General features: G+C 37.4%; 1 protein-coding gene across 1 annotated transcript; it reads right to left on the bottom strand.

Annotated features, from left to right (window-relative positions):
- Positions 1–17,929: 17,929 nt before the first annotated feature.
- On the bottom strand, positions 17,930–62,607 carry GC (GC vitamin D binding protein). The gene is given in 14 exon segments (XM_017879083.1): positions 17,930–18,120; positions 22,883–22,937; positions 29,233–29,365; positions 31,099–31,196; positions 31,683–31,812; positions 33,742–33,852; positions 33,854–33,942; positions 34,992–35,121; positions 41,325–41,419; positions 41,720–41,852; positions 43,658–43,869; positions 46,594–46,726; positions 47,623–47,692; positions 62,366–62,607. Coding segments are annotated over 13 exon segments (1,422 nt in total). The 5' UTR covers positions 62,424–62,607; the 3' UTR covers positions 17,930–18,120; positions 22,883–22,907.
- Positions 62,608–72,089: the final 9,482 nt, after the last annotated feature.

Genomic DNA, 72,089 nt, shown 5'->3' with positions numbered 1-72,089 from the left:
AGTAAATATTGCTGAACAGCAACTGTTGCTGCCTGATCATTCCTCTGGAAGCTTCATCTCAGAGGGGCACCTGGCAATATGAGGTGTCAGTCTGCCCCTACTGGGGGGTGCCTCCCAGTTAGGCTACTTGGAGATCCAGGGACCCACTTGAGGAGGCAGTCTATCTGTTCTCAGATCTCAAACTCCATGCTGGGAGAACCACTACTCTCTTCAAAGCTGTCAGACAGGGACATTTAAGTCTGCAGAAGTTTCTGCTGCCTTTTATTCAGGTATGCCTTGCCCCTAGAGGTGGAGTCTACAGATGCAGGCAGGCCTCCTTGAGCTGTGGTAGGCTCCACCCATTTTCAGCTTCCTGGCTGTTTTGTTTACCTACTCAAGTCTCAGCAGTGGCGGCTGCCTTTCCCCCAGCCTAGCTGCTGCCTTGCATTTCGCTCTCAGACTGCTGTGCTAGCAATGAGCAAGGTGCTGTGGGCATGGGACCCTCCTAGCCAGGTGCGGGATATAATCTCCTGGTGTGCCATTTGCTCAGTTGGAAATGAAACTTGTTTTTTGACCTAACATATGATTTGTCTTTGAGAATGATCTATGTGCTGGGGAAAAGCAGGTGTATTCTTCAGCTGTTGGATGAAATATTCTGTAAATATCTATTAGATTCATTTGGTATACAGTGCAGGTTAAGTTCAATGTTTCTTCTTTCTGCATGGAAGATCTGACTATTGTTGTATTGAGGCCTATTTCACTCTTTAGCTCTAAAATTATTTGCTTCATGTATCTGGGCATTCCAGTGTTTTGTGCATATATATGTAAAATTGTTACATCATCTTGCTAAATTGATCCCTTTATCATTTTATAGCAACTTTCTTTGTTAGTTGGAGATTGTGAAGCTCTCTAAGTCTAGGCTTAGCTCTAGGGTACCATGAATCAGATAACATCCCTCTTGAACCAACCTTCATTTTGACCATTTGGAACTAATTATGTTCCTTAGAGAGTAGTTCTTTAATGTGTTGGAAAGAGCAGGATTTCCTCCAAAAGTGTCAAATGTGCCTCTGCTCTGTCCTTTGTGGGGGGCTGTGGTATAATAGCAGGACCAAAATTAGTCTAATGTAGGTGGAGCTATTATCCCTCTTCCTCCTCAAAAATGGCTAGAACTGGTTGGCATCCCTAGAGTAAATCATGAAATAGGCTACTTTTCAACAGCATAAAGACAATGCTCAGTCCCGCCTTGTCCTTGGCTTTCTGGTCCGTGGGTAGTTGAAGTCAAAACTGTCTCTGAGAGTGATGCCTTGTGACAGGTTGGACCTGCACCAAGGAGTCATGGGCATTGGAACCCTGGAGGGTATACACTGGAGATTCCTTGGGGCCACATAAGATCCTCTTCATCTTGCTCAACTGTTATCCCAGATCATGGGAGTTCTTGGAATAAGCCATGGGAAGTGTGGAACTAACATTCCTCATATAGAATGAAGTCATAAAGTCCCAGCTTAGTGTTTTGAGGTTTCAGAGCCCATTTCTATATCTGAGTTAGAATATTTTACTTTTGTTGGATCAAGTGCAGGAGGTTAGTTTAATTATATTTATAATACTCTTCAGTTCATGTATGTTATCATCTTTGGTCCATGTAAGGCTCTTCTCTTGTTTAATTTATTCCCATTCCTCATTCTCCACTGTCCTCTACCTGTAAGTAATCATACTATGTGTTCCTATGTATAATTTCATTGTATGAGCTCTTGCTAAATATTAATTTTGTTTTGCATATATGTACTTTTAATATGTGTACATGGTGTTGTTGTTGTTGTTTTTTGAGATGGAGTCTCGCTCTGTCACCCAGGCTGGAGTACAGTGGCCAGATCTCAGCTCACTGCAAGCTCCGCCTCCTGGGTTAACGCCATTCTCCTGCCTCAGCCTCCCGAGTAGCTGGGACTACAGGCGCCCGCCACCTTGCCCGGCTAGTTTTTTGTATTTTTTAATAGAGACGGGGTTTCACCGTGTTAGCTAGGATGGTCTCGATCTCCTGGCCTCCTGATCCGCCCGTCTCGGCCTCCCAAAGTGTTGGGATTACAGGCTTGAGCCACCGAACCCGGCCTGTACATGGTATTGTGTAACAAATCATTGTATTTCTTGTATTTTTTGTGAGCACTATGATTTTGTTTTGTTTTGTTTTGTTTTGTTTTGTTTGAGACAGAGTCTCTCGCTCTGTCGCCCAGGCTGGAGTGCAGTGGCGCGATATCCGGATCACTGCAAGCTCCGCCTCCCGGCTTCACGCCATTCTCCTGCCTCAGCCTCCTGAGTAGCTGGGACTACAGGCACCCGCCACCGTGCCCAGCTAATTTTTTTGTATTTTTAGTAGAGACGGGGTTTCACCGTGGTCTCGATTAAGCACTATGATTTTAATATTGAGCTTGCTTTATATACATCTGCTGTTTTTAACCTGTGTATATTTGTCTGCATCTATCACTTTCTAGGTATATATTATTCTGGGCTGGAAACCTAGTTTATGTTTGACTCTGTCTCTACAAACAACACTGCAATAGCATTTTCCTACATGTTTTCTTGTGAACCCTTGTGAGACTTTCCTAGGTTATATACATATCCAGGTGCAGAATTGTGGGGTGAGAGTTATATATGTATGTAATCGACTAAGGGCCTCTAGATTCCTCTTCAGAGCACATACATACTTCAGGTTGCACTCTAACCAGTAGTGAGCAAGGGTTCCTTTATCTCCATATCTTCACCAACGCTTGACATTTCCAGGATTTCCATGTTTATTCACATGTTTATTCACACTTTACCTCACAGAGGTAAAGTGGTAACTTATTATTGTTTCACTTAGCATTTCTCTGATCATTAGTGAGTTTATCTCTTTATATACTAATAAGTGTTTAGGTTTTGCTATAATAAAATACCATAAATCAGGTAGCTTATGGAAAAAATAAATTTATTTCTCACAGCCCTAGAGGCTAATAAGTCCAGGATCGGGGTGCTGGCAGATTCAGTGTCAGGTGAGTGCTCACTTCCTGGTTTATAGATTGCATCTTCATGATGTGTCCTCATATGGCAGGAGAGACAAGGTGGATCTTTGGAGCTTCTTTTATAAGGACACTAATCCCATTCATGGGATTAGTGAGCTCTGCCCTCATGACCTAACCACTTTCCAAAGGCCCCACCTCCTAATATCACATTGGCTTTACATGAAATTTGAGAGGATACAAACATTCAGACCATAGCAGATTTCCTCATCTATGAATTGCAATATTTTATTAGCAGACATTACTTTTTTAAAACAGTAGTAGATTTACAGAAAAATCGAGCAGATTGTTCAGAGAATTCTCATATTCTCCATCCCCTCCCTATATTCTCCCCTATTATTAACATCTTATGTTAGTGTGGTACATTTGTTACAGTTACTGAACCACAATATATTCAGATTTTCTTAGTTTTACCTGAAGTCTTTTCCTGTACCAGAAGGCCACCCAGAACACCACATTACATTTAGTTGTTATGTCTCCTCAAGTTCCTCTTGAATGTGATGGTTTCTCAGACTTTCCTTGTTTTGGGTGACCTTGACAGTTTTGAGGAGTACTGGTCAGGTATCTTGTAAAATGTCCCTCTATTGAGATTTTTCCAATGTTTCTATTATCACTCAACTGAGTGTATTGATTTTGGGGAGGAAGACCACAGTAGTAAAGTGCCATTTTCATTATCATACCAAAGGTACATACTATCTACATGACGTATGCCTCTTGATTTCAACTTTGATCACCTAACTGAACTAGTGTTTTCTAGGTTTTTCTACTGCAAAGTTTCTCTGTATTCATCTCTTTGTATACTTTACTCTTTAGAAGAAAGTCACTATACAAAGTCAACATTTAAGGAGAGGGGAGTTATATTCTTCTTTCTTTAAGTGAGAGTATCTACATAGTTCATTTATAATTCTTTTGCAGGGGAGTTTTGTCTCTTCCATTTATTAATGTATACAATAATTTATTTCTATTAATATGGACCACTTTATGGAGATTTATTTTATATGTTGGATTATAATCCAATACTACTTTATTTTGGGGTCAACTTGTTCCAGCTTTGGTCATTGGAGCTCTTTAAGTTGGCTTTTGTGTTCCTTTGACATGCCTTAGTTTTGTGTGTGTGTATTTGTGTGTGCGTGTGTGTATTTTCTGAGCAATTTGCATTGGTTCTAACACTACAAGATGGTGTAGGCTTCTTATGTATATTTCCTCCTATAGTCCTAAACTCTTCACAGACCCCTGGTTCTTGCTATTGGCACGTGATATTAGAAACAAAGATCTGGGTGTGCGTGCCAGGCATGCTCATTGCGCTTTGGGTATTTTGTCTTTGGCCCTCTCAGCTGACAGAGCAAAGAAGTATATGTGTGAGTACACATATCTGTAAATATTTCTATGTGTAACCACGTGTATCTATCTTAAATTAAACATGAGTTCTTACTGATGTTCCTAACTCGTATTCATTACTGCATGGACCATTCCAGTCTCCTCCCCTTGTTTATTTGTAAATTCCTACTCCCACAATGAGAAACCTGGCTCCCACTATCTGCCCTTCACTCAGTTACTCAATTGTTCAATTCCAGTACACATGTATAGTAATATCAGAATTTAACACATATTCCCATGGGAAAGAACTCTTATTACCTGGAGTATAGTACTTATGTGCAGTTCCTTTTGCCTTTAGTCTTACAGACTCCACTAATTTCTAAAGGTATGTAGATACATGCCTTTTCTTCCAAGTCTTTCAATCAAGTTGTTTCATGCATATGCAATACAGTTAGATTTTCTTGCCACAGCTTTCATTCTTTCCTGGAATCCTCAACCTCCTAAATAATGTTTTTAAAATTACATAGATTAGGGTTTACTTTTTGTGTTGTACAGTTTTATAGGTTTTGACAAATGCATAATGCCATTTGTCCACCATTATAGTATCATACAGAATAGTTTTACCATCCCAAAAATCTCCTGTGCCTCATGCATTTTTATCTTTTCTTTTTTGTTTGTAGATTTTGGTGTATTTTCTCAACTTTAATGCTTTGTCAGTTTTAGAATTGTAAATATATTATCCCTACCTGCACATGTGTGTGAACTTTATTCATGATGTCTTTTGTTAAACAGAACTCCTAAATTTGATAATAAAATTCATCAATATTTTGCCTTGTAATATGTCCTTTTTGAATTTTTCTTAGGTAGGCTGTTCCTACCTTCATATTCCAAATACATTTACCTACATTTTTTTCTATTAACTCCAGAGATTTAGCTGTTATTTTTAAGTATTTATTTGTAGACTGCCTTTGCATGTGCTGTTTGATAGGGTTCCAGTTTAATTTTTTTCCACATGGTAGACAAACTCAATACTATCTATAAAAAAATATGGCCAGGTGTGGTGGCTCATGCCTGTAATCCCAGCACTTTGGGAGGGTGAGGTGGGCAGATCACCTGAGGTCAGGCATTTGAGACCAGCCTGACCACATGGTAAAACCCCATCTCTACTAAAAATACAAAATTAGCCAGGCTTGGTGGTGCATGCCTGTAATCCCAGCTACTTGGGAGGCTGAGGCAGGAGGATCACATGAACCTGGGAGGTGGAGGTTACAGTGAGCCAAGATCACGCCATTGCACTCCAGCCTGGGCAACAAGAGCGAAACTCCATCTGAAAAAAAAAAAGAAAAAAGAATACAACATTTTCACATTTTTTTCTGACACTATCACTATAATGTTTTAAGTTCCCATACATTCTTGGATTTCTATTTTATTCTGTTTATTTACCGGTATATTATATAGTATTTGTTGTTTGTATGGCTTTGTGTTACGTCTTGGTATTTGGTTAAACACATTACCACATATTACTCATTTTTTAAGGCAGATTTTATTGTAGACTTTTATGCTTCTACATAAAATTTTTAATAAGAATGCTGAGTGACTAAAAAAATTAATCTGGAATTTTAATGGAAATTGTATTTAATTTATTGATAAATTTGGAAAGAATTGATACTTTTGTGATAACAAATCATTTACTCCAAGAGCATAGACTGTCTTTTCACTTACTCGGACTATCTTTTATGGCTTCTTTAGAGTTTTAAACTTTTTCAAAAGCAAGAGCAGATTGTAGAAGGTTTTCTTCAGCTTTCTTTGCCCCAGGATGAATCTAGTATAATTCAATCTCCTTCCCTCACAATGTTCTCAAGTTCAAGGTGGCCTTCAAGGAATGCTTCAGTCTTCAGACACCTCAAGGGCTCTCATAATTATTGTTGTTATGATTATTAGTTTCTTATTGCTAGTTTCCTCTCATAGCTACAGTTTTTCTAGACTTGACTCTGGAGGAGAGAGCCAGTAATTTGTTTTAAGTCACCATCCTGAAACACCCGGGCATATGGTTTGGCTGTTCCTCACCCAAATCTCACCTTGAATTGTAATAATCCTCATGTGTCAAGGGTGTGGTCAAGTGGAGGTAATGGAATCATGGGGGAAGTTTCCCCCATACTGTTCTCGTGGTAGTGAATAAGTCTCATGAGATCTGATGATTTTATAAATAGGAGTTATCTCTGTACAAATTCTCTTGCCTGCTACCTTGTAAGACGTGACTTTGCTCTTCCTTCACCTTCTGCCATGATTGTGAGGCCTCCAGAGTCATGTGGAACTGTGAGCCCATTAAATTTCTTTCCTTTATAAATTACCCAGTCTCAGGAATGCCTTTTATTAGCAGCATGAGAACAAACTAATACACCTGGGTACAATTTGTTGTTAAACCTGTTTGAGAAGGCTGTATATTGCTGTTGTGTAGAAGGAGAAAGAGAAGTAAGAGAAGTCACTTACTTGATCCATTTCAGTACCTGTAAAATAAATACCTGACACTGAAACTGCAGGCCTATGCATAAGAGTACAAATGGAGGACCACATAGCATGCGTCTAAATATTTAAACCTTTGAAATCTAGCTGACAAGCTGTTAAATAAATAAAACATGTTCTATCCTCCTAAGTTAGCAAATATCCCTTTAAAACAACCTGAAAATTAATGTTTAGCTTTAAATAGTATTCCTCTGAGCTCTAAAATAGAACTTGGCAGAATGAGGAGAACCACTTCTCGGTCCATGCCTGTCCCTCTTCCTTTGCAGCCCCAACTTTGCCCAGCTCTGTGGGATCACATACATATGCATGTGCAGACCTCAGCCTGCATGTCTAAACACTATCTACATTCTCCACAAATAACTGCCTCTTGACCACCCCTCGTGCCTAGAGTTTTGCTGAGAAGCAGTCTCATCTACTTAGAGAGGAGGTCTATTCAGTTGCTGGAAGTTTGCATGCAATTCTGGCATCCAAATGAATAAAATTTATCTTTGACCCTCTTATTCTGTTTTTTGGTGTCTCTTCATCTCCAAGGCTTTTCCCGATTTCCTCAGGTACTCCATTCCACAATGGGCAGGAAATATTCAGATGCAACCGCCTCCCATATGTCTCAGCTAGTTGCCAGTTGTTCTTGGCCATGTCCTGTTGGCCAGCATCCTATTCTGACTACTCAGACCCTATGCATGCCAATTGTTAAGTACTGTATTTTGAATATCAGCCCTGTAAATGGTCTTTGGTCTCATTTTTTTGCCCTAAAAATTTGGCTTTTAGGAACATGGTCGGTGATCTCATTTTTTAACATATTTCTATAAATTTGGGTCACTGTCTTACATTTTCAAGAGCACTGCATTGGAGGCTAGTGAGGCGGTTTTGTTTAAGGTTGGGACTATTAAGTAAGTAGTGGGTAGGGTTACTTACAGAGTTGACTGACTTCACAGAGTCTGAGAGGACACTTCCACATGCTGTTTTCTGGAGAGTCAACTGTTTAAAATCTTTTTTCCTATCCATGTGTCTCTAAAACTTGTAATATATTGAGTCCCTTGGCTTCCACTTTCAGCCAATATGTTTTTTTAAGAAACAAATATTTCTTGGAAAGATAATATTAAATTAAATCACTTTTGGGTATTAGTCCAATTTGGGGATCGAATAAGCATATCAAATGCAGTAATAAAATTAAAAATACATTGAAATATAAAAATAAGGAATTATTATCATCGTTGTCAGAACACTGGGAACCTTGAGGAGAGTTTGAGGGAGAGAATTCCTAAAAGTACAAAAGGGAGTCCAGAGCTGGTTGTTGTGGGCCTTGGAAGACATATCCTGCTTCCTCCCTGTTTGTCCAGAACCTGGTGGTTTAGAGGTGACAGCTTGCTTTTTCTTTTACTTATTATTTGATGTCTCAACTCTCCACCAATCACTAAAGTAAGGGAAAAAAAAAAAAAAAAAAAAAGAACCCAAACAATTTACAGTGACTTTTCAATGAGAAATCAATGAATGATGTATTGTTCTCATTATCCTTCTAAGCTTCAACTCCCAGATAGAATTTCAGGAAAGCTGTGTTGGCTGGTGAGATGAAGAAGGAGAAATGACAGATGGCAGCTCCCTGCACAGGACAAGAAGCCTTACAAGGTAATCTGCCCTGGAGCTGACTTAATAGCAGAGAGCACCATTTCATGTTAAAGAGCCTGTGCCAATATTCAAACTGCAGACCTGCCACTGACTAGTTTTCCTCTCAGCTCATCCTCAGTGATACCCTTCTCTCTACCTGGGTCATTCACTTCCTAACTTTATTAGTGCATGTGTCTGTCTTCTGTACTAGAGCAGAAGTTCCTTTGATGATAGGGACTGTGCTTTGTAAATGCTGACTAGATGTCCAATAAACGTTTATTTAAAAGGTATATTCTGCAAAACATACCCTGACTAGATATAATTTTCTTGTAAAACTAGGATAAAGGGAAATAGAAATAAAGGCTTTTAAATTTTTTTTTAACCTGATAATTGTGATTGATAGCAAAACACCCTTCAGAATTGTTAGTATATATCCAGCTACCAATTTCAACATCAAGAGAGTATGCATAGAGGTTAAGAATATGTAGTGGGCTAGTTGCAGTGGCTGATGCCTGTAATCCCAGCACTTTGGGAGATTAGGTGGGAGGATTGCTTGAGGACAGGAATTTGAGAATAGCCTGGGCAACATAGTGGGACCCTGCCTCTACAAAATATAAAAAATTATCTGGGTGAGGTGGTATGTACCTGTAATCCCAGCTACTAAGGAGGCTGAGTTGGGAGGATTGCTTAAGTCTGGAAGACTGAGGCTGCACTGAGCCATGATCAGTTCACTGGACCCCACCCTGGGAGACAGAGTGAGACCCTATTGATACAGAAAGGCTGTGCTCCTGGCTAAACCCCACCCTTAAACCTGGAACCAAGGCCCTAAGTGAAAACAGCTGACCCTGTTTTTCCACCCAAATGTTGCCTTCTTGGCCTGCCACACCCCTATCCTGTGCCCATATAAAGATTTCAGCTGGCAGAGCAACACAAGTGGCTGAGCACTGAGAATACAAGCAGCTAACTGAGTGGTGAGCAGAGAAGCAACTGAGCATTGGAAACTACAGATAGACGTGGCTAACTTCAGATGTGCAACTTCAAAGAGGGGCCTGGCCCCTAGCTGGGCTTCAGGGAAAGATCACCTTCTTCCCTCACCATCTCCTTCCAATTCTCCATCCCGCTGAGAGCTATTTCCATTACCCAGTAAAATCTCCCGGCTACACTACCCTTCATACCTACACTACCCTTCAATCCATTCGTGTGACCTGATTCTTCCTGGATGCCAGACAAGACCCTGGGTGCCGAGAGGGCAGGGGCTGCCACCTGGGCCCTTTGCTGAGTTAATTGGCACTTGGCCATCCATGGATGGCAGAGCTGAAACGGCAAGAATGGTTGTAACACACTTGGATGCTGCTGTGGGGCCTTCACAGAGCCTGCTCCTGCCAGAGAGGAGTGACTGGCCTGTGTTGAGCGTTCATTAGCTCCGGTTCCCCGACTGGTTTGCACGCTCCCCTTTCCGAGGAGTGGCCAGCGGCAGGCTGAGTGAAATGAGCCACTCCAGTTCCTGCCGACAAAGGGAGTCAAGGGAAGTATCTCATCTTGCTATCTCAATAAATAAATAAATTATATATATATGTGTGTATATATATATATGTGTGTGTAATGTTGCAGGGTCAAATGATCTGGAATTAAATTCTACCACTGAAACTTGCTAGCTATTGACCATGGGAGATTATCTGACCATGCTGTCCCTCAATTTCCTCATCTATAATATAAAGATAATAGCAATACCTATCTCATGGAGACTAATGAAGATAATGTATATGTGATTATTTTAAAACATCGGCAAATTATTAGATACAATATTCATCAAAAATCGCAGTCTATTTCTCCTCTTGTTGAACTTAAATGGGTCTTTGGACTTCTTTGATTAATTTAATATGGTAGAAAAGAAGTTGCCTGACTTCTGAGGGTCAACTGAAAAAGGATAACTTCTGCCTTTGTCTTGTGGGAAACTCACTCTAGGGCTCTTCAGCCACCACGTGAAAAATCTGACTGCCCTGAGGCTGCCATGTGGAGAGACCACCTGAAGAGACCACTTAGAGAGAGATGCTCAGGGAGCCCATCTATTCCAGACCCCAGATGTTTGATTTCTTCTAGCCCAACTGCCAAACTACATGAGTAGAAAACCTTTCAAGATGGCCTGGCCCAAGCTCCAGCCACTGCGTGGCTGCAACTGCATGAGAAACTCTGAGCCCACTCAACCCCCAGATTTGTGAGCACAGTTAATGATTGCTATTGTTTCAAGCTGTTTTTTTTTCTGGGTGGCATGTTGCTAAGCAATAGATAAGTGACTCAGTTACAAAGCAGTAAGAAATGTACTTGACTTAAGAAAAGTTCTCAATAAATGCTCTCTATTGTTAAATCAGTCTTTGCTGTTTGCTAGTGTGTGCCCTTAATAGTGTGTCCATCTCACTGAACCTATTCTGTCTGTAAATTACATGTAATAGGACTTGGGTTATCAGTCTCGTGCGATTTTGATGAAGATTAGATGAGAAAACAGGAAAGTCCTTGAAAAGTAGTAAAGTGTATAAAAAATGAGTATTACCATTTGTTTTGCATATTTTTTCCTTTCCTTAAATTTAGCAGGAGTTTAATATTGAGTAGATACTCGTACTCCAAAACTAGTGCTATTTTAAGAGATATTTTTTCTAATATTTTAAACATTCTTAGGAACTAAATGAAAATTTGGATGGATTATTTGTTCTGTGTACAAAGTTGCCAAATTGACATAATTGTTAAAATCTCTGAGAATAAAATTTAAAATTCTGTATCTTGTTAACTGCTTTTCATGTTGCTCTACAGCTGTAGCACAAAGTAAGCATATCCCAGATGATTTTGCATTAATTTAATTAAGATCTGATTTCAGAATCTATTTTTGCACAGTCATCTGCATTTAGACATGTCATCCACAAGGTGGAAGCAAAGGTTTTTATCTGAAATAGGCATTTCTTTTGAGGCTTTTCACATGCAAAGATTTATACTTTTGATATTGAAGAGAATAGACATAGACAATCAATCCATTGTTAGAGACTTTCTTACTTGAGTAGAAGCAATATATGAATACCAAACGCCTTATCTGAGGATGGGCAATAAGGTACTGCTATTGTTAGTTGCAAACTAGAACTTGCCAGAATGCATTAGTTATGAAACTAGTAACCTTGTGGTGGTGGTTGTCATGGAAGAAACAATTAGATGCTTTCTTGGCCTAATGAAGAGAAAAGAATATTTCAGATCCTAGAAGAAATGGGCAAGGATAAAATAGCCTCTGGGAAAGACAACCTTTTGACCTGATTATCCATAACTGGGATTTGTTTAGTGGGAGATAAGAGTTTATTTTATAATTAAGGACAAAAATACTCAAAATGCAGTCCCAGACTGAGATAATACAGTGAGAGAAATTTACACTTGCTACAGTTTCATTAGTTATGTAGCCAACATCTTTAATCAGTTAATCTAAAATGCTTTTCCCTTTCTAATTTGGGTGAAGGCACCAAGCTTCTAAAGCAGTGATCGACAGGATGGTTGCAGGGCAGGTTTCACTCAAGATTGCTTAAATCCGAATCTCTGAGGGGGGGCCTGGGCATTGATATTTTTTCCAAAACTCTCCATATAATTCTAAGATGCAGCTAGGGTTGGGAATCACATTTGTAGGTTGGGGGAGGGTGAGACCTCTGTATTGGGGAGAAGTGCACAAAAGGGAGACCAGAGATGTAAAAACAACCTTCTAAGCCTTCCTGTTTGAGCTATTTATCTCCAAATGGAAATTGGGTAAACTCTCAAGCTGATCAAATTCTTGCTTCATTAGGGTCTATTGCTATTGAATCAAATGACACATTAGGAAGGCTTTTCACTTGTTATGTTTTCAAATTAAAATCGTCATAAAAAGCTTTCTTTAGAATTTCCAGGTGAGGTATTAATACACTAATCCTGTGAAGACCATTTAAGGTGATGATTCCCAGGTGATATTTAAGAATCACCTGTGAGATGACCTCGGAATCCAGAGAAACACAGGATGTCAATACTGCAACTTGAAAGACTTTAGACCTTATAGATGACAAGAGAAGGTTTGCGTGACAGTTAAATTTTATGTGCCAATTTTTCTAGGCTATGGTAATCATTTGTTTGGTGAAACATTAGCCTAGACATTGCTGGAAAGAGATTTTGCACATGTGATTAACATTTACCATAAGTTGACTTTAAGTAAAGGAGCTAACCATTGATAATGTGATAATGTGAGTGAATGTCATCCAGTTGAAAGCTTTAAGAGCAAAATCAGGTTTTTCCAGAAAAGAAGAATTCAACCTCAACATTGTAACATAGAAATCTTGCCGGTGGGCCGGGTGCGGTGGGTCACACCTGTAATCCCAGCACTTTGGGAGGCCAAGGCGGGTGGATCACAAGGTCAGGAGTTCAAGACCAGTCTGGCCAATATGGTGAAACTCCGTCTCTATTAAAAATATGAAAAAATTAGCTGGGTGTGGTGATGCATGCCTGTAGTCTCTGCTATTTGGGAGGCTGATGCAGAGGAATAGCTTGAACCCGGGAGGCAGAGGTTATAGTGAGCTGAGATCGTGCCACTGCACTCCAGCCCAGGCAACAGAGCAAGACTCCATCTTAAAAAAAAAAAAGAAAGAAAGAAAGAAAGAAATTCTGCCTGTGTTTCTAGACTATTTCAGACTATTTCTAGACTATTTCACACTGAGTCACTACTGGGGCACTGCCTGGTGGAGCTGTGAGAAGAGGGCCATGGTTCACCAGAGCCCAGAATGCAGCTTCACAACTGCATAAGCAATTTCTTAAAATAAATCTCTTTATCTATCTCCTGTTGTTTCTGTTTCCTTGGAGAATCCTGACTGATAGAACTTGTAAACATCATTCTTAGAAACAAATTTGATATGGTTTGGCTGTGTCACCACCCACATCTCATCTTGACTTCCCATGTGTTGTGGGAGGGACCCAGTGGGAGGTAACTGAATCATGAGGCCAGGTCTTTCCCATGCTGTTCTCATGATAGTGAATAAGTCTCACGATATCTGAAGTTTATTATAAGGGAGAGTTTTCCCACACAAGCTCTCTTTGCCTGCCACCATCCACATAAGATGTGACTTGCTCCTCGTTTCCTTCTGTCATTATTGTGAGGCTTTCCCAGCCACATGGAACTGTGAATTCTCCATTAAACCTCTTTCCTTTGTAAGTTGCCCAGTCTTGGGTATGTATTGATCAGCAGCATGGAAACAGACGAATCCAGTAAATTGGTACCAGCACAGTGGGGCACTGCTGAAAAGGTACCCCAAAATGTGGAAGCAAGTTTGGAACTGGGTAACAGGCAGGGGTTGAAACAGTCTGGAGGACTCAGAAGACAGGAAAATGTGGGAAAGCTTGAAACTTCCTAGAGACTTGTTGAATGGCTTTGACCAGAAGCCTGACAGCCATATGGACAATAGGGTCCAGGCTGAGGAGGTCTCAGATGGAGATGAGGAACTTGTTGGGAACTGGAGCAAAGATGACTTGTTATGTTTGAGCAAGAGACTGGTGACATTTTGCCCCTGCCCTAGAGATTTGTGGAACTTTGAACTTGAGAGAGATGATTTAGGGTATCTGGAGGAAGAAATTTCTAAGCAGCAAAGCATTCAAGAGGTGACTTGGGTGCTGCTAAAGGCATTCAGTTTTATAAGGGAAGAAAGTATAAAAGTTCAGGCAATTTGCAGCCTGACAATGTGATAGAAAAGAAAAGCCCATTTTTCTGAGGAGAAATTGAAGCTGACTGCATAAAATTTGCATAAGTAATGAGGAGCCAAATGTTAATCTCTCCAAGACAATGGGGAAAATGTCTCCAGGGCACTTTAGAGTTCCTCATGGCAGCCCCTCCCATCACAGGTCCAAGGGCCTAGGAGAAAATGGTTTTGTGGGCCAGGCCGAGGCTCCACGTGCTGTGTGTTCAGTCTAGGGACTTGGTGCCCTGCATCCCAGCCACTTTAGCCATGACTAAAAGGGGCCAAGGTACAGCTCAGGATGTTGCTTCAGAGGGTGGAAGCCCCAAGCCTTGGCAGCTTCCACATGGTGTTGAGCCTGTAGGTATACTGACATCAAAAATTGAGATTTGGAAACCTCTGCCTAGATTTCAGAAGATGAATGGAAACACCTGGATGCCAAGGCAAAAGTTTGATGCAGGGGCAGGGCCCTCATGGAGAACCTTTGCTAGGGCAGCATGGAAGGGATATGTGGGGTTGGAGGCCTCACACTGAGTCCCTACTGGGGCACTGCCTGGTGGAGCTGTGAGAAGAGGGCCATGGTTCACCAGAGCCCAGAATGCTAGATCCACCGACAGCTTGCACCATGTGCCTGGAAAAGCCACAGACACTGAACACAAGCCTATGAAAGCAGTCAAGAGGGAGGTCACACCCTGCCAAGCCACAGGGCCGAAACTGCTCAAGACCATGGGAAACCACCTCTTGTATCAGTGTGACCTGGATGTGAGACATGGAGTCAAAGGAGATCATTTTGGAGCTTTAAGATTTGACTGCCCCATTGGATTTTGGATCACTGCAGCCTGTTTGTTTTGGCCAATGTCTCCCATTTGGAATGGCTGTATTTATTCAATGCCTGTACCTGCATTGTTTCTAGGAAGTAGCTAACTTGCTTTTGATTTTAAAGGCTCACAGGCAGAAGAGACTTGCCTTGTCTTGGATGAGAATTTGGACTGTGGACTTTTGAGTTAATGCTAAAATGAGTTAACATTTGGGGGACTGTTGGGAAGGCATGATCCATTTTGAAATGTGAGGACATGAGTTTTGGGAGAGCCCAGGGGTGGAATGATCTGGTTCAGCTCTGTGTCCCCACCCAAATCTCATCTTGAATTCCCACATGTTGTGGGAGGGACCCAGTGGGAGGTAATTGAATCTTGGGGGCAAGTCTTTCCTGTGCTGTTCTCATGATAGTGGGTACGTCTCACAAGATGTGATGGTTATTATACAGGAGAATTTTCCTGCACAAGCTCTCTTTCTCATGAGATGTGATGGTTATTACATAGGACAGTTTTCCTGCACACGCTCTCTTTGCCTGCTGCCATCCACATAAGATGTGAGTTGCTCCTGTTTGCCTCCTGCCATGATTGTGAGGCCTCCCCAGCCACGTGGAACTGAGTTCTCCGTTAAACCTCTTTCCTTTGTAATTTGCCCCATCTTGGGTATGTCTTGTTCAGCAGTGTGAAAACGGACTAAAACAAAATTACAGCGTGTGTGTTTGTTTGTTTTCAATCATGGTGAGGACCCAGGTGTTTGCATGAAGGTGATATGTAAGGTGTAAAAAATTGAGGACTTCTTATGTAAAAGAAATTAGCTAGTGAGATCAGCTATGGTTGACAGTAGATGGAAATTCAAAAGCATCTCTTTAATGCTGAGCAGCACGTAGGAAGCAGGCATAAAATTTGGCAATATATTATCAACAGAGCTCTGCTTCCTAGGAAATGGAACAAATGACATCATTATGCATATAAGATCTAACATTAAAACTCTTTTACTAAAATTACAATATTTCTGTCAGCGATTCTTAATATAAGAAAAAATTGTGAAATGTGTTTAGAGTGTGCTGGAAAATATATCCATAGGAACTATGAAAACCCTACTTCAGTAAATAGTATATTTATTGACTACTTTGCGACAGAAAAACACCCAGTTCTATCATGTCAAGCATGAAAATACTTTACCAAAATGGACCAGTTTGCAGTAGTTAATGAATGATTTATAAATGTAACTTCTCAAATAAGAAAAGAATTTTCCAAAATTAATTTTATAGAGAATAATTCTGGGAAATAGTCAAAGGAAAAGGGGTTAGCAAATAAATCTGGAAGCACTGAATTATATACAGTACTCTGTGACTCTTCAAAGAAGAGATATGCTATACTGATGGTAAAACTAATTTGATCAGGGAACACATTCATCAGGTATGTCCATTTGCCTTCCATGGACATACTGCAATTGAAATTGCTTTCCATACTGCAATTGAAAACTAAGGCCTTGTTTTGCTCTTTGCTAACTCTGTGACCTAGAGACACTGATTCACAATTTTGGAGTCTCAGTCTCCTTGTATCTTATCAGTGCAATGATACCTACTTCTCAGAGTTGCTTGAAGCTTCAGTAAGGTAATATTCGAAAGAGAATTTTTTTAAAAACGTAAAATACTACCTAAATATTAGCAGATAGTTTGTTGCTTTTTGACTTTCTGTCATCCAGAGAACTTCTGTTTGAGTTTTATTTCTCATTTTGAAATCTTTGTGAAAGGTAGGGCTGCACCTTCTACGTAGAAGCTGCAAGAGGCAGGCATTTTATTTCCCAGTTCCTGGCAGCTACAGGCATGGTCACTTGACCTTGGCTCACTTAATGAAATCCTCCTTCATGGGACTTAGAATTTTGAGGAGTGACAGGTATGTTAGTTAATTTGACTCAAATTATATATGCCATAAAATTGCTTCATCTATTGTATAACTCTACATCTAACATGAGGTGAATTCAAATTCCCTGATGCAATTAACTCTACAAATAGAAGGCTGAATGGTTTTTAGTAGTTTCCAAGAGGTATTTATTCTGAAATTATGAACTTTCCTTTAAAGCAGAATAGAGAGAACACTTTCATTTTCCCTGGGCAAAGAGGGCACATAGAATGTTGTATATATTTTTATATGTGACATATTGAATTAAGCAGAAAATCATGTTTTAGAACTTTGTCTCTATAAATTTCTCTCAGGAGCTTTTTGTAAAAGTAAACTTGTTCAAGCTATAAAGATTTTCTTTTTGCAAGACAGATACTACTTAATTAATTCCAAGCAACTTGTAGCTGGAAGCAAGAAGGTAGTTTCAGGAGTATTTTTGTTACTATTGTTGGTTTTCGGCTGTTAGTTTTTAAAAAGTGAGACATTCTAGGCTTTATGGTGGAAGACTGTGTAACTTTTTCTTTTCTTTTTTTCAGACAGTCTTGCTCTGTTGCCTAGGCTGGAGTGCAGTAATGTCATCTCCCTTACTATAACCTCCACCTCCCAGGTTCAAGCAATTATCCTGCCTCAGCCTCCCGAGTAGCTGGGACTACAGGCACATGCCACTACATCTGGATAATTTTTGTAATTTTAGTAGAGACAGGATTTCACCATATTGGCCAGGCTGCTCTCGAACTCCTAATCTTGTGATCTGCCTGCCTTGGCCTTTCAAAGTGCTGGGATTACAGGCGTGAGTCTCTGTGCCCAGTCTAACTTTTTCTTAGTGGTGCCTACTAAGCCTGAGAATCAATCAGGGAATGGAGTTTAGCGTATTGGGAATTATAAAGTGCATGCTTAATGTTGAGTCTTTTAGAAGGAAACAGCAGAGATCTAGACAAAAACAGGCCTTATGAGACTGCCTACTACAGCATTTTTGTGAAAGACACAGGAATAGTTCTGAAGATCAACATTGTGCAGAGCCACATAATTCTCAGTTATATTTATGGTTTGCATTATATTTCAATTTATTTTGATAGCAAATCATCATACTTATCATTGTATGAAGACATTGTAGCTAGAAAAAGCAGAAAGTATCCTAGTTGTCTTCCCAGAACCTCAGTGGTTTTGCTTAGGTTAGGTCATCATAGGTCATTCCCCTGGGTGGCTCCAACTCTAGGTCTATGAGAATAATGAAATGAATTTTATGTTAGAAAAACAGAACTAATGGGCAACAACCATAATATTGCTCAACAGACCCATATAACCTCATGCTATTTTAACATTTATGCCAAAAATGACTCTGTCTAGGATGACCCATATATCCACTATGGCCCATCTCATAGGTCCAGAATAAGAAAAAAATGTAAGACAGTCCCAATACCAATCGTGATGGTTTTATATGTCATACACCAGGGCACATTGCATATTTTGCAGCGTTTCTTTTTTTTTCTTTTTTTCTTTTTTTTGAGACAGAGTCTTGCCCTGTCACCCAGACTGGAGTGCAGTGGCACGATCTCAGCTCACTGCAAGCTCTGCCTCCCGAGTTCACGCCATTCTCCTGCCTCAGCCTCCCGAGTAGCTGGGACTACAGGCGCCACCACCCGCCTGGCTTAGTTTTGTATTTTTAGTAGAGACAGGGTTTCACCATATTGGCCAGACTGGTCTCGAACTCCTGCTCTTGTGATCCACCCTCCTCAGCCTCCCAAAGTGCTGGGATTACAGGCGTGAGCCACCGCGCCCGGCCTGTGCAGTGTTTTTTAATTACATTTTTAACTGGTGATGAATGCGACTTTCTGCTCTATGGTAATAACAATTATGACCAGGGCAAAGCTGTCAACCAGTGGCATAATGAGTCCCCCAATCATGGAATTGAGACAATAGTTCAGTAGTTTTAATTTTAGCAAAACACTGAGCGTGAATTTTTATCAAATAATCTTCTACTTTGTATTAGGGCCAAATAGTCTCCCCTAATTTTTTCCCTCTTCCAAGACAATATAATATAGTTATGTCATAGTTCTATCTGCACAGTATTAAAAATTCCATATTTCAATGTCTTCAATGAGTTTATACTTTGGAGTGAGGATGCAATGAGAGACACAAATCTGTTCCCTCACAGCCTCTGTTTCTCTCATAGTGTGAGCAACTCTCTGTGCTGGGTGTGATTCTGGTATCTAAAGTATTTTCACCCAATCTGATTCTACATTGTGTACCAACTCATTTATGTTTTTGGCAACCCAGAGGGACTATTACTTGCTTCCAAAGCTAACAACAAAAAATACCAGGCTTTGTGAGATTTATTAAGAGACAGAGATTTGCCGGGCATGGTGGCTCACACGTGTAATCCCAGCACTTTGGGAAGCCAAGGTGGGCGAATCATGAGGTCAGGAGATCAAGATCATCCTGGCTAATGCAGCGAAACTCCGTCTCTACTAAAAATAGAAAAAATTAGCCGGGTGTGGTGGTGGGCGCCTATAAGTCCCAGCTGCTCGGGAGACTGAGGCAGGAGAATGGCGTGAACCCAGGAGGGGTACCTTGCAGTGAGCTGAGATCATGCCACTGCACTCCAGACTGGGCAACAGAGTGAGACTCCATCTCGGGGGCGGCGGGGGCGGGGGAAGAGAGACAGAGATTCTGTCTCCAAAAGTGCATGCAAGTGTGGCCACAATCAATTTGGAGCTTGAAGGCTTGAAGAAAAAGATTGAGCAAGGAGACCAATAACTGTCAAGATGAGAATTGAAGTTTTTAATAAGACTCTAATTGAGAGTGAAATAGTGTGAAACTGTTGACCGGAAGACATGAATCATAGGTATTACTAGGGATTGGAATACCTTGAGACGAAAGGCTTCAACTTCTATGAGTGATTCAAATCCCTAACTAGAGATGGGTAGGCTTAAATGGAAATGAAACACGTAGGTTTTAGGAACTGCTTCACTCTAAACAACGTGCCACTTCTGCGGATCGCCTGTTATAGCAAGGGAAAAATCATTGAAGAAAATGGATATTTTCTACTTGAATAGTTTAATATATGATGAAAAGACTGATCTATCTGAGGGAAAGTACTCAGCACTTACTCTGAAATCATTACGTTAGGACATGGATTTAGAGCAGCTCATGACTAGGATTGTGTCATTTTGGGGGTAATGCTGCTGATAGTTGAATGACTTCACAGTTGTGCAATACAGCTACAAAATTCCCCCTGGAACCCAGGAACTGCAATGAGTTGGCTGTGTTCTGGAAACCTAAGATAAGTGATAAAGTTGTGGTCCCATTATTTCTGAATATCAAGTACCTCAGGCCTATAACCTTGTGAACAAGCTATAATTTGCATTTTCAAAGCCATGTAACTATTCCCGAAATAATTGAAACTTGGTAGGCCTTCATCATTGCAGAACGCAATGGTGATAAACAAGAAGTGGATAAAATTGAGCTCCAAACAGTCAATGTATGTTACCAAAATCCATGGAGGGAATATGTGAATAATTTTAGGAAAGAATATGTGAATATGTGAATAATCCATCCCGATGATCAAAATGTATTTGGGTAGCCAAACAATTGAGCAGCACAGAAATCAAAGGATTAATTAAAGGCCAGAGAAAAATGTAGACTAACAGGAGGAGAAATTTCATTTCTTTATCTTATCAGATGAAGATAATGACCATGAATCAGAAGAATCGATATATTAGAAATTTCATTAATTTGTCACTGACAAACTGAGTTTATCTCTTGATTTAGTTAGCATTAAAAATACTTCTGAAATTTGTTCTGAAAAGAAATCTCTTGAAATCCATCAAATTATTACTTCCTCCTTACTTATCTTAGGATATCTTCTCCTATTTTAATTAGTTTTCCCAAAGCCTGAAAACATACAACACTAAGGAAATGCACTCTGAGTTCTGAATGCACTCTGAGTTCTGAGTTCTGAACACAGTCCAGTGAAAAACATATTCAAAATCAAAGTGATATAGCTTTCCAAATAACCCTGACTTTTGTTGGCCGGGCACGGTGGCTCAAGCCTGTAATCCCAGCACTTTGGGAGGCCAAGACGGGCGGATCACGAGGTCAGGAGATCGAGACCATCCTGGCGAACACGGTGAAACCCCGTCTCTACTAAAAAATACAAAAAACTAGCCGGGCGAGGTGGCGGGCGCCTGTAGTCCCAGCTACTCTGGAGGCTGAGGCAGGAGAATGGCGTGAACCCGGGAGGCGGAGCTTGCAGTGAGCTGAGATCCGGCCACTGCACTCCAGCCCGGGCGACAGAGCGAGACTCCGTCTCAAAAAAAAAAAAAAAAAACCCTGACTTTTAATCAAAGCTTAATAAATCTTGAAGGATGAGAGATGAGGTCACTGTTGCATATTGCGATTTTAACTCTTTGGAGATTATTACATGTGGATTGAGATAAAGAGAAAGTAGATTCATTCAAATGGTGGGAAGATGTAATAATTTAGCAGCAACAGAGATCAGAAATTATTTTAACTCTAGAATTGTTACACTTCAAGTAACTTGCATTTTGATTTTTATTCCTTGGAAAATTATTTAGAGAACTTACTTTATCTTTAGGACATGATATTTGTATGCCAAAGCACAAAAACATATGGGCAGGAAAGCTTTTAGTTTAGATTCATATCAGTAGTAGTAGGAGCATCAGTGCAACAACTTTGCTAGTATTGCTGCTAATATTCATTTTTACTACTTTTTAGATATTTTATATATACCATCTCAATCATTATAACAACACTGTGAGGGAGATATTGAAAATTTCATTTTACATGAAAGGAAACTCATCTTTAGACAGGTTAGATAACTTGCTCAAATTCACAGATAGAGTGGGGATTCTAATCCAGGTTGGGTGATTTCAAATATGAGTTTTCTTGACCATCCCCCTTGTACTGGTTCTCAGAGTGTTAATTTTCTTTTTTACTGCTTCAGAAGACTTAAATAATTAATAGTTGCAAAGCTGAATATGGTGAAATGATTTAATGTTATTAGTCAATGGATTGGAAGGCTTTTGTTTCCACATTATTTTGGGCAGGTTGTCAGTAAGTCAGCAAAATAAAAATTGACATCATTAAAAAGCCTCAGTTCAGCTAAGAACTGAGATCCAAACAAGTTTGCATCAAAAGTCTCAGGCATAATATCTTTAGCATAAATACAATTGAATCTGGAGAGAAAATATTTTTGTTGAAATGTGCAGAGTTCAGGTCAACTTCAGTTTAAGATGTGAACTTATGTGGGAATAAACTCTTTTATGTTCTTAATATCTACATCTGGCATTTTTTAATAGGTGAAAATACAGTAACTGTAAAAAGCAAGTAACACTATTTCAACAGTAGTGTTTTAATTTGAATAAGAAGGTCTCGTTTCTCCTAAGGTCCTTACTGTGTCATTTTTAAGACTTGATGAACCCTGTCTTTAAACTCAGAGTTCTTCCTATTGAAGTGCATCAGAATCTTTTTTTTTTTTTTTTTTTTTTTGAGACGGAGTCTCGCTCTGTCACCCAGGCTGCAGTGCAGTGGCCGGATCTCAGCTCACTGCAAGCTCCACCTCCTGCCATTCTCCTGCCTCAGCCTCCCGAGTAGCTGGGACTACAGGCACCCGCCACCTTGCCCGGCTAGCTTTTTTGTATTTTTTAGTAGAGACGGGCAGAATCCTTTAAATGTTCTTTATGCTGTCATTATGTTACATGTGAGATTATGACGGATGAAGCACAAGGCAGGGGACCAGTAAACCTGGATTCTAGTCTTAAATATATCAGAAGTTGACTGTTTGCTCTTGTGAAAGTGTAAGCTCTTTAACTTTTCTCAGTGCTTAATATTCTCATCTGTAAAATGAGTTTGAGCAGATAAGAATAAATTTATTAAAGTCTCCTTCCAATTCTTTGATATTTAAAATACATCATACAATGCTGGATTCTTTGGTCCTGCATTTAAAAAATATACTTACCAAAGTTAATACACATGCTTCAGGACTACAGGATATTCTTCAATTCAGCATCAATCTGATAATGAAAAAATAATGTTATATAACTTATGAAATATTTCATTTGTAGCCTACTAGATCATGCAGAAGGTATACAAAATCTTGAAACCTTGGTTAGAGGAAAGGATTCTTGCCAAGATGCAATGTTACATTGCAGTTTTTATTAGCCACCCTTCACATTTATTTAGCTTTACATCATTTCTGCCATTGAAGGGCTTACAGTCTGCTGGGAAAAGTAGACAAGAAAAAATGGCAGTAGAGTTTAATAAGTGCTAATTATTGGGTGCACACAGAATGTTATTGGACAACAGAGAAGTTTGAGTGCCAGGGAAGAATTCTCAGAGGAGGAGATGTCTTCTAACTTGAGCCCTAAAGCCTGATGAACTATTCAGCCAAGACAAGCCTGATGAGAAATAGGGCAAATGGGTGGAGTCATTACATGCAAAGACTTTGAGGTAAGAGCAAGTTTCATGTGTTTGGAAAACTGCAAGTAGCTCAGGAGAACCCAAGTAGGAGGCACAACAAGTGATAACAGCAAGACACTACTTGGAGAAGAAATCAAGGTCCAAAATATCTGTATTTTGTTTTTAAAAAAAGCACTTTAATTTGAAAGCAATGAGAACTATTAGAGAAGAGTATTAACCATTTTTGTGTTTTAAAAAGGTTGATTTGACCTCAGTATAGAGATGGGATTGGATGTGAGGCACTGTGGGCAGACTGGAGGTGGGAGACCAATGGACAGGCTGTAATTCAGGTGAAAGATGGCCTGAAACTAAATACCAAGAATGTAGAAGAATGTGGGTGGGAGATTGAGAGAGGCTGCAGAGTTAGAATTGATGAGATTTGGAATTTTATTTGATGCATATGGAAAAAGAGAAGGAGAAATAAAGAGTCACTAAATTTTCATCGTGAGGGCAATGGGTAAATGATGATAGTATTCATAAACTCAAAACCATAGAGCAGGTTATAGGAAAAATATTTTGGCTGTGTTGATTTTAAATTTCTTATGGGACAAGATACTGGGGGAGAAGAGAGTCCTATAGGCAGTTGGATAAAAAGCCTGATGCTGAAGGAGAGATCTTGGTTGGAGGTAGCGATTTGGAGATTAAAAGCATAAGCATTGATGAAAACAGTTGAGAAAATGTAGTACCATGGAAATGAAGAGCAAGGAAAAAACTCTGTAAACAAATTTAAGAGATAGGTAGAGGAAGCGGACACATGAAATAGAACAAGAAGATAGGAATCATAGAAAGACAAAAAGTAGAAAATAATAATACAGATGCTAAGTAAATTGGTTCAAGAAGAAAGGAATACTTATCAGTATCAAGTGTTTTAAGGAGAAACCTGGTAAGAACTGAAAAATGTTTATTAGATTTAGCAAGAAGGATACTGTTGGCATGCCTTTGTTGATAGTCATATGGTACCATCAAAAGCCAGACTGCAAAGGGTTGAGGAGTTAATAAGTGTGAGGAGCTGGAGTATATGGTATTCTTGCAAGAATCTTGGCTGTAAGGGAGGCTGTAAAGAAATATAGCTAGGGAGGCATCTAAAGTGCCTTATTTATTATTTTTTGAGATAAGAAGAAGAGTAACTTTAATACAAATTGGACAGAGCTGGTAGAAATGTTGATGCAAAAGAAGAGAGTATATCTAATGGAGGAAGGGTCCAAGGAAGTGAGATGGATAGAATTCAGGGTGATATTACCAACCCAGTATCATTTTTGCTACTTAACAATAATTTTGGATTTTCAGTCAATAGTCTTCTATCAATACTTTGCTTTTGTCATGATTAGCTAAGTTAGGACTGAAGTCTATGACAAGGACATTGAGGAAGAGTAACAGACTAATACAGAATAAACTTAGATTTTCCTAACATCATATAACCTCTGTAAGTTTTATTCAACCCATCTGTAAAAGGGGGAATTAAAATAATAATTAATATCTAGAACTGTTTTGGGTTATTCTATAAATACATATATGCCAGGCTATTAATATTTCTGCTTAACATATAGCAGTGACTTAATCAACGATAGTTACGACACTGAGGATTATAAAATCGAGTTATACCAAGAGATAAAACAAACTACAGTGAATATACTAGTTTTTCCTGATATAAGAAAGACAGAGGGGAGCATGGGGGTAGACGGTATATCACTCTACTTGCCGGTCTCCTCTTTGCCCCACTTCCACTTGGCTGTTTGTATTTGTCTCTATGTTTTCAAGATTTTAGTGATCAATTCCAGCATATTATAATGACTTCTGGAATATTTTGGGAAATCATATCTGATGCTCACTAGCAGTCTGTTGAAACATTTTAAAGGAAGCATAGTAATGCTCTGCCTGAATGATGATAGAAAGAGAAAAAAAGACTGCAAGTCTAATTTTGTAACTACAGGTTTTTCTGCAGGCAAATGGGCCTTTTTTGGCATAAACAAAGGAACCAGTTCTACGAGTACCACGGTAAAGCCAAAAGAAAATGACATTGGTTGTTCTATGTCCTGGTCATTTCAAGATTGGGGTGAGAAAACACTAAATTTCCATGTAATGAAACACTGAATTAGTATGGTTCAGAAGCCCCTTTTGCCAGTCTTCCAGTAGTTATGCCAAGTGTATTTGGAATGACAAGTAGAGACTGATCCCTGGATATAAGTGACTTGAAGTGAAAGGAGCAGATGGATATTTCTTTTAAGGACAATTTTTTCAAGCAAATACATGACAAAAAGATCTCACAAATTAGGATCCAAATATTATAGGACAAATGGGACATTCACATTAGGCATTGGAAATTAAAGAGAATGCTGTTCACATGGATGTTGCACTAACGTGAAGTCAGAAAGGAGGGGTGAACTTGCCTACCTAGCTATGAGATCAGTTTACAAAGGCAATCAGAAGGCTAATTGAAATACTAGAGGATTTAATCTCTGAGTGCTCTGAATAATCAAATGTGCACAAGTATCTCAACAACTCCATTCATCTCACTCTACTTTCGCAATTACTGAAAGATAGGCTACCCAGCTGCTATAAATTTACTAGCGATAAAGCAAGAAGAGAGAGAGCTATAAACCTGCCTTCTCATCATTGTAGTGATTTGAATGGCAATATGTTATCATGAAAAATATATTGAAAACCGACTCAAAGAAATGAAAAACCAGGGGCTTTTAGGAAGCATGAATTTGTGCTTAAAGCTCAGTTTGTCTTGTATGATGTCAGGCAGGACAGTGCATATCTGTATAGACAGATAACAAAGGCACAGGGAAGGGTTTCAAAAGGGACATTCCTTATAGAATCTAAAAGACATTTAGACTGTTTTCTTCTTCTGTCATAATAACAGACTCTCAGAGCAAATTTTTCTGGTAGCAAACAACTTCTATGTAAGGTGATTTTATTTTTCTAGGTTAAGGCCACCTAAATTGATACTAAATTTAGGTTACCAAAAGCAACTTGGTATGAAAGGAAGGAACAGTTCTGGTTAATTAATTATTTTATGCTAAAAATGTTTTAGTGCCCACAATGACCAAAATATTCTGACAGTCCAGCTTTTTCTGTTTTTATGTTGAGAATCTTAGCTTGAATTTTAATGAACAATTAAGATGGCATATTTGTCAGTAGAATTTAAAGAAAAGACTTTTATTCTACTGTACTCTCGCTATCTGGAATTCTGACTTTATAAATTGTTACAAACAAGATTAGCAAATAGGTTTCAGACCAGAGTGTAAATATGGAAATTAGAAAAGAAACCAGAATCCCTAAGGCTATAAGGAGGACATTAGAAAAAGATGTAGCTCCATTTGTCAAACTAAGACTTTTTTCTTAGGCACTGCACAATAAAATAAAACAAAACAAAACATAATAAAACAAATAAAACTTTACTACAATATGAATATTAAGAAACTTGGAATGCATAGCCCAAAACTTTAAAAAAATACTTTACACAGCTTAATTTTTAAAAAGCCACTTCAAGTATAAAAAAGCTGCTATTGCGAAGAGAGAATAGACATTTTCTAGTTGATAGAGAAAGCCAGGGTGATTGCAGGAGAAATTACAAAGGGAATATCACAGCTTAATTTACAGAATAATGTTCTCATAATGCAGCTATCTGGCAATGAAATCGGCCATTTCCATTTCGACTCCTAGGAGTAGATAAATTGACTATATTTAAATGGAGGCTGAATGCACCTCTGGAAGGAATTAACTGAGTGAGAAATTACTCTAGATGATCTTTATAGTTTTCTTTGAGCATTTATACTTCTGTGACCTGCTTTTTTAAAAATTAAGTTCTTGGATATTTTAAAATTCAGTCTAATAGAAGCTAGGCTTTATTGCTTTCACAGCTGATAGATGAACAAAACTTCAGGTAAATTCTTAAATTATTTAACTTATAGAAAGGGGCTTCTGGCCGGGCGCAGTGGGTGGCTCACTCCTGTAATCCCAGCACTTTGGGAGGCTTAGGTGGGCAGATCACTTCAGGGCAGGAGTTCCAGACCAGCCTGGCCAACATGGTGAAACCCCATCTCTACTAAAAATACAAAAATTAGCTGGGCGTGGCGGTGCGCACCTATAATCCCAGCTACTCAGGAGGCTGAGGCAGGAGAATCACTTGAGCCCAGGAGGTGGAGGTTGCAGTGAGCCGAGATCTCACCACTGCACTCCAGCCTGGGTGACAGAATGAAATTTCATCTCAAAACAAACAAACAAACAAACAAGCAAGCAAGCAAGCAAAACAAGAGTTTAAGGGCTTCTAATTGGCATGAAATCATTTAAACTAACTAGCATTTGGTATGGCATAGAATTATTCCTAACCCTGCCTCTATATTTGAGAAATAGGGTGGGCAACACAACACAATTCTTGAAGTTATTACTAATGTCTCCAAATAAGCAGTAAAGTGAAATGAAGTGTTGTTTTTGTCTTTTGACTCTTCTAAAAAAATGAAATGCTTGCTGGAGCGTAACAGGTAAAATGGAGGATGTGAACATATGGGCTGACATTTTCTGAAAAAGGCCAGCAAAACACACCCCTCCCCATGAGAATAGGGCAGATACTGACTTGGTGAAAGAAATCTTAGTACAAGACACTTGAAATCTCAGAAGTCGAAGCATAGCTCAGGTCTACTAACAATAGGCCCACACAATCTACCTGAGGTCTCCTCGCCTCTCTCACACCTTCAGTCCATATAAAGATGGGCAGAATACAAGATACCAACATAACACTGTGGTTTATAGGAGAAAACCAATAGGCCTCAGATGCAGTGATTAGATAAACACTAATTCATCTGTTAATGCTATCAGAGAAAACAAAAAGGTCTGGCCGGAACTGCTCGTGTTTTGCACAAATTAAAAAATAAATGATCTGGCAACTATGGAAATACATTTACGGGACAGAAGGGGAAAGAGAGAAAGGAGAAGGGGATTGGGGAAGGGGTTATTTTACTGTTAACAATATTGGATCTGAACCAGGAAGCGGGAGGGGAAGGAAGAAAAAGGGGAGACCGGGATGAGGAGAAGGGACATTTAAGGAGAGATGAATCCAAGAACTATCCAAAATTGGGGGGAGTAGGGAGGGAAACTGGAAGATATATAGGAGTTCTAATATCTATAGCTTTCAGAGTTTGGAGCCAACTGATAGTGTCTAAAAAAGAAATTTGTAATAAAAAAAGACTAAAATTTTAATATTCTTTAAAATAATTTTTAGTTTTTAGAAAATAACTCTTATAGTAATGAAACATTTGTGACCTTTAGAAATTCTTCAGTTGCATTTTTTCTTATGTCATATTAAAACAAAATTAAATGCAATATTTTATAATTGACATATTAACAGAAGGTATGATATGACCCCATTTTCTAAAGTATTTCTTTTATCAATCTACCTACCTATATATGCATATGTATATATCTACATAAACACACATACAGATATATGAAATGCAATTTACCTTCACCATGTGAAGGTAATGAACTCTGATGTTTTCACTGTATTCTTATTCTTCTCTTTTCATTTAAAATGATGTTACTAGGTTACAACTCACAATTCGTAAAACACTACACATATTTTGTTGCCTGTATTCATAGACTTTTTTGTTTCTTAAAAAAGTATAAAATTTCCTAAGTTGTACAGCTGCCTCAGCTTGCTTTTAAATGAGCATAACATGAAAGCAGTTATGTTTCTTACTTTCATTGCAAAGACAGCCAAGTTATAATAACACCAGGAAAAGCCTGTCACATAATGACATCTCAATAACAGGAAATAAATGAGTAGATCTGAGTGCATACGTTCTTAAAAGATTCTGCTGTATTAAGTAGAGGGTTACATTTTCCTACCTCTGAATCACAGTAAAGAGGAGGTGAGTTTGTGAAACAGCAGTTGGAGGCAAATTTTGTGCGCTTGTTAACCAGCTCTGCCAGTTCTGTGGGTGTGGCATCGGGCAATTTTGCTCTTAGTTGCTCTGCCAGTCTGAAAAACCATTTAAATGTAAGGTCTTACTACATGTATTTATTTCATACAAATTTCTAAGGCAAAATAATAGCCATTTCAGATGAAATACTTGCCTGTCTCAAGAAAATTCTATACCTGTGATATAGAATAGTCAATTTGAGATCAGAAAGTGAAACACATGCCTCTTCGAGGTCATAAAAGTAAACATACAAATCGCTGCTGAATTGGAATTCCAGTCTTCTTTCATTTCCTCATTATTTCAACATGGAAGAGTCCCTTTTCTATTTTTTCCTAACTTTCACCTTCTCTTCAGTTTTAGATTTCAAATTCCTTAAAGAATATTTCCTTTACAAGACCTCATACCACCTTAATGCCCCCTTTTCTCTCATAATTTATATAATTTCACCCTCAATTTACCCACTTCTCAACTCACTATATTGGAAAACACTGATATGGGAGTAAGGAAACTTTGGCTTTTATTTTTAGCTCTACTAAAAATGAACTCTCCATCTCTCTTTCAGGATGGTGATAGGACTTGATATGTCCTGATTCTTTCAATTTGAACAATCGATGATCTCGGCATCTCTCCACTCCCATAATGAACAACTCAGCTTGGTTTTATGACTTTCTTCAGGAAATGCTTGCCAGCCCAGCGTTGGGCAATTGGAGATAAGGAGACCCAAGCTAATCTAGAGTTGGGCTTGGCAAGGATGGATGCTGAGAAGGGACAAAAGGGTAAGGGTGACCAGTTAGTTCATAAAAGCATTGTTGAAACAAGTAGGTTTGAGCTGCTGAGGGTTGCAAATGAGGCTAGAAGAGACTCAGAGGATGAAAAAACAAAATGTTGAGGGGAAGGGAATAGGATCTGAGAAATTTACTAAAGTTAGGAAAAGTTAGGAAAAATGTCATGGTCTTCTCACTGGAGACTTTCCCCAAGAACCCAGCACCACTTCTTTCTTTATTATGGCCTATTATTTTACTGTTAATGTCTATTTATAGAAAATGCTTTTTCCTTGTCTTAATTGAGAAAAATGACTATTATATAACATTATTGGTAGTTAACATTTCTATTTCTAATTTATAGGGTATATATGTTGTTGATGGCTGACAGTATGCTTGATTGAAAGTTTGGGTCTTCTTGCCAGGCAATATGCCATGAAGTTAGATAATACTTTTAGCAGTTTTATAGGTCCTCAGTTTTGTACAGCAATATCTACAGAAAATTCTGGGGTAAGAATATTGCTAAGCTATGTGCTCATTTTGCCATTTGGAATCAAGTTCCTGCAGATAGATTTTGTAACCTATATTTTTGTGGCTCTTTTAATTGGCCGCTCACTTGATAAACATGACATTTTCCCCAGAAAACTTAGCTTATTCCTATACAGATGTTAGATTCAAACTACTTTTAAAAAATAAAACGATTTAGGGGTAAAAGGGCATTTTGATACATGGATGTACTGCATAGTGAAGTCTAGGTTTTTAGTGTAACCATCACCCAAATTGTGTACACTGTATCCAATAGGGAGTTCCTTATCCTTCACCTCTCTCCCACCCTGCCACCTTTTGGGGTCTGCAATGTCTATTATTCCACTGTATGAGATTCTGACTACTTAAAAAAACTCCTAATTGAACCTCCTTTTTTTTGTTGTTCACTGAAGACAAGCTTAAATGTTCAGCTATGCTTTCAATTCATAGTACTAAGAAAATATTACTGATAAATTTGGAGGATACAGCCAGAACAAGTTTCTTACTTTTTCTTGTACTCAGTAAATGTATTTTCTGAATAATCTGCACATAGTTTTTGTCCTTTGTCAATGAAAGAAGATAGTTCCTTCTTTAGTAGAGGCCCCTGTAAGAAAACAATAATTGCATAACAAAATTATTTGTCTTGAAATGTTGTCCCATCTGGCCATTAAATCAAAATTCCAAATATTGTATCAGTATGAGTATTATATACACTAAGCATTGGCAAATATTTTCTACAGAAGGCAGGATAATAAATATTTTAGGGTTTGCAGGCCATATATGGTCTTTGTTGCAACTACTCAACTCTGTACAGAAGCAATTGTAAGCTTTGCAGAAACAATGAGGATGACTGTGTCCCAGTGGAAGTTAAGGTATGAACACTGAAATTTGAACTTTGTATAATTTTCATGGGTCATGAGATACTGATGTTCACTTGCTTTTTTCCCAACAATGTAAAAATGTAAAACCATTCTTCTATTCTTAGTTTGTAGGCCATATAAAAGCAGGCAGTGAGCAAGTTTTGGCTCATGAACTATAATTTTCCAACCCTTGATCTATGTGCTTGATAAAGAAAATCTAGCAAATATACCTTAGTATTAAAACAGGTAGCTGAGTCTTCAACATCACAGCATTCACCAAGGCTTTTTAGAGTTGGCTCAAGTACTTTAATGAGGAATACTTCTGGAAGATGAGTTCTTCTGCTTAGCTCAAATGTATACCTAGCATGAGAGAGAAAAGGAGATATGTGTTATATATTTACATATTTATTTATTTATTTTTTGTGACGGAGTCTCCCTCTGTCACCCAGTTTGGAGTGAAGTGGCACCATCTCGGCTCACTGCAACCTCTGCCTCCCGGGTTCAAGCGATTCTCATGCCTCAGCCTCCCAAGTAGCTGGGATTATAGGTGCCTGCCACCACGCTCGACTAATTTTTGTATTTTCAGTGGAGATGGGGTTTCACCATGTTGGCCAGAGTGGTCTGGAACTTTTGACATCAAGTGATCTGCCTGAGTCAGCCTCCCAAAGTGCTGGGATTGTGGGGATGAGCCACCGTGCCCGGCCTACATTTTGAAATGTGAAATATCTGTCATAAAGGCAGAGCACTTGGTTTCTGCATCTTTTTTTTTTTTTTTTTGTTTTTTTTTTTGGAGACGGAGTCTCGCTTCTGTCACTCCAGGCTGGAGTACAGCCGATCTCAGCGTCACTGGAAGCTCGCTCCCGGTCTTACGCCATTCTCCTGCCTCAGCCTCCGGATAGGCTGGACTGCAGGCGCGCCGCCGCCTTCGCCGCCGGCTATAGTTTTTGTTGTGATTTTTTAGTAGAGACAGGGTTTCACATGTCTCAGCCAGGATGGTTCTCGATCTCCTGACCTGTGATCTGCCCATCTCGCGCCTCCCAAAGTGCTGGGATTACAGGCTTTGGACACCACGCCTGGCCGGTTTCTGCATCTTAATTAAAAAGAAGAGATTTAGCTCAGACTGACTCTAAATCAACAGGCTTTGGATTATAAAATACTTTCATTGAGAGACAAGCTATTAATACTTGCTATCGTGACTAGTCAATATTGAACTAAAGCTTTGCTTATAATATACATTTAAATATATTATATGTAAACATATTTACTTCAAATGCATATGGAACTGTCTTTGTGCAAGCATAATATAATTGACCCCATATAAAACATCAAGTGGGTACTTCAAAAGGCTTTTCTGTGAAAATAGGTTTGTGTAAATTATTTCATTATGTCTTATCCCACTGCTGTGTATGCACTTATAAAAACAATAAACGTTTAGAAAAATGTAAATTAAAGTTTCAGTCCTATATAACTTCTGCCATCTGATATTGCTAATTGATATTTCAACCTGTGGCTTCAAACTATTTGTGAAATATTTTTATGCCATGATGATGCATACACATCTATTCAAACCATGGTATATTTATCTTACTTCTTTTTTTAGTTGGATGAAACAAGATAAAAGTTTACCATTTCTTTGCATTAAATCTCTTTTTAAATTTAATGAAAATGAATATCGATAATGCTAAAAGAAAATACTCTGTGCTTGCTGTCTCTTTTATTTGTATCAAATGCTTATTGTCCAAAAGTTTAGTATACTTTAGGGTTTAGATTTGTGATTTTGAGCCAGAAGTAATATGATAAAACTAGTTAATAATATTAAAAACATTTCTGGTTGCGTGTATTTTACATGTGTTCAGCATTGTATACAAATATATGTTTTCACATTTACTTTCACTTACATTTCTACATGCATTTCTCATTAACAATCTGTGTGCTAAATAAGGCAAGTATTAACATTTTCAAATTAATTAACAATAGGCTGACGTTCAGAATTGTCAAGTCACTTCTTTTGGCCGTGCACAAGAATCAGAGAAGGCAGAATTAGGAACTCTAAGCTCCTTTTTCCCTACCCAAAATCTTTCTATCACACGCAATTGATTATGGTGTTTCACAAATTTTAGTCATTTACAATCAATTAACAAATACTTAAAGTCCATGAAAAGCATAAAAGTAGTACTTTGCCTATGTTTGAAATGAGTGATAGCATACCTTCCCTCCATCTGGCTGGCCCCCAATTTTTGTCCAGATGAACTTAAAATGGGAACATGTTTTCACATCATCTCTACTTACTTATCCATAACTTTGGTGTTTCCTTGATCACACACATCTTTGTTTGTAGGCAGCTCCACGTCTGGAAGCTCGGGGGGTTGTGCAGCTGGCATGAAGTAAGTGCACACAAAATGTCCATGGCTGATTTTCTTGACAACACTCTTCAAACTTAGAATTCTTTTTGGATAAATTGTCACAGAGTTTTACTGTGTGTTCAGGCAGCTACAAAACGAACAGTTAATTTGTGCATTGTTAGTTTCCTGATAGTCTAATTAAAAATAAGAATTACATAGGCTTACAAGCTTTGGCATCACATTTATGAAAGTCGGTATGAATACTCTCAGAAAGAAAATTGGTACAATATTTGGAAAGGCATTTTGTTAATATGTACTAAAAGTCTTAAAATGTACAATTCTATTTTAAGAATTTATACTTAGAAAATAATTACGGATAAAAGGACAACAACTATAAGGCTATTAAGTGCAACATTGCATTTTATTAAAATGTTTTAAAAAATCAACACAACCTAAATACAATAGAGGATTAGTAAGATAAAAATATGGTGTGTCTAGGTAGATAGATGTAATACATGACATGGACATAGGCAACAGAATCCTATTTAGCCATTATAAATCCTTATAGAAAAACATCTATTAACACAGACGTGTTTTTAATTGAAAAAGACAAGGTGACACAATGTATCTATTACTACAGAGATTGACAAGACCTTGGAGACTGACCTTCAGCTAAAGCAATTATTCAAATTTAAATCATTTTAAAGGATTATGAAAATGAAAAATGGTAAAAAAAATTTGAGATGGGCATCAAATTATAAAAGTGTAATAAAACAGAAGTAGCTCCTACCATTGTCCATTTGAAATGCAGTTAGTATAACTGAAGAATTCAATTTTAAATCATATTCAACTTAAATATAAATGTTTAACTTTAATTATAATTAAATTTAAATGACCATATGTGGTAATGAATACCATACAGTGCAAGTAGCATAAGGTCTTGAGAATCAGATAATCTTATCTTTGCATGTGGACTTTGCCACTTACTAGTTGTGTGGTCTCAAATTATTGACCCTTGCTAATCTTGGGTTTTCTCACCTGTACAGTGATGTTAAGAATTATTTATATTTCACAGGATACATGTGAGCATCTGTTAGGATACTGCATATTAAATATAGCTTAGAAGAGTACCTGCCACTCAGTACTTGGCACTCAATACCTGGCACATGGTGATAATGATAATAAAGATTGTCTTACCTCTTTGGCCATACAATCTTCAGAGGCAGACTCACAGCATTTGGAGAGGATGTTAGTAACATCTTCAGCTAGTGGCAAAACATGCTCCAGATCAGCAGTAGGCACTTTTTGGGCTAACTTTATGAGATTGCTAAACAGTTAAAAGTAAATTTGTTAGCTTATCAACATTCTCAGTTTTCTTGGTTTCATGATGAACACATTATTTGGAGAAATAATATCACAGTTTCAACTCCTTGACCTCAAGAGATGCATGGGAGCATATCTGCCATGCAATAGATCTTATGTACCCAAGACACAGACTCAAGATCAAGGGATCCCTAATGAATCTTTTCAAATTTTCAGTTCTCAAATGCAGCTTCTCTTCTTGCCAGATCTACATAGTGAAAGCATGTCTTTAAAATGTTAGATCCAAAGCATCAATGAAGAAATCACAAATGTCTGTTTCTCTCTATTCATAAGGCCAAGGTTGTATTGTTGTGGCCTCTCACAGAATTGTAAAAAGTGTGTTTTATAAATTCTTTTAGAAACTATAGAGACCTGTAGCTTTACACCACGAGTTAATAAATGTTCATATTTTGGATGTGTAACCTTTAAATATTTTATTTGTGAATGATATGCTATACTATTCTCATATTTGTCTTTTCCACTTAATATACCAGGAATATCATTAAGTATTTTTTCTATATTAATATTCCTAATATATCATGAATATGATTAAATATTTTTAAAAATTGAGGTGAAAATGACATTAAATTTACTATCTTAATCATTTTTAAGGTATACATTCAGTGTTTATATTTACATTGCTTTGCAACAGATCTCTAGAAATTTTGCTCATGCAAAACTAAAACTATACTTATTAAACACTGATTTGCTCTGCTCCCACTTCCCCTCCATCATCCTCCAGTCCCTTGGCAACCACCTTTTTATTTTCTGTCTTTATGATTTTGATTACTTTAAATACTTCATATGAGTGGAATTATAGAGTATTTATCTTTTTGAGACTGGCATATTTCACTTAGCATAATGAAAGTCCTCAAGGTTCATCCTTGTAGCATGTGACAGGATTTTCTTCTTTTTTCAGGCTACATAATATTCCATTGTATACCACATTGTCTTTATCCATTCATCTGTTGATGGACATAGGGGTTGCTTCCACCTCTTGACTATTGTGAATAATTTTGCAGTGAACATGGAAGTGCAAATCTCTTTGAGATCCTGCTTTGAATTTTTAAGATATATACCCAGAAGTGGAATTGATGGTTTACATGTTAATTCTATTTTTAATGTTTTGAGGGACTTCCATACTGTTTTCCATAACGATTACACCATTTTACATTCCTACCAACAGTGTACAAGCATTCCAATTTCTATGCATCTTTTGCTAATATTTGCCAATTTCTGTTCTTTTGATAGTGATTATCCTAATGGGTGTAAGATGATACCTCACTGTGGTTATGGTCTGCATTTCTCCCATCCAGTTATTATACAAACCAGGCCCGACCCTATTTAGCTTCTGAGATCAGATGAGATTGGGTGTGTTCAGAGTGGTATGGTGGTAGACTTGATTTGCATGTATCTTAAGGTTAGTGATGTTGAGCATCTTTTCATATGTTTATTGGACATTAGTATATTTTCTTTCAATAATTATTTATTCAAGTCTTTTATCCCTATTTTAATTAAGTTACTTGGTTTCTGTTGTTGAGATATAGAAGTTTCTTGTATATTCTGAATGTTAAACCTTTATCAGATACATGATTTGCAAATATTTTCTCCATTCTGTAGGTTGTCTTTTTGCCCTGTTAATTGTGTCATTTGATATGTAGAAGTTTTAAAGTTTGTTGTACTTCTATTTGTTTGTTTATGCTTTTGTTGCCTGTACTTGGGTGTCATATTCAAGAAATCATTGCCAAATCCAAAATCCTGAAAGCTTTTCTCCTACGTTTTCTTCTAGGAGTTTTATAGTTTTAGGTCTTAACACTTGGGTCTTCAATCCATTTTTGAATTGATTTTTATACATTATATAAAGTTCCAACCTCATTCTTTTGCATGGAGATATGTGATTTCTCCAGCACCATTTTTTGAAGAGACTATCTTTTAACCCCATTGTGTAATCTTGGCACCCTTGCTGAAAATCATTTGGCCATATATGCAAAAGTTTATTTCTGGACTCTCTAGTCTGTTCCATTGGCCTATATATCTGTCTTCATGCCAGCATCACACTGTCTTAATTACTGTTGCTTTGTAGAATGCTTTAAAATCAAAAGTGTTAGACCTTCAAGTTTGTTCTGTTTTCAAGATTATTTTGGCTACTTGGGAACTCTTGAGTATTTTAGGATGTTTTCTTCTATTTCTGCGGAAAATGGCATTAGGATTTTGATAGGGATTGCATCGAGTCTCTAGATTGCTCTCATTTAAACAGTGTTAGGTCTTCCAAACCACAAGCATGTGATAGCTTTCCATTTATTTCCATCTTTTTAGATTTCTTTTTTCTTTTCTTTTCTTTTTTTTTTTTTGAGACGGAATCTTACTCTGTCACCTAGGCTGGAGTGCAATGGCATGATCTTGGCTCACTGCAACCTCTGCCTCTTGGGTTCCAGTGATTCTCCTGCCTCAGCCTCCTGAGTAGCTGGGACTACAGGCGCCACCACCCGCCTGGCTTAGTTTTGTATTTTTAGTAGAGACGGTGTTTCACCACATTGGCCAGGCTGGTCTCGAACTCCTGCCCTTGTGCTCCACCCTCCTCGGCCTGCCAAAGTGCTGGGATTACAGGCATGAGCCACCACGCCCGGCTCTTTTTAGATTTCTTTTAGCAATGTTTTATAGTTTTCATTAAATATTTCTTTATTATATAATTTTAGCAATATATTATGTAATAACCAAGAGGCAGAAGCCATCCAATTGTCCATTGACAGATGAATAAATAAAGAAAATATGGTATACACATACAGTGGATTATTATGTAGCCTTTAAAAAGAATATGTATATATCATAATTAACTTGGAACATTTAGAAAATCTCTAATTTTTTAATGTAAAAAAGTGGTAGTAACATTTTGTAGCTAAATCTGTTCATAGCAAATGCTATTTCCTTTAAGTACATTTCTAGACATAAAGACAAGTATCATTTAATGACTAAGTAATATATATGGTGGCTTTATATTATAAATTCCCTCTGTTCTACCTGTCAGACACGCTATCTCTATGTAAAAGGAAAGTTAAAGAAAGGACTAGAGAAACTGTCATTGAGTATTCAAGTAGTTCTGAGATAATTTTATATTTAGAGAACTCAAGAAAGTAGTTTCTATTCCCATTACAGAAGCTTATTATGCATTGCTGGCAAGAAGTTCTTTGATTACCATTAGAGGAAAAAAGCTTGTAGGGCATAGTAGAAGGAGTTAAAGAGACTGTAAGTACTGAGGGAAAAAAGTTGGTAAATCTAGATGTTTGAGAAGGTATGAGAGAAGTGCAACACAGAAACTATCAAAATTAAAATACGAGTTAACAGTAGTCATACAAAAATCAAAGTGAAGGTTGCAAATATAAGGTTGAAATGGTTTGGCTGTGTCCCCACACAAATTTCATCTTTAATTGTAACTTCCACAATTCCCACATGTGGGAGAAACTCGGTGGGAGGTGATTGAATTATGGGGGTGGTCTTTCCTGAGCTGTTCTCATGATAGTGAATGAATCTCACAAGATCTGATGGTTTTGAAAACAGGAGTTTCTCTGCACAAACTCTCTCTTTGCCTGCCACCATCCATGTAAGATATGATTTGCTCCTCCTTGCCTTCCACCATGATTGTGAGGCCTCCCCAGCCACGTGAAACTGTGAGTAATTAAATCTCTTTCTTTTGTAAATTGCCTAGTCTCAGGTATGTCTTTATCAGCAGCATGAAAACAGACTAATACAGTAAATTGGTACCAGGAGTGGGGTGCTGCTGAAAAGATACCGGAAAATGTGGAAGTGACTTTGGAACTGGGTAACAGGAAGAGGTTGGAACAGTTTGGAGGGTTCAAAAGAAGACAGGAAGATGTGTGAAAGTTTGAAACTTCCTAGAGACTTGTTGAATGGCTTTGCCCAAAATGCTAATAGCAACACAGATGATAAGGTCCAGGCTAAGGTGGTCTCAGATGGAAATGAGGAACTTTTTGGGAACTGGAGCAAAGGTGAGTCTTGTTGTGTATTAGCAAAGAGATTGGTGACATTTTGCCCCTGCCCTAGAGATCTGTGGAACTTTGAACTTAAGGAAAATGATTTAGGGTATCTGGCAGAAGAAATTTCCAAGCAGCAAAGCATTCAAGAGGTGATTTGAGTGCTGTTAAAGGCATTCAGTTTCAAAAGGTAAGCAGAGCATACAAGTTCAGAAAACTTGCAGGCAGACAATGCGATAGAAAAGAAAAGCCCATTTTATGAGGAGAAATTCAAGCTGGCTGCAGAAATTTGCATAAGTAACAAAGAGCTGAATGTTAATCCCTAGGACAATAGGGAAAATGTATTCAAGGCATGTCAGAAGTCTTCACAGCAGCTGATCATATCACAGGCCTGGAGACCTAGGAGGAAAAAATGGTTTCGTAGACCAGGCTCAGGGTTCCCATGCTGTGTGCAATCTAGGGATTTGGTGCCCTGTGTCCCAGCTGCTCCAGCCATGACTGAAAGGGACCAATGTAGAGCTCGGGCCATGGCTTCAGAGGGTGCAAGTCTCAAGTCTTGGCAGCTTCCATGTGGTGTTGAACTTGCGGGTGCACAGAAGTCAACAGCTGGGTTTTGGAACTTCTGCCTAGATTTCAGAGGATGTATGGAAACACTTGGATGTCCAGGCAGAGGTTTGCTGCAGGGGCAGGGTTCTCATGGAGAACTTCTGCTATGGCAGTGCAGAAGGGAAATGTGGGTGTGGAGCCTCCAAATAGAGTCCCTACTGGGGCACTGCTTTGTGGATCTGTGAGAAGAGGGCCACCATTCTCCAGACCCCAGAATGGTAGATCTACTGACAGCTTGCACTGTGCACCTGGAAAAGCCACAGCTGCTCAATGCGAGCCTTTGAAAGCAGTTGGGAGAGAGGCTGTCTCCTGCAAAGTCACAGAGGCGGAGCTGCCCAAGACCATGGGAATCTACCTGTTGCGTCAGCATGACCTGGATATGAGACATGGAGTCAAAGGAGATCATTTTGGACCTTTAAGATTTGACTGCCTCACTGGATTTTGAACTTGCATGGGGCCTGTAGCCCCTTTGTTTTGGCCAATTTCTCCCATTTGTAATGACCGCATTTACCCAGTGCCTATACCCCCATTGTACCTAGAAAGTAGCTAGCTTGCTTTTGATTTTACAGGCTCATAGGCAGAAGGGACTTGCCTTGCCTTGGATGAGACATTGTACTGTGGACTTTTGAGTTAATGCTGAAGTGAGTTAAGACTTTGGGAGACTGTTGGGAAGGCATGATTTGTTTTGAAATGTGAGGACATGAGATTTGGAAGGTGACAGGGGTGGGATGATATGGTTTGGCTGTGTCCCCACACAAACCTCATCTTGAATTATAACTCCCACAATTTCCACATGTCATGGGAGGAATCCAGTGGGAGGTGACTGATTTATTGGGGTGGGCCTTTTCTGTGCTCTTCTCATGATAGTGAATGATTCTCATGAGATCTGGTGGTTTTAAGAACAGGAGTTTCTCTGCACAAGCTCCCTCTTTGCCTGCTGCCATCCACGCAAGATGTGACTTGCTCCTCCTTGCTTTCCACCATGATTGTGAGGCCTCCCCAGCCATGTGGAACTGTTAGTACAATTAAACCTCTTTCTTTTGTAAATTCCCCACTTTCAGGTATGTCTTTATCAGCAGAGTGAAAATAGACTAATACAACAGTAGATAACTAATGAGAATACATTAATGAAGGGCAAGAGATATATACTATATAGCACAAGTCTTCATACAATAAGTAAGATTTCAGATGTCTCATTCCAAGATAAATTACGCAAGGCAAATAGTAATTAATAAACAAAAGGTTGTGGTTTGTTTGTTTGTTTTGTTTTCTGCTTTTTTGTTTGTAACATATGCTAATATGAACACTGAAAAAATATTTTCTAGTGGTCAACTATACGGAAAAGATTGATTAAAAGGAAATCTCATGTTTTATGATATAAACTTTTTCCTTATTGTTCATAACCTGTATAGAGAAAAGAAAAGAAGAATTTGGCCAGATTTTTGAAGATTATTGGAGCTGAAAAGTCTATGTTATGTCCTTCAATATAGGCATCTTCTTAAAAAACCCTAAAATTATGGAGAGATACTGCAGAACCAAACATCTAAATATGACAATAGCACTTAATCTTTACCTGAGCCTTGATTTCTTCTCCCCATAAGCAGCATATTGTGAACAGACTCTATTTGACAGAGTGGTGAGAAGTGATAAATATTTAAGCTGGAGTCTCTAGAAAACAAGTGAAAGAATCTCATTAGATGGTCAAGATTCATTGAATATTGTATAAATGGCAAAAATAGGGACTATTAATTTCATGATTTTTTAATGACTAGGAAACTGAACACTGACGAAAGGAACTTATTGATATTACTTTTCCAGAGGTATTACTTTTATTTTCCAATTAAGAAGATGCAAGGGAGGCATTTTAGAAACTTTTACTGATTGTAAAATCTCGATTCCTACCATTATCTAAAAGGAATGCTATCAGAAGAAAAAACATAAACATGTAATAAGTAAAATGGGACATACCTCCTTCAAAAAGCATACGGTTGGGCTTTCAGAGGTACAGCAGGACCCTACCATAGAAAGATAATTCTTGGTGTAACTAACTAAAAGTGACAGAGGAGCTTGTCCATAATTAGTGGAATATTCCCACATAAATCTGTGGAGGAAAAAATAGAATTGGTCAAAAAATTTGTGAATAAACAAAATCTACTTTGTTATTTGAGACAGTGTCTTGCCCTGTCATCCAGGCTGGAGTACACTGGTATAATCATAGCTCACTCAACTTCCTGGGCTCAAGTGATCCTCCTGCTTCAGCTTCCTGAGTAGCTGGGACTACAGGTGTATGCCACCATGCTCATCTAATTTTTAAATTTCTTGTAGAAATTAGGTCTCACTAATTGGCCCAGGTTGGTCTTGAACTCCTGGGCTCAAGTGATCCTCCCACCTCAGCCTCTCAAAGTGCTAGGATTACAGATGTGAGTCACCATGCTTGGCCCCAAAAACCTGCTTTTTAGGAAGTATTTTGATGGAGAAAAGATATATGTTACATTAATTTATAGTTTTAATATCTGAAAAACACTAAGAATTTAGAGAAAAGGTTGTAATACTGCACTATTAATCAGTATATTCACTAAAAATAGATTTACAAATTTCTATGTGGTTTGTGTGAAAGGAGGGGCCATTCATCCCTTTATTCACTTCATGTCTAGTCAGGTGAATCACCCATGGTAGCTGCTTGTTAATTAAGCTGCTAATTGAATTAATTAAAATGAGTGTAATTACTAGATTTATTTTTCCTTATTGATCTCAGTTTATTATTTTAGATAATTATTATGCATAGATTACTTATTTGTTGGAATAAATAATTTCTGTTTCTGAGAATAGATGTCTTTATGGATCTATAAGGGACTCGGAAATTCTGGGCAACATCCTCTTTGAAAATTGACAGGAGCCGGGCGCGGTGGCTCACGCCTATATTCCCAGCACTTTGGGAGGCCGAGGTGGGTGGATCACCTGAGGCTGGGAGTTCGAGACCAGCCTGACCAACATGGAGAAACCGCATCTCTACTAAAAATACAAAATTAGCCAGGCGTGTTGGCACATGCCTATAATCCCAGCTACTACGGAGGCTGAGGCAGGAAAATTTCTTGAACCAGGGAGGTAGAGGTTGCGGTGAGCCGAGATCTTGCCGTTGCACTCCAGCCTGGGCAACAAGAGTGAAACTCCGTCTCAAAAAAAAAAAAAAAAAAAAAAAAAAAAGAAGATTGACAGGAATGAGCAATCCTACTAATTTTACAATTTGTGACCACTTTGAATGACATTGCTTCTGCTTTTGAATATGTATATATTTCTTATTTTAATAAATGTATTTTCCCCAGTTTTGTTCATTTTTGTGATTTTCCAAGACTAACAGAAAGAATCAGTTTATAATCTGGCCCCTTATGCATGTTAAACAATAAAAATTTCCAGGTTACATGATTACTTGATGTAGTAGATGTGTCATGTTCACATGTACACGTCACCTGTTTCTGGGATGTATAGGAGTGAAGAGAGAAGCTGTTTATTTTTTATGCTTTACTGGACATTAAGTATTTAAACTGTGTACAGCAATAGAACTGCTTCTATCATGTGACATACGCAATGATCCTTAGCATCAGGGAAATCACCACAGGGGCTGTCAAATATTTGAAAGTATAGCCTGTGGACAGGAGACTCAAGTGATTCTGATTAAGATAATAGGATTAGGGTTAGTAAGAGTTTGGGAAAATTGATTTTATCTCTGAGAAAGGCATTCTCTAAACTCAACACCAAAGGGAAGATGGGCTGCCTTGGATGACAGTCAAGTTACCATAATTTGTTCAGATTGCTGTAGAAGAGGTGTTTCCACAGAGTTGGGAGTTATATTGGAGTCATGTCTGATATTTTAGGCCCTAAAGTTCTACTTATGATGAAAGCGCTCACTTATCAGCAAATTCCTTTGGATCTTTCCTGAATGCCTCACAGATTTCATCATTTGTGGGTTCCACGTAGGTAGGGAATTCTTGTGGCTGGTGCTTCAGAGCAGCCATACAGAGCTTTCGTTCCAGGCCCTCTTTGGTGCAGCACTCAGCAGTGCCTGGGTGAACAGGGAATGGAGAGTCACTTTCACAGGACTTGGCAGACAGTGCTGAGGTCTGGAAGAGAAGAAAAAAGGAAACTCATATATATATGTAAATTTCCAGGCTCCTAGACCTCCATTTAACATAATATCTTAGCCTATAATTAGAAAATTCTCAATTGTAACTATGTATTCATGCCAAGGGCTCCATGAGGTGATTTTTTTAACATGACAAGTTGTACGATTATTGGCAAGTATAGGATCTTATTTATGTTAATAAATGACTCCTCAGAGTAGAACAAAAATAGAACTTTGAATAATAAATGGACAGTATTTATCTGATTAGAGATATTAGAATTGTATTCTCTAGCCCAGTGTTCCTCCATGGGGATATTAACATCTCTGAGGGTGAGAGGGTCATTTGAAATAGCTCCACTGGTGTTTCTGTCATCATCTCCCACCTGCTTTCTGCTGCAAATGCCCCATTAAGAGTGAGGAGGACCTCCCTCTGTTTATTAAATGAGCTGTCCTCCCCTCCCTTTATGAAATGAGCAGACTCTTCATTGCTGGCTCCCATAACTTTCTACATTATTTGCATTCTCTTACCTAACGATTCTTGAACCTGCTTTTGCATCAGAATTACACATAGAGTGCATAAAACAAAAAACGCTTTGGTTGCACAACACAAAATTCTGTTTCAGTAGGTCAAAATAGGACCGGAAAATCTGTTTTTCCCAAAGCTCCAAGATTCATGTGCAGGTGTAGTGTAGGTTGAAAACCACTGATGCACCTGCATTTACTGCTTCAGCAATGCTACACTGATCCCTGTGAGCAGACTAAGCACCATCAAAACAATCGTAGCATCAAAATGCTCTTTTTGGAAAGAATTTCATATTTGAAATTAAAATCTAAAATAGAGTCACCATAGAGGAAAAAATAATAGAAATAGTCATCATGGAAAAAATTACTTTGGGATTTATATGGGAAACAGTACTTTGACATTCTTTTTTTTTTTTTTTTTTCTTGAGACGGAGTCTTGCTCTGTCGCCCAGGCTGAATTTATAAGTTAGTCATCTTTTGAAGGTAAAATTTTGAAAAATCTTTTCCACCAGTGAAGGATGGCAACATGATAAATTACTTATGTAAACTAACTTCTCACCATCTTCCATACCATCCTTTCATCAGATTCAGAGAAGTTAAAAATTAGACTCTTTCTCTCTTTTTCATCCTCTCTTTTCATTCCATCTTTTCCTTTCCATTCACTTCCCTGGCAACCCTTCTTTTGCCTTTTTAAAGTTATCTTCTTTCAAGTAAAAAAAGGTTGACAAAATTTCGAAACACTTTTCAAAAATGTTTTGAACAAGCAGGAGAAAGAGAAATATGCAAAAAATATCAATGTCATATCTGTTCTCTTACACTCTAGGATTGTAGAGACAGATCATATCTCTGATCAAGGGATGTATTAGCAAATACATTAGCAAATATGTATTAGCAAATACATAAGATAAAAATGTGCTCTGTTATGTTGACCATGGTTGATGATTTGATGCTTTTGTAGTTTAAGGTGGTACAGAAGCTCAGGTTGAAATAAAAAATATGCATGAACTTGTTGGTGGAAGAAAAGGATTATAAAATTCTGAAAAAATAATAAGGGACAGGTAAAGCAATTAATGGCTAAGAATATTCGTTGTGTAGAATCTATTCTAATCAGATCTTTGGAGCATTTTTTCTGTATGATATCTGCTGAAGGCTTGAACAGTGAGACAAATCTGTCTGTAAAAACCTTTATCAAAATGCATCTAAATGTCATTTGCATCAGGCCTGGTGACTGCATTAATAAATTGCTGAAACTCCTTAGATTTAACCCTTTTCATTTCAGCATTTTAACTTTTGCATAAGTGCTATAGGGGAGAAACCTAGAATTTAGTTTTGTGCATACAGGGCAACTTTTGAATCCTCCTCCCAAATGTGAGACCAACACTAAATTATTCTGGAGCACTTCGTACTAGCCCTGGCATGATAATAAAAGAGGATAAAGCTATGATCAGGTTTTTAAGCTATACACAATATTTTAGGATTATTTCAAGAGGTTCATGAGCTGATATATATATATGCATATATTTAATGATCTAACAATATATTTAAAAATATGTATACACATATATATTTAATTTCAATAGTTCAATAGTTTTGGGGAAACAAAACTATTTTGTTTTTGGTTACATGGCTAAGCTCTTTCAGGGTGATTTCTGAGATTTTGGTGCACCTATCGTCAGAGCAGTATACACTGTACCCAATGTATAGTTTTTTATCCCTTGCCCCCTTCACCCTTCCCTGCAAATTCCCAAAGTCCATTGTGTCCTTCTTATGCCTTTGCATACTCGTAGCTTAGCTCCCACTTATAAGTGACAACATATGCTATTTGGGTTTTCATTTCTGAGCTACTTCACTTAGAATTATGATCCATGGGCTGATATTTGAGACGATCAAATGTATGGTGATAAAAACTTAGGTTTTAGAGTCATATCTGGATTTATATTTTGTAACTGCTTCTTGCTAGCAATGTATATTTAAGATTTAATATGACCCAGTTTTCTCATTTGAACCTTGTAGGAATAATGGGTAACATTGACTCTTTATGTTAGAATAAACCGGGCTCTAAAGACAACAGGCTTCGTATTTCTCCCAAACTAGGAGTAAGTGGAGTTGCTGTCTAAAACTTTTTCAACACATGGTATAAAAGCCTATTTTGGCTTACTTCTCTGGGCTGCCACAGAGACAGCCAACCACAGAAACCTACCCTGGTGTCATAGCAGTCAGGGTCAGCCCCTTCCGCACAGCAGGCTTCGGTCAAGGAGACAACTTCCTTCACAAGCTGGCTGACCTGTTCAAACGTGCCACTGGGAAATTTTCTACTGTACAGAACTAGTGACCTGAGGGGAAAATAAGACAATATATCAATTATAACTGAAACTTTTTTTTTGATACAGAGTCTTGCTCTGTTGCCCAGGGTGGAGTACAGTGGTGCGATCTCAGCTCACTGCAATCTCTGCCTCCTGGGTTCAAGCGATTCACCTGCCTCAGCCTCCCGAGTAGCTGAGACTACAGGTGTGCACTACCACGCCTGGCAAATTTTTGTATTTTTAGTAGAGACAGGGTTTCATCATGTTGGCCAGGATGGTCTAGATCTGTTTACCTTGTGATCTGCCCTCCTCGGCCTCCCAAAGTGCTGGGATTACAGGCGTGAGCCACTGTGCCCGACCAGAACTGAAACTTTTTTTTTACATTTTGGCACATAAATAAGAAACCTGTTCAATGTTTAAATGAAATATTGTACACATTTACTTCTTTATTTGACCACTGAAAAAAATGAGGTTTAATTTAAAAAGCAGTTTTTGTTCTAGGCAAATTTATCTTGGAAAGCAATAGAAATTGAACTTAGGGCTTCCATCAAACCAGTCTGGTATTGTCCTTCTTAAGCCTCCCCAAATGTACTTGCTCTGCACCTCATTGCCTTGGTTTCCCAGATTCCTGGAATGTACTACTGCATTTTAATTGAAATTAGAAAGCTATGCTTTACGTATTATCTTTGAACTCATTCATAAACTTACTGGTGACAAATTCTTAGACTGTGGTAACAAAACGTCAACTGGAATCTCTGGCTGTCCTTAATTTGCTTGACTCCTGTGCCTACATTGGGCCTGGGGCTCTATCCTCTTACTCTTGGCAAGGATTAAGGATTAACCTCCATGCTGAGTCAAAGTTACCTCACACTCAGTTTTGTCCAAGATCAAATCACCAAGAGAGGGAGTGGCTACTGCACACTTACAAAGATGTGAAGTCCTCCTTTCCCAGTTGGGTGAATTCCTTGCAGACTTTATTCTTTTCATAATCCCGGCCTAGGAGGCAGAAATAGAAAAATTTGTATGTTTCCCCTTTTGATGACTATTATGTTACATGTACTTGTATAAAGCTTAAGGTGATCTTGTATAAAGTGATCTTCCACGTGGCCTATGGTGAAAGTCGTATTTTCTCAATGTTTATACGCAATTTCATATTTTGGGAGCCTTTCTAGCTCTTCTCTCACATCAGGCCACAATTTTATGGCATTCTGTTATATTTTAGTCACCAGCAGAACCAAAGGAGAGAGTAAACTAATACTGAATGTAGGTGAGTCAAATGACACATGTCGACTAGCGAGTCTGAAGCTATTGATATGGCAACTGTTAGGTCCTATCTTTATAATGATACCTAAACGAGAATTTTTCTCCTTCCCTCCCTCCTTCCCACCCTGCTTCCTCCCTTCTTTGTTTTATTGTCTCAGTTTTACCTAAGTCCTGAAAAGAAAAAAAGAACAACAAATAAGTGGAGAGTGTCTCCACTCCAAGGTGAGGGGCTGGCGCCACTAATGCAGGACTTTAAAGGAGGTACAAGAGAGTTAGTGCTGCCACCTGTGCTCTGCTACTAGGCTCCTGGCTGTCTAAGGGAAAGCTAGGAATTCAGCTGAGGACAAGGCAGAAATCAGGTAAAGAATATTTTGGACAAAGTTAGTGTGGTGAGTCTGGGGGATGGTGGGTAGTGTTTCCTTTCACTTTCACATAGTGATAAGGGCTTCAAGACACCACTCAGCGCTTGACAGAGGACTCTTGGAGTTTGGGGTGTAATGGACAGGTGTCTGATTCAGGCTGGAGAAATCTAGAGGGCGATGGGCTTGCTAAGTGGCCTGGAGAACAAGGTAGAGGACTGGGTGGGAAGCTGTCGTGTGACCTGCAGACCTGATGTAGCTCAAGCAGGAGAGTGAGCTGGCCAGGAGTTGTCTTAAATATATTTCCCCCAGTCCCAGCTCCATCCCTCAAAAAGTGCTATTTACAGAGCAGTGACTGCCAACAGTTGGGTCTCTGTGTGGAGGTAGGCAATTTGAAAACCAGGGGCCCAGAGGAGAGGCTTAAGGTGCCAGCTGCATATTCGAGATCTCCAGAAATAACGAGGGAGAGAGATCACCAAAGAACACAGTAAGAGAAAACGGGTAGCTTTGCACACCTTCATAACCAGAGGAGACAACCTTGGCTCACCATGCTGCCCACTGAAATTTTTGTCCATTGAATTGAGTTTTTCCTGCTACTATCTCTCTTACTAGCTTCTCCTTTCCTGTGTTATCCCTGGAGGAGCTAGAAGCAACCTGGAGAGCGGGAGGAAGCAGGAAAAGAGAATAGGCAAAGAAGACGAGAGGCAGGTATCTGTGTCCTCCTTTCCCACCACAGGCAGCAGGACTGAAACAGTCCTGAATGGGGGAGTAGCTTCAACTTTCAATGAATTAAAACATTTTTGACTATTAAATACAACTAGGCATTCTCACGATGAAATGACATTGGTATTTGAGAGGGAACAGAAAAATCCAGGACCTGCTCTTGAGTTCATTCATGCTACACGGAAGAGCTAGTTACTGCAGAGGGAGATGAGTTCTTTACTAATCATGAGACCTTCTTGTTCAGCATGTCCATCACATATGTGATGAACACATCACATATATGAGAACACATCAGTCAGTGTTCTCCTGACCTGACTCATCATTTATGCAAATAAGCCCAGGAAATTTCCCTCCTGTGATGTTATATCTTCTGGGAAAATGTAGGAAGTATGTAAATGGCCTACTCTCTGTTTTAAGTGGGTTTAACTTTTAGTGGTTTGTCCTTCTCACTTTAAATGTTGGGAAAGTCATCTCAGGTGACATGATGGTAACTGCTGTCAGGCGTTAATCCCAAAGATGTCCTCCCCTCTCTAACAGTTACAATTCTATGGAAGACTACGTAAACATATGCCTGGGTGGAAATTTCTATTTGATGGCTTGCAGTGGAGGTGGTGGTGATTGGATACAGACTTGAAAGGGTTGAATTTTTTTTTTTATGATTCATCAGATTAGTGTCACCTGCTTAATGTCAGATTGCCTGTAAAGGAAGCAGTTGCAGCATGTAATTTTTTGGATGGATGTCCCCCAAAATTTTTTTGTGGTAAGAAAAGTCAGATTTGATAATTGTGAGAAAAAGACATTCTTCAGTAGCACTTTTTAACAAGAGACTTACTCAATCACCCTCAAAACCACCTGGAAGGTGGAAAAGAACACGCATACCTGAATCCTGAGTCTGATGTTATTCTGGCAACTAGGACAAGGCCGTAGGGTTGATAAAGCTAATTGTCAGTGGAACCAAAACAGCCACTTGCAACAAACCTCTGTTATGTCTGAGAACCTTCACATCAAGTACATTTTTCTGAAATGTATTGATTAGTTTACAAGGTTGGATATTGTGACATGTTCCAAAGGTTAAGCAAGGCAGAAAGCTTCCATTATTCATTAATGGCATTCTATGGAATTGAAGACTAGAACACAGAGAAAAGAATTGGGGCTGGAACTGTGCTCATGTGGTGATGAGCTGTACTTACGATGTCAATAGTTGTTTTAGTTTACTCCTAAAGCTCCTATGAAAAATGGCTGGCAGTTATATGGCAGTAGATTTTAGTTCAGTGTAAGCAATCTTTATTCCAACTGTGGCTATTTTATAACTGAAATGAAAGCAGCCTTTTGAAGAGGTGAGTTTGTTTTATCATTGTAAATATCAAAATAGATTTAAATAACCATACATTGTAAAGATCCCTGAATTTAGTACAATGTATCCTCATCATCTATAAGATCACTTGCTGGGGATTAGAAACTCGTCTCTTTTAAAAATAGTGAGAGATTATAAGAAATATTTTTTCCCAAGGCTTGCTGTGTTTTAAGACACACACAAAATAGCTCTAATAAGAACTTCTTTTCCTTATAATAAATAGGAGCTAAGTTTGTTTAAATTCACCCTACAAAATGGAAGAGGTTATTTTTATTAGTACTTCTCTTGTGATCATTCAATAACATGCAAAGTGAAATCTTGTATTCAAATGGGGTACCCCCGATGAACATTTTGAGAAATATTTTGTTTCTAACCTTCCAGATTCCGATTTCTCATTTCACTAAAAATGTAACGTTTCATTTCATATATTATGGGAATGTGAGTGTGCATGTGAAGGTAGTGTAAATGGGTATTGCATGTTGTCTCATTAAATCATTTGAATTGAATTAACTATTTGTGTTTGCATACAGCACTTTAGAATTCGTGGGCATTATATACTGCTTTAGTTAGAATACAAACTGATGAGAGAAAAGTTGGAAACTAGATGGACTGCATAAGGCTTAAAGTGGTTTTGAAACTATTTTTGCTGGAACATTCAGCCTTGGGCATAACAGGAAGCAACAGAGGCAGCTCGAGGGATATTGAGATAGCTCAGAATTAGAATATAAAAATAACCTGTAGAGGAAGCCGTTGCACCATGATCTTTCACGTGAAATACCCAAAATGCACTTCTGATAAAATAATTTTATAAATGTATTTGTCCAAAGAGAAGATATCTAGCTTACAAGAGAAAGCCAATGAATGTTAATCATTGTCTCAATTTACAAATACAGCAAATAAATACTAAAGTTAATTTACAATGTGATTATTACGAATTGATTCCCCATTCCATGGAATACTGCTTAATAAATGTTTTTAGTGTAAAACCAGTTGAGCCCACTCCAATTCATACAGTTAAATCTTGTCTCAAACGAACTGTAAATTATATGCTCTGTTTTCAAATGTACCATTTGGTTATAAAGAAGGTGATTTGGACTTTGATATGGCTCTAGTAAATATTGGCATAATCTTAGTGACTCTGATGAAATCACTTTCACATCAAGTGACCCCCCACAGTACTAAGTGTTTACTAATTTCACCAACAGAATTTGTGCCTTTTGTGATAGCATGTACCACTTTTTATCTATATTGTGAAACATTCTGGTAAGTCTTGTTTAATTCTGAACTTTTGAAAGCCAGTGTGATTTATTTTCAGGAAATCTTTGCTGCTTCAGGCACCTTACCTCTGCCAACAGAGTTGACAATATTCATTCATACATGCAACAGATATTTTGTGAGGCTTACTTTGTGCCAGACATTGGGTTCAATATTGAATTTGAACATACAGTGGAGCCCAAAATAGACACATCCTTGCCCTCATGTAACTTTCGTTCCAATGGGGATCGCTAATAAGATACTGTCTTGTTGCAAAGTTTATTACAGTAGGTATTTGCATGCCTTCACTATTACTAGTCTTTCACTAAAACCTAATTTGGCTCCCTAGAACAGTTATTTTTATACCAGGAACATAAATGGATCCTAAATAACAATGACATAAATAAGTGCTCATATAGGATGCTGGAATTGTCTCAAGTTGCTGTTTTCCTATTGTGTTCTGGAGAATCACGGGCTTTAATAGCTCTGTTGGGCATTTTATATTTTCACAATTTCATTTCTTCGACATTTTTATTTCTATTCTGTACTGACAGAAAAGCTCAGTATATTTGTTAGTATTTTTAAAAATAAATTTACCTTTTAAGAATATGGTTTGCAGTGTTTATTCAAACTAGTCAGGCATGATATTGTCGATTTCATAGTAGTGAATTTACTTAAAGAGTAAACATTATTGAGTTGGTTTAGGAAGCTGATCTGGTTATAAGAGATTTCTATATCACTAGAAATATTGCCAATGAAAAAGTGTGAGCTTGAGTCAATGGAAGGAAATTCAACCCTTTTAATACTAAACCCAGAGACCCACATGACATCTATAGATAAACTAATCTAGAAGTTAATGGTACCTCGTAGGATGATATCAGTGGAACAAATTGAGTGTCCTTTCAGACTTTGAAAATTCAAACACAAGTGAAAACAGCAAAAGATACATAGTCATTGGGTTAATTACTCAGAAACTGCAACTGCAATAGGAGGCAGCATCACAGACTCACTCAAACTAATGTCCTTGGGTTCACCTCAGGTGGTTGCCTGTCCTTTGTGACACTCACCAAAGTCCCAGAGGAAGTATTTTTTTTTTCTCCGTGCATCTCATCCCACCTCTCTTTCCTTTTGTGGGTTGGTTACCTCCTCATCTATAATTGGTTTTGTGAGGGTAAAGATAGAGGAGGAGGTTTCCCTCTTCCACTTTTGGGATGGGTAAAGATGATATCCCCTGCATTTAACTTGGAAGCTCAGAATACATTGAAGCACTTAGGTTCTAAAGCAATATAAGAATAAATAATAGTAACATCATGATAACAATTAAAATTTGAGTGCCAACAATTTGGTGGTATGGTTTTAAATATTTGACATATATTACCTACTTTAATCCTCACAAAAATTCTATGAGGTTTGTGGTTATCACAGTTTACATCCCATGTTTACTACCTATTTTTATGCATCATTTTAAGAACTTCATTTCTGTATTTAAACTATTTTATGAAAATTGTACTTTAACTTCTAAATAACATATAACTTTTTGAGCACATTTTGTCCGTGAGTTAGATCATTACTCTATTGAAATTTAGTGCTCTTCTTTTTATGGTATCAAAAGATTCATTATTATTCATGCCTGTCTAAAATCTTAATCTCAGACTATCAGTCCTGGAAGTCATTCTTATTCTTCATTTTCTCTCTTTTTTTAAAAAAAAAAAGTTTGCAGGGTTTGGCACAGGAAAACAGAAAGGTAAGCAGGTTGGTTGAAAGACTCAGGCACTTTGGTCTTAGTAGCAACAGAGACTTGAAGTAATACTCACTACACATTTGCTGATAGATCTTATAAAGGAGGCATATACTAATATTTCCTTTAAGCAAAATTGTCCTCATTTTCCATGAAAGCTCTTTCAGGGAAAAGCTCATGTCTAAATTTTTAGGTCCTGGATACTTGGCACAATTCTGGACATTCCCATAAAAGTCACTTCATTAAGCAAGTATTATAAAATTTGAAGGAAATATCATTCATCAAGGGATGGCATAGTCATAGTTCCACATGGCACTTCTTTGATAAGGTGATATAAACAGTAAGTGGTGGTGATTCTGCCTCCCTGGCTAGCTGCATATGATCTATCTCAATTAAAACTTGAGAAAACATCAACTCAAAATGGATTAAAGGCTTAAATGTAAGACCTGACACTATTAAATGAATACAAGAAAACACAGGAGAAAAGCTTCATGATGTTGGTCTAGGCAATGAGTTTTTTGGACATGACCCTGAAATCACAGTCAACAAAAGCAAAAATAGGCAAATGGGATTGCATCATACTAAAAGGCTACTGCACAGCAAAGGAAAAATTAACAAAGTGAAGAGACAACCCACAGAGTGGGAGATAATATTTGCAAACCACATGTCTGATAACAGGTTAATATACAAAATACGTAAGGAACTCAAACAGCTCAATAACAAGAAAATGAATAACCCATTTAAAACATTGGCAAAGAACCCGAACACATTTCTCAGAAGAAAACATACAAATGGCCAACAGGTTCATAAAAAATGTTCAGCATCAGGAATCATTAAGGAGATGCAAATTAAAACCACAATGAGATATCACCTCACACCTGTTAGAATGGCTATTCTCAGAAAGATTGAAAGATAAGCATTGGCAAGTATGTGGAGAAAAGGGAACTCTTTTCCACTGTTGGTGGAAATATACATTAGTATAGCCATTACGGAAAACAGTATGGATGTTTCTCAAGAAACTAAAAATAGAATTACCATAGGATTTAGCAATACCACTTCTGGGTATTGAAGGAATATCTGCTCTCCCATGTATACTGTAACATTATTCACAGCTACAAAGATACTGAAACAACCGAAGTGTCCATCAGCAGATTAATGGATAAAGAAAATGTGATGTATTTACACACTTGAATACTATTCAGCCTTGAAAAGAGAAGGAAGGGAATTCTGTCATTTGTGACAACATGGATGATCCTGGAGAACATTATGTTAAGTAAAATAAGCCAGGTACAGAAAGAAAAACACTGCATTATATTATATATGGAATCTGAAAAAGTTGAACTCACAGAAGAGTGAATTGATGGTTACTAGCGACTGCAGGGAGAAGAAGAGGGAGGGAATGAGGAGCTGCGGGGAAAATAGTGCAAAATTTCAGTTAGGCAGGAGGAGTGTTTTGAGATCAATTGTGCATCAGGGTGATTATAGTTAATCATGTATTTTATATTTCAAAATAACCTGAGTAAATGTCAAACGACTCACAAAAAATGATAAGCAGTGAGATGGTAGAGGAGTTCATTGATGATTTTATCATTCCCTATTACATATAGATATCAAACTGTTCCATTGTGCCCCAGAAATGTATATAATTATAATTTACCAATTAAAAAACAATACATTTTAAACCAGAAAACACTGTGCATGGGTGATTTCCTTTCACTGTTTCCTATCAATATACACATCTCAATGACTACTGAAGTTGTAACTGTATAAATTGAAATCGAATTATGCAATCTAATGGAGAGGATATATTGTACATGTATCATTATTTATGTCTCCGTCATCACACATGTTTTTGTCAAACAGATCCCCCGAGCCATTTAAATGCATGTTAAGTCCAACAGATGGCATTATCTTGTATAGGAAAATTTCTATTTCAAAGATTAGCAATTTATCTTTTTAAAATTATAAGAAGTAGATATTTGTATATTAATTTTTCATATGGCCAAAACAGTTTTATAGTGCTTGTCTGCTACAGTGTTGTGTTAGCAATATTTTTTTATGAATGGAATATAATTTTCTAATTTTCTTATTAAATCCCAGTGAGAAACTGAAGGCTTATTATTGGACAGTTGTAAGAGCTATAATTTAAATGGGAAGTTTTACTATCAAGTACTCAATACTATTTTCTGTTACCCATTGTGATAAACATTGTTTTAAATGCTTTTATAGCACTTCGTTTGTCTTAGTAAGGCTAAAGAGAGCCTTTTAAACAAAGGAATTAATAATGAGCTTTGCAGTATCATGTAGATGGAAAATGGAATGCCAATGTTTTCTACAGGATATTAATTCTAGATATTACATTCCAATTGTCACCAGGATATAATTCCTTAAAATACTTGCTAAGAAAACTTAAAAGAGGACACACTTCAATGTTAGCCTAGTCAACAATCCAACCATGTATTTTGTTATTTATATTTTTTAAAATCCAGTATGTGTTTGTCAAATAAAAGTATGTTCATTTTAAAACCAATTATGACCTAACATTTGTAGCAGAACTGAAAAATATCAAAATAACAAATTTACTTTCACGTGTAGTCAAATTTGAAGACTGAAATGTGTTATTCTAAGACTGTGCTCTTGCTATTGTATTTTTTAATATATAACAAAATCATAGTTATTTCCATATAAAAATATTCTCACTCATAAGTGGGAGTTGAACAACGTGAGCACATGGACACAGGGAGGGGAATATCACACACTGGGGCCTATCGGGAGGTTGGGGGTTAGGGGAGGGATAGCATTAGGAGAAATACCTACTGTAGATGACAGGCTGATAGGTGCAGCAAACCACCATGACACGTGTATACCTATGTAACAAACCTGCAGGTTTGGCACATGTATCCCAGAACTTAAAGTATATATATGTATATGCACACTTTATATATATACACACACATATATATATATCTAACTCATGCAGGACTTGAGCTGCATCAGCGGATATGAATGTGAGGGACATGTGTAACTATGTTACACTCCTTGTATATTCCAATAAATCTTTCTAAATCAGCTTTCAGAAAAAAAGTTATGTAAGTTTCACCTCTCTAGGATGAAAAACACAATTGGTTAAATGTAAACACATTTAAACAATTCATATGTGATTTCATTTACAGAGAATAAAAATGGCTAGTAACTAATTGTTTTGCCTATTTTAAATGTAAAGATACAATCATTTGTTAATATTATTTTCTTTAGGTAGTGTTAAACCTCAAGGTACTATTTTAACATGACACCCAGGTTAGCAAGTCCAAATGCTTGTAGGATCTAGGAACCACACAAGTTACATTTGATCCAAGGGAAGAAAGCATGAAATGCCCAATGGTGAGAACTGAGTGTTTAGTCCAAAAGGAGGAGTGGCAGTTCAGCTCCAGTTCATCATTGCCATGTGAAAATTCGACACTTATTACTACATATTCCTGTGTTTCCAGAGAAGCTAGAAATCTAGATTTTTATGTGGAATCTCCAGGTTTTAAAACATTGACAAGTTAAATGAGACTTTAAAGACATGGTTTGTTGGCCCAAACCATGAGGGTGAAAGAAAACATCCATAGGAGTCTGTATTTTATCATGATTTAAGATAGAGTCTTTGGATACAGACCACCTGGATTTGAATTCCTTCTTCCCTGGGTAATAGTGATACCACTGGCAAGTTGCTTATCTTCTCTGTTCTTCCTCAGTTTTTTCATTTGTAAAATGAAGATGATCATATCCTCAGGAAACAGAATATTGCTGTCAGTTATTATTATTATTATTATTATTATTATTATTATTATTATTAGCTAAATCCAGTTAGTTTGTGATCATTGTTATACACATGAGTGTAATATATATATATATACACATAGCTATCTACACACACACACATACACACACAAACGCATACAGACACATCAGTTACCTACTGGGAACATGGCATCATATGAAAGAAAACTCTAAAGTCACCAATCTTTAAGGAACTTGAGTCTGAAGGTAGACATAAGTATACAAAATCCCAATTTTGTAATATTACACAAAAATTTATTGAACACCGACTAAATGCCAAGTAGTGTTCTATAACTGGGAATTACAGGAAATAACAAAGCTTCTTAATTTCACAAAGCTTACATTCTACATTTGTTAAAATAAGCAAATGAACAACCAGTGATAAGGTAAGGTACTAGGTGCTAAGAAGAAAAAATAAATCCAAGTAAGGGGATAGAAGACAATGGAGTGGTAGGTGTTATTTGTGGTAGGTTGGCTAGGGAAGCTCCCTCTGTAAATAGACTTGGAGTAGATGCCTGAAGAAGGTGAGGAAGGGAGCTATGAGAATGTCTGGACAATTAATGTTCCTGGAATAGAGAAGAGGTAATGCAAAGCCCTGGCGTACAAAGGACTTAGAGTGTGAGATAATGTGGAGGCCAGTGTGGTCAGATCAAAATGAATGAGAAAAATAGGCAAGAGAGAGAAAAAGAGAGAGAGAGAGAGAGAGAGAGAGAGAGAGAGAGAGAGAGAGAGGAAGCAATGGGTAGAATGAAGAAGTTAGGTGACTAAAAATATTGGGGAAGGGCATCATCAATTCCTTTTAGAGGTTTCTTCATTTTCTCTTATCCTAAATAGATTAAGCTGATGACATTTTAGAGAGTGCACACACTTATCCTTATAATACATAACGGTGACTGCATATGTGGCATTGCACCTGATATCAATAAGATGAAACATTGCTATTGATTTTCAGGGAAGTTAACATTGCTCTCAATGAGAGCTGTATGACTTCAGCCCTTGTGTAGGGCTGTTTTGACAGGGAAGGAATAGAAGGAAAAGTGTAGCTCACCCACTAGCCCAAAGGGAACTTTCTTCTTGCAGTTTTATATCATGTTTAATAAAAAAGGAAATGCTGTGAATGAAATGCTTAAAGCAAAAAGGAAAATGTTCATAATAGAAACCTGTTTTTGCCAACAGCTCTTATCAACTGCAGTGGTTTATTTCCTGTTGGCATGATTACCTTAATAATTTTCTAGCTATGTCACAAGCATCTAATCTTTGACAAACCTGACAAAAACAAGAAATAGGGAAAGGTTTCCTATTTAAAATAAATGGTGGCTGGGAAACTGGCTATCATATGTAGAAAGCCGAAATGGATCCCTTCCTTACACATTTTTTTTTTAAAAATACAACAAAAATTAAAATCAAGGTTGGATTAAAGAACTTAAAAATGTCAGACCTAAACCATAAAAACCCCAGAAGAAAGCAGGCAATAATCATTCAGGACATAAGGCATGGTCAAAGACTTCATGACCAAAACACCAAAAGCAATGGCAACAAAGCCCCAAAAAGACAAATGGGATCTAATTAAACTAAAGAACTTCTGCACAGCAAAAGAAACTACCATCGAGTGAAAAGGCAACCTACAGAATGGGAGAAAATTTTTGTAAATCTACCCATCTGACAAAGGGCTAATAATCCAGAACTACAAAGAACTTAACAATTTTACAAGAAAGAAAACAACCCCATCAAAAAGTGGGCCCAAGAATATGAACAGACACCTTCTCAAAAGAAACACATTTATGGCAGCAACAGACACATGTAAAAAAAATCTCATCATCACTGGACATCAGAGAAATGCAAGTCAAAACCACAATGAGATAAACCTCTCATACCAGTTGGGATGGCCAATTATTAAAAAGTCAGGAAACAACAGATGCTGGAAGGATATACAGAAATAGGAACATTTTTTTTACACTGTTGGGGGACTGTAAACTAGTTCAACCATTGTGGAAAACAATGTGGCAATTCCTCAAGGATCTAGAACTAGAAATACCATTTGATCTCAGCCATCCCATTACGGGTGATATACCAAAGATTATAAATCATGCTATTATAAAGACCACATGGCACACATATGTTTATTGTGGCACTATTCACAATAGCCAATGACTTGGAACCAGCCCAAATGTCCATCAATGATAGACTGGATTAAAAGAAAATGTTGGCATATATACACCATGGAATACTATGCAGTCATAAAAAAAGGATGAGTTCATGTCCTTTGCAGGGATCATGGATGGCAGCCTGGAAACCATAATTCCTGAGCAAACTAATTCACAAGGACAAGAAAATCAAACACCACAAGTTCTCACTCATAAGTGGGAGTTGAACAAAGAACACTTGGACACAGGGTGGGGAACATCATGGCCTGGGCCTGTCGTGGGGTGGGGGGCAGGGGGAGGGATAGCATTAGGAGAAATAACTAATGTAAATGTGGAGTTAATGAGTGCAGCAAACCAACATGGCACATGTATACCTATGTATCAAACCTGCACGTTGCGCACATGTACCCTAGAACTTAAAGTATAATAAAAAGCAAAAAGAAAACTTGAATGGAAAAAAATGAAAAGAATAAAATGCAAAAAAAAAAAAAATATTTTTAGTGCTCTGTTAACAGAGTGTAACTTAAAACAGATTTTTTTGGTGTCGTTTACTTTTAAAAATCAATTTTATAAATGTTTCCTGATCCTTAAAGGTAACTTCTCTATCTGCAAGTAAAAAAAAAAAAATTTGTAGCTGTGTCAGCAGTCTTTGTTACTTGGTTTCCTTGGAAAGGAAGAGGGAAAGATGTATTGTATATTAATATTCCATCCATTTCAGTCCTGGGGAAGAAGCTTCCTGTAGGCAACTGGTGAAGACTGCCTTATTGCTTCTCATAGGGTAGCAAAAGTGGGTATTTTCTTATGACACTATCCAGATTTAGCAGATTTGGTAAGCTCTTTTCTCCAAGATCTACCCAGTGGCTTGGGAACAAGACTCCCAATGTTGTTTGATAGGAGAGGGCTGGCTTAACTGGAGCCTGTCCAGTAAAGGCTCATCCATAACAGTATCTATTTTAGACCCAAGGTTTCCAAAGAATAGTTCCATAAGTATAGACATTGTAGAAAAGAGTCAATATGTTGAGATACTCAGAATTAGATAAGATTTCTTTCCTGTAGTGTTTCTCGGAACCTTTAGGACAACAAAGGCATTGATCATGAGACCACCAAGGAGGAATAAAGTATGGCTCATTTCTTAATTATGTTTGGTCACAGAAACTTCTTTTCAAGATAAGTCTTGAATGTTATATATTTTTAAACAGGTGCTTAAATAAATGCTGTGGGTGGTCAGCCCTTTAGAACTATAACAGCTAGAGAAAACTGCAATCCAAACCAATCCCCCACAAAACAAGGATATTCAGAACCTAAGAGTCCTCAAAACTCCCTTAATCTGTACACTTTGTAACTTCCTGCCAGAAGAGAACACAGCTAGCAGAATTCTAAGTAAACTGCTGACTTGGTCTTTGGGTCATGCTCAGGTATTAGAGAATAGAGAATTGATAGATCAGGACTACTCCCCCCAAATATTGAATGTTAATGCTTACAAGTGTATTATGTATATCTCAAGATATCATCTGGAATATGGCACATTGGTTATAAGAATGAAGCTTAGATCTTCAAGGGGACTGACGGGAGGTTTTTAGCATCCATTTCATCAGAATCTGAGCACTGCTGAGAATGTTGAAATAGAGATTGCAGAATGCTCTGTTATTCTCCAAAGGACAGTGTCATTCTTTGAGGTGAAGCCAGTGCACACCTATTGAGTCAGCAGTCTAAGATGGTGATTCATGCTCCTGGTTATGGCCTCCATATATAATTCCAATTCCTAGCCATTATTGGACCTTCTGTGTTTGAAGATCCTGATCTGAACCTGCTTCAGTAGGATTTTTAAGGATCAGATCTGCCCCAGCAAATCCTTGGCCAAAAGAATAAGACTTAAAGGGATTTCTTGGAACATGGCCTATTTAGAGGTCTTATAAGGGACACACTTTATGTTGCTTTTTTATACCCTACACTGTCTGGGAAACACTTTGTAGTCTTACCTAAGGATGCATAGCTTACTTAAGAATTGATGGGTAAGACAAGAGTTAAAACAATTTGATGATGAAAGTAAGATCAAGAAAGAGTAAATGTAAGAAGAATAATAAAAAGTCAAGAGCAAGGTTATGTATGTCACAGTTAATAACTGATAATTCCTGAGAACACACATTTTATTCCACTGGTAAAATACATTACTAATATGAATAATAGTGTATCAATTAGGTGAGACTGTTAACCAACAGCACTAAATGAAAAAGTTAATTTTACAAAGCAGGATAAATGCAGATTTCCCTTGTGAACATTAAAGAATCAGCCAGAAAAGTAAATTGAATTAATTATGAAAAGTTTTCCAGTTGTAGAATTCATAAAGTTGCATACTTCACATAATCTTAGTTTGTATGACGTAAAAAAGTTTTAAACATTGCCCAAAGATGAAGACACCATCTGAAGAATAATTTTAATGAAAAATATATCTCAATTATATTATTTGTGGTTGTGTTTCATAGCTATAGAAAAATTTTATGTGAGGGGTATTTTAAAAAATACCGTGCATTTTCAAATATTGCATGTATAGGATTCGTTTAAAGGGATCAAAGGAATCTCTAAGTTGACATCATGCATCATTGGCATGGTATATTACACTCTCTATGGTAATAAATATTTGAAGTCTTAATAAATGCTTAATGGTGGATCACAGTCTTTATTTGCATTATCTTGTAGCAATTAGGAAATGTCTAATTTTAAATCATTCTCTTTAGGTCTTGCTTATTAACAAAGGAGGGAAGGATAATCGACAAATTATATAACTACATTTACTTTCTTTAACAAGATTCTGGTGTTGATTTTTTTGTCAATTCCAATTCAACATTACATGGCATTGTGGAGCTCTGATTAATGCCTCTCTGGTCCTTCTCCCTCTCCCCAATATATTCACCAGTTCTTCTGTTTCTTACTTTTTATTTCATTTTTTAAGTGATAATATAAAATTAAACTAGTAAGAGTTCCTATAAATGGTCACAACAAAAGAAATCTTACCTCTCTCTAAAGCGTGTCCAAATGCCACTGCAAGCAGTAGTGTCAGAACCCTCTTCATTTTTCTACCAGAGAGTCTTGCAGCACCTCCTGTCTCCTGTAGGTGACCACGTAAATGGTGGTAGCCAAAAGTAATTGGTTTCCTTTTTACGAAGATTCCTGACTATGAATTAATCAATTATTAATCTCTACACAGAAGTAAGGGGCTGTTATCTTTGGCCCAAAAGAGATAAAATAATACCAATCAAGGTAAATAGACACCTTGGGGATACTGTAGTGGAAAATCTAGGAGATTTTAATCATTAACTTTGTCAAACTGCAAAAGAGCCAAGGTATATAGATTATTTTCCACTGCTGTTTCTCACTAAAGTTTACTTAATATGTTAGTAATGAACACCTTCTTCCCCCGTATAGGGCTATGTGTCTTCTTTGGACACCCCACTTTTCTCATATGTAAGTGGAAAATTGGAAACTCTCTCTTTACCTCTCTTCTTCTCTTTGTTTAAATCTACTACAAATAAACATTACCTTAAAATATTGCAGATCAGATATTATAAGTAATAAGGGGAAAAAAGAGTTAAAGTCAATTCAGCATAATATTTTAAATCCATAATTCTGATGCTATGAAGTAATTTTATTTGAGATGATGGCATAGTACTTTGTATTTCTATGCTATGTTACACTTTCTGAAGCACAGACATATATGTTAAAAATAACCTTTGAAGTGAGGCAAATAACTGGAGAGGTTAAATGGCTCACCACGGCCAATCATAAAAAGTTAGTGGCAAATCTTGGACTCCCTACAGTGATTTTAAAGCTCCTTCTACTAATAGTTCACAATTAGTATATCTTATGGGCATGTAATTTGAGAGCCCAGAGAGGCCCTGTAAGACATGAAATCCAACATCTTCATTTTACAGAAGAGTGAACTGAGCACTGGGTAAATTCTGTGACTTGTCTAGAGAGTCACAGGTAGACCATTCACTGGAATTAGATGAGTTCCACTCCTGGATTTTGCAGTAGCCCTCTTTTCAGGAAATGGTCAGGTTCAGGTTGTTACACAGGCTCTAAAATCAAATCCCTACTCAGCTTTCATAGCTGTGTAACCTTGGGAAATTTATTTTGCCCTTCTAAGTTTCATTTTCCTCATATGCAACGTGGTGATAAGTCAGTACATTTGACACAACATTGCTATGAGGTTAATTAAGGTAATCTGGGTGCAGGGTTCATGATAACATCCATCACATAGTGACATGGGTTAATGTCACCTGTTACTCTTATTCTAGTTCTTGTCACTTTCTCCCACTGGCATTCCAGATTTATAATATCTGAGAAGGTCAATGGAACTAATGAGGCCATTGGAACTCAGTGGAAGAGTTTAAAGCCAGTTCTGTGTCCAGGGTCTCACAGGCAAGTGATTTAAAACCTCATTATCAACTCAGTAACCAAGAATTATCTACATGGGCAGAGTCTGTCAAAATTTCAGTAAACCAATTTAGGTGGTTACAGGTTTAGTCAGAGTTTCTATCTATATTGAAAATCCTTGGGTGTTATATTCAGAAAACAGAGTCCAGCTAGTTGGAAAAAGATACCTATGCCAGATCAAAGCACAGGTATCTCTGTAAGGCCAGTGGAAATCCATATGGTCAAGGAGATAGCTTTCTTGTCCGAGAGCCAACTCTATCCCTTCAAGGATCAACTTCCTGATTACTATAAATCTAAATTTTCTGTTCCCTTTGGCTGAATTCTTAGTTTACTGTGCAAGTTAATTTAAAAGTGTATTTTAGTCCTATGGCAAATTATTTGGAAATGAAACTCCAAATGAGTGTGAAAAAGTTTAAAAAGTACTCAGAACCCCAAAACTCAGAGAGGTGGGTAACACATTACCATATCGCTACAGTTTTCTTTTTTCTCTAAGATAATATACTGTATTTATACTTCTGTATCCCTTTTATTCAACTGTATTTCAGTCATCTGATTAGTTTGATTAAAAAGACACACTCAGATTCTTTTCCATGAATTTTGATACAGAGTTTAAGATCTGCTCATTCTTTCATTTTTTAAAAAATTAAACTTTATCTCTGCTTTTGCAATAACATTTATCACGTTTGTTTAATGATAAACTACATGTAGCAAGAATTGCAACATCTCATTTAGATGCCCTCTTGAGAAATCTCTATACAAGCTGCCAAATGTATTCTCTTGACTGAATTTTTCTGAACGAAATTAGGCAAAACTTAGGCTAGTAGCTAAATATATAAGCCTTTTTTTTCAGTCTTATTTATGTAACTTTCCTTAACTTTCAAATGTTGATTGCTTACTGTGATTCTAAAACTGGAAAGAAATAATCATAATTGGCCTAAATGAGAGGCCTCAAGTGACAATGATTACTCTAGTAAGTCAGACTGGGAAAAAATGGGTGAAAAAGACCAAATCAAACCTCCTCACATTGCCTATGACAGCAGCAGTTAGAGCAACTCAGAAATGTATTACTGAACTGTATATTTAACAAGAATTATTTATTGAATATGTAAGCAGTAGAATTTTGCAGGAGCTGTTTTTCCTGTATAAAACTGATTTGAAGTAGCCTCTTTCCCTCTTTCCTCTATTTCCATCTTGCCATTGGCTTCAGAGGAAATGCAGCTCTCTCCCGAACTAGGGCTAGTTCCAGGCAAAATTGTGAGGCAGATAAAGCCTATCTTTAGTTCTTTTCTCTATCCCATGTCTCTTCTTTTAGTAAGGCTTAGTTACTAAAAGATAACACTGATATTTCTCTTTATCAGAACAGTATCTTTAACATTTTAATGCTGCAACAGGCTTCTTAAAAACTCTTACTGTACTCCTGTAGAAATGATCTTCTTCAGAATGATTTTGTCCGAGTGTTCTCTTCATTCAGATTCTCTTTATACTATTAAAATGCATTATCAGTATCTTTTCCTGATAATTGAACTGGTGAAATTGATGTTAGTGGTTCAAAGCAACATGCTTAAAGTTGATGTACAGAGAGGAACAGAATACAATCCAGGTTTCAGAAAATTCTTATAGCCCAGACATTTAGCTATGATTGACTTCCATGAGAAATTCCAGTATCCTTGTAATAAATCTCTTTTTACTTAAGCTTAGTCTAGCTGAATTCGCAATTAAAAGCATTCTGACTATCCTACCTTTAAATCATTCTCCCCTCTGTTGCTGTCATTATTGTTCAAAAATGCAAATAAGACTGTGTTACTGCCTCCCTATTCAAAACAATTTTGACCAATGCCTGTGCTTAAAGTTCATGAATTCATCCTACTTACCTCTAAAAAGGATTCTTTGCCGTGTATGTATATTAAAATTAAGTACAGCTGAACTACTTGTGGTTCACTGAACACATTGTGCTATTGAGCTTTCCACAGTCTTTGTTCACATTCTTCTTTTTTCTCGTACTCTATTTTGTGTGTTTGTTGTCCCTTGTCTGTTGGCGTTTCATTTATTCATTTAACATATATTTAATTCATACCACTTTGTACCAAGTAACATGCAAGCTGTTGGTACTACCATGTCAAAAGATCTACATGGCTCTTCCCCTCATGGACCTTCTTAGTTTAACTAGGAAGACAGATGTTGAAGACTAAATGACAAGTGTGCTCAGTTGTGAGGGTGCAGAGAATAGAAGGGGTAAGAGTAGACACAGTGAGAGCAGTGTGAACACTGCTTTAGACGTCCAAGCAAGAGATGACAGAAGTGTGGCCCGTGGTGCTGGCAGAGGCGTGAGATGGTTTAAGAGACAGAGTCATCAGGGAGTGGTAATTGACTAGACTTTGACTGACGGGGGAAGAGTCAGAAGTTATGCCGAGGTTTCTAGCTTGTGCAAGTGGTTGGATACTAATGCCAATCTCTGAAACTGAAGATACTGAAGAAGACACACAAGGAAGATGTGTTCAGGTGGAATTTTGAGTAGGCAGCTGGGTCCATGACTCTGGAGCTTCAAAGACACCCAAAATTTCCAGGTTGTGCTGAGTCCACCTCCTCTGTGCTTTGCTCTTCCACAGTGCTCCTACTATAGCTGAGACACCTTCATTTTGGTATTCCCAACAGCTAGCACAGCAAGCACAGATAGAAACTGAATGTGGTAAACCCTCAGTCATAATCAGTTTAATGAAGGAATTTAAATGCCTAGAGAAATTTATCAACCCTGGATTTAAAAATGAAAGACTATGCTAGAATTCTGTAATTCGTTTATGCTCATTGAAATCCAGGTGTAATTTGAGTAATCATGGTTTTCATGAACAAGTTAATTCATTTTTAATTTTACTTGAATTTTCACGCAAATCTGCAAATGATGTATTCGTATTTTAAAACAATAGGGGCTGTTATAGAAATATATTCCACAGAGTGCAGGAGTTCAGAAAATTCTGACAAATATAAACGAGCTTATTAACCAAATGGTTTCATTTATTTTAAAATAACAATTTGAGGTACAATTAGAGATAAATTGACATCTGCCATGACTCTCTTTACTAAGGCTGTAGTAGTTTATGAGGTCTTGTGTAACAAACTGCCAAATAGGTCGGGCGTGGTGGCTCACACCTGTAATCCCAGCACTGTTGGAGGCCGAGGCAGGTAGATCACCTGAGGTCAGGAGTTTGAGACCAGCCTGGCCAACATGGTGAAACCCTGTCTCTACTAAAAATACGAAAATTGACTGGGCGTAGTGGCAGGTGCCTGTAATCCCAGCTACTTGGGAGGCAGAGGCAGGAGAATCACTTGAACCCATGAGGTGGAGGTTGCAGTGAGCCAAGATTACACCATTGCACTCCAGCAGGGGGACAAGAGTGAGACTTCATCTCAAAAAAAGAAAAAAAGAAAAAATAAAAACCAAAAAACAAAAAAACAAAACAAAACAAAAAAAACCAAACTGCCAAATAGCCATAACTTTCCCAAAAACACTTTCATTAAGAAATATACATCTCTGAGGAGACCATAGATATTTAAGAGAAATGATGGTTCAGACTAGATGCGAATAATTTTATCTTCTGCTTGAAAAAAAACAGAGAGAGGGTAGAAAAGGAAGAAAGAAAGAAGAAAGAAAGGAAAGAAAGAAAGGAAAGAAAGAAAGAAAGAAAGAAAGAACAAAAGAGAAAGAAAGAAAGAGAAGGAAATAAAGAAAGAAAGAAAGAAAGAAAGAAAGAAAGAAAGAAAGAAAGAAAGAAAGAAAGAAGGAAAGGGAAAGAAAGAAAGAAGAAAGAAAGGAAAGAAGTTGAAAATAGAATTTAAAAAATAGTCTAGGAGCAAGGTTTATATGAGACTTAGCTGATAATCACAGACAGGCAGCTACACCTCTTTCCACCTCTATTGTTCAATGGAATGAGGAATGACATAATAATCACCGTTAAATATATAGTCATAACTAGTTAACTGTCAGCTAAGTGTCCTTAAGTAAAATATTTAGGTTCTTAGTATTTTAAGTAAAATATTTAGGTTCAGTTAATTAAAAGAAATGGCTTTATAATAATTTTTTACTGAACTATTTTCCAACACTGAATGAAGCCAGGTAATTCATAGAAACAGGTCTGAATATTAAAACTATGTAATTACTTTTACAAGTATTGACAATTATAGTATATTTTTACATTATGTATATAGAGAAAGAGAAGCAGAAGGTGATAAAGAGAAAATGAAAGAATGGAGAAAAGAAGAGAAGAAAAGATAAAATATAAAATGTGATAGAATGAGAAAATAAGCCAATATATACTAAAACTTCAATATGAACCACCCTGATAGATGTCCCCAAATGTACATATATACATTTAGATTTTAAATATATATATTTCCAGGAATAGAATGGAGTCCTCAAAAATAGAACAAATGTTAATTTTCATAGCCTGGCTAATCTTTGTTAAGAGCTTCTAATAATACTGTTTTCTATACATTCTGTAATGAACAGGACTCTAAAGAGGAAAAGGACTGGCAATTTGAATAATTAAAGCTGACTATTAAATTGAGTTATATGAGTGAGTTTAAAAAAGTTTTCAGGATCATATTGCAAAGTAAGATAAAATATTAGATGATCTAATAGATTCTTTTTTACTGAAGGAGAAACAAATTTTCTCAGTTTTCAGGAATTTCTTTTTAGAGCCATCTAGAAAGTCAGGAAAAGGCAGAATAATGGCCGACCAAAGGTGGCCACACCCTAATCCCTGCAACCTGTAATTCTGTTATGTTACCTGGCAAGGGGGAACTGAGGTTGCATATAAAATTAATCAGTTTAATTTAAAATATTTTCTTGGCTTATTAAGATAGGCTCAATGTTATCGCAAAGTGTAGAAGAATGAGGCAGAATGTCAGAATGAAAGAGATGTGAGAAGGAAAGCAGAGGTTGGAGGGATGGGATTGCTGACTTTGAAGATGGAAGGGATCTGTGAGCCAAGAAATGCAGGCAGCCCCTAGAAGCTGGAAAGGGCAAGAAAATGGAAAGGAGTGTTAAAGTCTCCAATTCCCATTGAGAGTTTTAGCATTTCCCCCTATAGTTTTAGTCTATTGTGTTTTGCTTCTTGAAATTTGAAGTTCTGTTATTATACACATACAGAATTATAATGATTATCTTTCTGATAAGTTATTCCTTTTAACAGTATGTCCTTCTTTATCTATGATAATACTTTGTCTTGAAATCTATTTTGTCTAATACTATTAGGTGGGTGCAAAAGTAATTGTGGTTTTTGCATTTAAAAGTCGTGTTCTTATTTAGTAGTTGTCTCTACTTTTACTTTCAATGGTAAAACCATTTTCACCAACCAAAACTTTTGCACCAACGTAATAATATAGCCATGACAACTTTCTTATACTTAGTGATTAAATGGTGCATCTTTTATATATTTTACTTTCAATCTAGTTGTGTCTTTGTGTTTAAAGTGAATCTCTTGAAAAGAACCATTCAAACATCTTGCTTGTTTTATCAAGACATAATCTTGGAGTGTTTAGTTCATTTATGTTTAATGTTCTTATTGCTATGATTGGGTTTGAATGTACATTCTTATTATTTTTTCATATTTGCTTTCCACTTTTTTCTTCTGTATTTTGTTCCCTTTTTGTTCATTTTCTGACTCTTTTGTCTCAGTTGAATATTTTATTGTTTTATTTTAACATTTGTGATTTTAAGCTATTACTTTTGTTAAATTGTAATGGCTTCTCTAGGGCTAATAATATTTGTCTTTAATATGTCCAAGTTTATTGGTTTTTCATCCTACACTTTTCACTTTCTATTTTATACCTGACAGTTTTTTCTTCACATTTTCACACCTCATACATCATATTTTTATATCACATTTCCTACATTTAAAAAGCTTACAACAGTGTATCATTTACCAATCCCATTGCCCGTACTATTTTAAAATACTTTTGTTTGTTCAGGGTTCATAAACTTTTCTTTCAAAGCTATTCTTTTGCTTAAAAGTTTTTTAGCACTATAAACATGATTTTTCATTATCTTTTGATAAGGGGTTGGCAGTCATTCTTTTCATTGCTCTCATGTATGTAGTATTTTTTTTTCCTCTGGTTGCTTTTAAGATGATTACTTTACCTTTGTTTTTCAATGATTATCCTAGGATATGCATAATATGATTCTCTTTTTTTAATTGCTGGGATTTTTATAGGGATTGCATTAAAGCTATAGATCAAGTTGGAAAGAATGTAAACCTTGACAGTACTGAATCTTCCTATCCATGAACTTAAAATATCTCTCCAATTATTTAGTTCTTCTTTGATTTGTTTCATCAGAGGTTGTAGTTTCCCTCACACAGATCTTGTATGTATTTCATTGGATTTATACCTAAATATTTCTTTTCTCTTTTAATACCTTAAGTTCTAGGGTACACGTGCACAACGTGCAGGTTTGTTACATAGGTATACATGTGCCATGTTGGTTTGCTGCACCCATCAACTCGTCATTAGGTGTTTCTCCTAATACTATCCCTTCCCCAACCCCTACTCCCTGATAGGCCCACGTGTGTGATGTTCCCTGCCCTGTGTCCAAGTGTTCTCATTGTTCATTTCCCACCTATGAGTGAGAACATGTGGTGTTTGGTTTTCTGTTCTTGTGATAGTTTGCTCAGAATGATGGTTTCCAGCTTCATCCATGTCCCTGCAAAGGACATGAACTCATCCTTTTATATGGCTGCATAGTATTCCATGATGTATATGTGCCACATTTTCTTAATCTAGTCTATCGTTGATGGACATTTGGGATGGTTCCAAGTCTTTGCTATTATGAATAGTGCCGCAATAAACATATGTGTGCATGTGTCTCTATAGTAGCATGATTTATAATCTTTTCAGTATATACCCAGTAAGGGGATTGCTGGGTCAAATGGTCTTTCTAGGTCTAGATCCTAGAGGAATCGTCACACTGTCTTCCACAATGGTTGAACTAATTTACACTCCCACCAACAGTGTAAAAGCATTCCTATTTCTGGATATCCTCTCCAGCATCTGTTGTTGTTTGACTTTTTAATGATCGCCATTCAAACTGGTGTAAGATGGTATCTCGTTGTGGTTTCGATTTGCATTTCTCTGATGACCAGTGATGATGAGCATTTTTTTGTGTTGGCTGTATAAATGTCTTCTTTTGAGAAGTGTCTGTTCATATCCTTTGCCCACTTTTTGATGGGGTTGTTTGTTTTATTTCTTGTACATTTGCTTATGTTCTTTGTAGATTCTGGATATTAGCCCTTTGTCAGATGGGTAGATTACAAAAATTTTCTCCCATTCTGTAGGTTGCCTTTTCACTCTGATGGTAGTTTCTTTTGCTGTGCAGAAGCTCTTTAGTTTAATTAGATCCCATTTGTCTATTTAGACTTTTGTTGCCATAGCTTTTGGGGTTTTAATCATGAAGTCCTTGCCCATGCCTGTGATCTGAATGATATTGTCTAGGTTTTCTTCAAGGGTTTTTATGGTTTTATGTTTAACATTTAAGTCTTTAATTCATCTTGAATTAATTTTTGTATAAGGTGTAAGGAAGGGATGCAGTTTCAGCTTTCTGCATATGTCTAGCCAGTTTTCCCAGTACCATTTATTAACTAGGGAATCCTTTCCCTATTTCTTGTTTTTGTCAGGTTTATCAAAGATCTGATGGTTGTAGATGTGTGGTGTTATTTCTGAGGGCTCTGTTCTGTTCCATTGGTGTATATCTCTGTTGTGGTACCAGTATTATGCTGTTTTGATTACTGTAGCCTTGTAGTGTAGTTTGAAGTCAGGTAGGATGATGCCTCCAGATTTGTTCTATCGGCTGAGGACTGTCTTGGCAATGTGGGCTCTTTTTTGGTTCCAAATGAACTTTAAAGTGTTCTTTTTTTTCCATTTCTGTGAAGAAAGTCATTGGTAATTTGATGGGGATGGCATTGAATCTATCTATAAATTACCTTGGGCAGTATGGCCATTTTCACAATATTGATTCTCCCTATCTATGAGCATAGAATATTCTTCCATTTGTTTATGTCCTCTTATTTTGTTCAACAGTGGTTTGTATCTCTCCTTGAAAAGGTCCTTCACATCCCTTGTCAGTTGTATTCCTAGGTATTTTATTCTCTTTGTAGCAATTGTGAATGGGAGTTCACTCATGATTTGGCTCTCTGTTTATTACTGGTGTATAGGAATGCTTGTGATTTTTGTCCAATGATTCTGTATCCTGAGACTTTGCTGAAATTGCTTATCAGCTTAAGGAGGTTTTGGGCTGAGACGATGGGCTTTTCTA

The sequence above is a fragment of the Rhinopithecus bieti genome, unplaced genomic scaffold, assembly GCF_001698545.2.
Source record: "Rhinopithecus bieti isolate Rb0 unplaced genomic scaffold, ASM169854v2 scaffold_905, whole genome shotgun sequence".
Classification (NCBI taxonomy): domain Eukaryota; kingdom Metazoa; phylum Chordata; class Mammalia; order Primates; family Cercopithecidae; genus Rhinopithecus; species Rhinopithecus bieti.
This window is presented reverse-complemented; position numbering and strand designations above follow the sequence as displayed.